General features: G+C 54.4%; 2 long non-coding RNA genes across 6 annotated transcripts; both read left to right on the forward strand.

The window, feature by feature from the left end:
- Positions 1–12028: 12028 nt before the first annotated feature.
- LOC143696247 (uncharacterized) lies at positions 12029–43748 on the forward strand. Of its 4 annotated transcripts, none has more exons than XR_013185672.1 (4): positions 19492–19900; positions 29267–29811; positions 36149–39992; positions 41292–43748. It is a non-coding gene; the product is annotated as an uncharacterized LOC143696247 (long non-coding RNA). The 4 variants fall into 4 exon arrangements; XR_013185674.1 differs by having other exon boundaries at positions 36149–36277; positions 36703–43748; XR_013185673.1 differs by lacking the exon at positions 19492–19900 and adding an exon at positions 12029–12117 and having other exon boundaries at positions 36149–43748.
- LOC143696248 (uncharacterized) lies at positions 31866–35605 on the forward strand. 2 transcript variants are annotated; one of them, XR_013185676.1, is made up of 2 exons: positions 31866–32828; positions 34417–35605. It is a non-coding gene; the product is annotated as an uncharacterized LOC143696248 (long non-coding RNA). The 2 variants fall into 2 exon arrangements; XR_013185675.1 differs by having other exon boundaries at positions 34429–35605.
- Positions 43749–69417: the final 25669 nt, after the last annotated feature.

A 69417-nucleotide genomic window follows, 5' to 3' on the forward strand; every position in this document is an offset into this window, starting at 1 on the left:
GTTTGCAAAAGGAGCGATTTGCCCTCCTGCCTCCCGCCCGAGGCCGCCATGGCCCCTGAGGGGATGGAGCTGGAGCGGGGCGCCCCCTGCTGGCCGGGAGTGCTCCCTGCAGCGGCCCCTGCTGGCCGCGGTTATAACTGCCACAAAAACCAACAGCGCTGAGCGGGAGGGAAAGTTCTGGGTTTGTCTTGTTTGTTCGTTCTGGTTTATAAATTTCCTTGTAAAGAGCTGCTATTCTTTTTCTGACACTCTTGCCTGTAAGTCCAAAGATTTTAAAATTAAAAAAAAGTTTTAAAAGTGGGTCTTCTTTCCATTCCAGCAAGGATCCTGCTGGCATTGGCACATATTTCTCTTGTAAACAAAGACAGCTGACATCTGGGTTCCAGTGTGGATGGGACAGACAGCGGGAAAAGAACACAGGGTCAGGGACTTGACCAGCACAGACTCTGCCTTTTAAGCCAGTTGGGCCACCAAGGGCTCTCTCCCGAGGTGGCACTTCAGGTCACTTAGCCCCACCAGACCTCGGTTTGGCAGAGCATCACACTGTCCCTATTGTGCAATGGCTGACAGACTGACGGACAGACAGGGCCCTGTCTCACCAAAAGCAAGGCCTGACCCACCCTTGCCACACACAGGTGTTACAAAACGTCTCAAGACATCAAACCTTTCTTGTCTCTGACAGCCCACCCTGTGCTATGGCCTGATCCCAACTGCCCTGAAAAAGGGGGAGGCTCTGGAACACCCACAGGACCTTTGTGACATCATAATGTGGGGAACAGGGCAGAGGAGGGGTTTGGGACAGGGGACAAGAAAATCCAGAGCCTCCTGAACGCCGCTTTGGCGATCAGAGCAAGGAAGGTCCAAGGCTGTGACAGGTTCATCTAGTGGAGGAAACCTGCGGGGGAGAGTGTCCAGGGTTTGTTCCTTTTGGGGGCGTTCCCAGGAAATTGTTCTTTTTGTGAAAATTTGGATTCTGAACCTTGTTGCTGTTGCTGTTGGTTTTATTCTCTCTGATTGCTGTTTCAGGAAATTGTTCTTCTCTCAGCCCTTTGGGATGTTTGTGCCTCCATGGCGAGGGAGAGGGGCAGTTTTTAGTAGCAGCACACACACGAGTGGGTGCCCATGAGTGGGGACCCCCAGTGCTCCCCAGTTCCCCCCAGTGTCACGGCACAACCTCATTGATGTCACTGGGCTTTCGTAGTCGCCCATGGGGTCCCAGCAGCTCCATGTAGGTCACCCAGGGTTATTGGGTGTCGGTGATGCCTGGGGGCCCTACAAGACACACTGGTTGTGGGGACCAAGGCGGGGAGGTGACACTGGTAGGGGATGTGTCACCGTTCCCCCATCCACAGTACTCACACTGCGCATGTTTGGTGCTCACAACGTGGGTGTACAGCATCTCCCCCTCCTCTGGGGGGGCTGGGGGATCCAGTGGGGGCCTGTGGGGATAAAGACAATGTGTGGTAGGTGATGGAGATTTGCGACATGGGGGAAAAAGGGGAGCTCCAGGAGGGGACCCAGGGCCAACTCCCGCCCATTGTGCAGCCAGGTGAAGGTGACAGGGGCTGAGCCCACCTGCACTGAGCAGTGCAGGGTAACGGGGTCACCTGCACACACCTGGTGTGACAGGGTACCAAGGGTGATGGTGTCATCGACCACAGGCACTGTGGGGACAGAAACAGGGCTGAGGGCACAGGGAGGGGCTGGCAGCCGGTGTGGGGGGATAGAGACAAGGGGGGATGGGTGTGATGGGGGATTTCAGGGATGGGGTCACACCACAGAGGGTTGAGAGGACACAGGGCAGAGGCAGGGGGACCCAAGAAAGGTTACCGGGGGACATGGAGGTACCCAGGAAGGGGACCTGAGGAGGCTGTGGGGGCTCCCCATGCCCATCCCCTCACTCACTGCACACCGTGACGCGGAGCCGGGCACTGCTCTTCCGCACAGCCCCCCCTCGGAGCACACCTGGCAGCTGTAATTCCCCGAGTGGGAGACCCCCACGGTAGGCACCAGCAGGTGCGGGGACCCCTGTGGGCCCCCCACCACTTGCCCGTCCCAGTAGAACACGTGCAGGAGGGGGGCTCGGGGCAGCAGGGGGCTGGGGGTGCTGAGGCAGCTGAGAGTCAGGGGGGATCCCTGGGTGGGTTCGGGGGTACCCTCCAGCACCAGCACCCGGACAAGCTCAGGGGAGAAGATGGGGGACTGTGGGCACAATGATCCCGAGTCCCTGGGGAAGCGCTGTGGGGCTGTCGGGGTGGTGGCTGTGAGGTGCTAACCATGCACTGTCACTGTCACCGGTGTTGACTCCTCCCATCCCCATGATACCACTGTCTGAGACAATCACGGGGTAGCTGAGCCCACTTCTGGGTCTGTCATGCGTGTAGGTGCCACTCTTGGTGACAGTGAACTTGCTGCTTCCCTCCTGACCCCAGTGCAGCCCATCCTTGTACCAGGTGGTGGCACCGGCGGTCCCCGAGCCCTGGCAGGTCAGTGTCACCCGGTCCCACAGCACCACCGGCCTCCAGGAGGGCTCCACCAGGAGCTGGGTGGTCTGGGCACCTGTGGGTGACAGGGGACACCAGCCTGCCAGGGCCAGTGTGGGGCTGGGGACAGTGGGGTGGGGTCATGTCATCCCCTGAGGACTCACCAGTGAGGCCGAGGGTCTGGGCTGGAAGGGAGAAGGGAGAGGGCTGGGTGAGGGTCATGGGGACACTGTGGACACCCCATGTTTGCACTGGCCACCTCCACCAGCCCTACAGCACCCATGGTCCTGTGCCCACGAACCCATTCCAATGGCACCTCTCCCCATGGCCCATCTGCATGGTACTTGGCCCTTGTTCCTGTCCCTGCAACCCTGTTCCCCTGTCCCTGTCCCCACAGCTACCCAAGCCCCAAGGCTCCTTCTGCCATATCCTTGTCCCCATATGTCTATTCCCCTGTTCCTGTCTCCACATCCCAGTTCTCCAGTTCCTGTCCCCAAAGCCACCCCAAAACTCTGGTCTCACTGGGCTCCATGCCCTGCTCTGGCTCTGCTGGCATTGGGGACCTCACGGCACTCCACAGGCCCCCCTGTGCCCCCTCCCCTCCCCATTTCCTGGGTGTCAGTCCCATGCCTGGGGCACTCACCCCACAGGAGCAGCGAGTGACTGCTGTGGTCACTTGTTCCCTGGCTGGCAGCTCTTCGGATGAAGGGCAAGGAAGTGAGGTCACATCTGTCCCCACGTGTAGGTGGCCCTTGGTGGGGCCAGGGTGGGGATAGGCCTTGGCCAGTGTGCGGACATGATGGGATAGTCTGGGGACATGATGGCGGATGGTGTTTCCCGGAGTGGGGAGCTCAGGGTATGTGGGGAACCAAGGATGGGTGTCCAGGAGAATGGGGGTCCAGGGGAATTGGGGTTTCCATGCCTAGGGGGATTCAGGGATGGGGGTGCTGTGGGAACATGGTCCCCAGGGATTTGGGGTCATGGTGTGTGGGTGCCAGGATTGGGGGTGCAGGGGGAAAAAGGGGACCCTGGGGAATAGGGGTTCTGGGGGAAGAAGCAGCCCATGGGATGGGATCAGGGCAATGGTGGTACTGGGCAATGTCAGTCCTGGGATGGAGGTCCCAGGGAGGAGAGACCAAGGCAAAAGGGGTCCCATGGTTGGGTTCCCAGGGGAATGGGGGTGCCAGGGATGGGCAGTGGCTGGGTGGGCACAGGGGTCACAGTTCCTTCCTGGGGTGCCTCAGATTTTGGGGTGACTCAGAGCCCAGCACAGCCCCCACCCTGCAGCACCCCAGGGCTGTCCTGGTAGGCTCTGTGTCTCTGCCCCACTCACCCCTGGGCTTTTTCCTGTCACCTGCAGTTTCCTGGTTCAGCCATCCTAAGGAACACCTGAGCAGGTAACAGCTCAGGGGATCCCAGGAAGAGGAAAAAGGGGGTGGGGGGGGGTGGGGGTTTGCAGGAAGTGATTGGGGGCCTGTGGGGGATGGGGCTCTATGGCTGTGATCCTCCAATACTTTCACTTTCTCTTTCCTGCAGCAGAAGGCAGAGGTTGTTTTTGCTGAGGCAAGGACCTGGATTCTGTCCTGGGGGGCACATCCAGAGGGGTCCAGCCCTGAGGAAAAAGGGCAGCTCTGCTGTAGTGACACCTGGGTCTTGTCCCAGGATCTTGTTCCAGGGGGGTCATCCTCGTTCTGGGGATGCCACGTCTTTTGAGATTCCTGTCATAGAGGTGGCACATCCTGGGGACCTCTGTCCTGGGGGGGCCCTGAGCATTCCCGCTGTCCCCAGTAGGGCCTGTGACCTCTGGGTTGCCCAAACTTAAGGTGTGCCTGTTACAACGTTGCCCTGATGATGGTAAATCCCAGGAAAAATTTGGTTGAATTCTGTGGTGCCCAAATGCTTGAGACCAAATTATACATCCAAAAAATAAAGGCAAAAACCATTCCTACAACATTTTTCCCAATAAAAATAAACTCCGCAAAAATCAACCTGACAAGGTATAAAATGCTTTGGTTTATAGAATCCTTTTAAGAGTTGCTTTCCCAACAAGTCACTCATAATAAAATCAGAACCAAATTGCAAAGAAATGAGACTTTTTGGCTCCCTTTAGCAGCCCCCTGCTGCATCCCGCAGCAGTGTTTGCTTGTGGATAACACAGAATGTGGAATCTCCCTGAGTGTCCAACAGCTCCATGGGATTGTTCCCTGCCTGCTGGGCAGCAACCCAGCCCCTAAGGAAGCCTTTTCTTGGCCCATATTTAGGAACTCTCCCCATGTTTCTCATTCCCACCCTGAAACTGGATTGACTTCCCATGGATTCCACTCCCAAAAATGGGAGAAATTCTGTCCATCCTTGGGACAGTGCACAGGAATCTGTGGAAATGCCCCTGTGCCTCAGGGTCTGATTCCCTGGTAAATCCACTCCAGCCTGCCCTGAATTCCCCTGGCTGGGCATTCCCTGCTCTTGCTGTGACATCCCTGTTCCCCAGCCCCTCGTGTGCAGCTCCTGCTCAATATTTCCACATTTTCCCTCTCTTCTGGTGTGCACATCCAGAACACAAACATTCTTTCTGGGAGGTACCAAAGGGCTGCAGGTTTTGTTCAAGAAGGATGGTCCAGGTCAGGTTGTTGAACAGATTGTTGTTGTCTTTGCAGTAGCTCTGAGGCTCTCTCAGTCCCTTGATTAGAGGCACAAAATGATCAATTGCTGCATTTCCAGACTGGTTCCCTCACAGCTGCCCCTGCAGGGGCGGTTTCCAGCCACCCCTGCTCTGAAAACCATCAAAGACCCTCACAGAGCCACTGATTGGGCTCCCTTTGGGTTTTGTGCTTCTTGCAGAGCTGAGCAAACCACAGGCAGGGCCTTTTTCCACCCACAGAATTCTCACCTCTGCAGCAGCTCTAAAGCTGCCAGAATCAAAGCCAAGGGGGCAGGGGGGACCCTCAGGTGCTGGCTGCCACCTGGGGCTGGGCAGAGCAGGGCTGGGCAACGGCCATCCCTGTGCAGTGGGGCTGGGCCATGGCTGGGCCCCAGCCTTGCATTGACAGGGGTCCCCAGGATGTGCCACCCCTGGGACAGGCACCCGGCCAGGAATGTGCAAGGACATTTCTTGAATCGCCACCCCCCGGGACAGGACCCCCCCATGCCAGGATGTGTCACCCCCTGGACTGGTGACACGCCCAGGTGAACTCCAGAACAGGAACAGAACTCCAGAACCTTAGAGGACAGGACCCCCCTGGATGTGCTCCCTTAGGAACAGAGATTGCCCCCCTTTCCCTTCTGACTCTCAGCACAAATGGCCTCCCTCTCCTCCAGGACAAAGAAAGTGTTGAGGGAGCACAGCCCAACACCTCCATCCCCCAAAGACTCCCCGCCCTTACCTGAGTCCCCTGCTCCCCATTTTCCCCCTCTCCCCTGGGTCCCCCAACCCCTTCCCATCTCAGGTGCTTCTCAGGATTGCTGAGCCAGGAAGTGGGGCTGATGGAATATGACAAAAAGTAATGAGAATAACGAAAGAAGAGAAATAAAGAGAGGAAAAAGTCAGGGCCAGGGGAGGACACAGAGGCAGAGCTACCCAGGACCCCCATGCAATGCCTGGCCAGGAAATGAGCACCCCAGGGGTGATTTTGCAGGGCCCTGGGTCACACCAAAATCTGAGGCACCCAGGAAAGGAGCTGTGACCCCCAGGCCCCCCCAGCCACTGCCCATCCCTGGCACCCCCATTCCCCTGGGACCCCAACCTTGGGACCCAATTTCCTTCTGTCCTGCCTTCCCTGAAACCCCCTTCCCTGGACTGCAATTCCCCAGGATCTCCAACCCTAAGGAGCCCCATCCCGGTAATTCCAGTCCCTGGGACAGCCCTTCCCTTGGGGACCTTGATTTCCCCAGGGCCCCCATTCTCAAAGGGACCCCCTTTCCCCTGGCACCCCCATGCCATGGCCCCCATCCCATGATCACAAATTCCTGGAGGCCACATTGTTCTGGGACCCTCATCCCCAAATCTGAGTCCACTCAACCTTTGGGACCCCCATTTCCCTGGGACTCCATCCCTGGGCACCCCATTCCCCTGGACACTCATCCCTGGCTCCCTACACAGCCTTAGACTCCAAATTCTGGCAACACCATGTCCCCACCATGTCCCACCATCCCCCCCATGTCCCATCAGGTCCCCACCCTACCCCCATCCTGTCCTCACCCTGCCCCCAACAAAGGGCCACCTACACATGGGGACAAGAGGTGACCTTGCTTCCTTCCCCTTCATCTGAAGAGCCGCCAGCCAGGGGAGCGGCGGCCACAGCAGCGAGTGACAGCCAGTGCACATGGCTGGGGACACCAGGATGGCCGGGAAGGTGGCGCTGCTCCTGTGGGGTGAGTGCCCTGGGCACGGGCCTGACACCCCGGGGATGGGGAGGGGAGGGGGCACAGGGGGGCTGTGGGGTCCCCTGAGGTCCTCAATGCCAGCAGAGCCAGAGCAGGGCATGGAGCCCAGTGAGACCAGAGATGTGGGGTGGCTTTAGGGACAGAAACAGGGGATCTGGGATGTGGGGACAGGAACAGGAGGAAAGAGATGTGAGGACAAGGATGTGGCAGAAGGAGCCTTGGGGCTTGGGTAGCTGTGGGGACAGGGACAGGGATACAGGGATGCAGGGACAGGAACAAGGGCCACGTTGCATTGGGATGGGCTGGGAGGACAGGTGCCATTGGAATTAGATCATGGGCACAGGACCATGGGGATGTGGCCATGGGGACAGGTGCTGTAGGGCTGGTGGAGGTGGCCAGTGCAAACATGGGGTGTCCACAGTGTCCCCATGACCCTCACCCAGCCCTGTCCCTTCTCCCTTCCAGCCCAGACCCTCGGCCTCGCTGGTGAGTCCTCGGGGGATGCCATGGTCCCACCCCACTGTCCCCAGCCCCACACTGGCCCTGGCAGGCTGGTGTCCCCTGTCACCCACAGGTGCCCAGACCACCCAGCTCCTGGTGGAGCCCCCCTGGAGGCCGGCGGTGCTGTGGGACCGGGTGACACTGACCTGCCAGGGCTCGGGGACCGCCGGTGCCACCACCTGGTACAAGGACGGGCAGCGCTGGGGGCAGGAGAGAGGCAACAACTTCACTGTCACTGAGAGTGGCACCTACACATGTGACAGATCTGGCAGTAGGCTCAGCCGCCCTGTGAACGTCTCAAACGGTGAGGATATTTTGTGTCCCCAGCCTGGCACCCACGGGAACCCCAAGGACTCTGGTGGGCTCCACCCCATGGGTCACCCTCTAGTGTAACCAGAGCCCATGCCCTACACACAGGGACATCCCAGAGCATCCTAGTGTTGTGGGACCCTTGTGCTGAAATTGGGGAAGCCTGGTTCACTGGCTGTGACCCAATATTGGGGTCCCAGTGACATCAGGACCCTCTAGACCCCTGTGATGTGACGGCACCCCTCTGCTCCACAGACCAAGTGGTGCTGCAGGTGCCAGCGCGGGCATTGCTGGAGGGAGAAACGCTGACACTGCGCTGCCGGTACAGGCGGGACAAGTTGGTCACTTCGGTGTTCTTCTACCGCGAGGAGACAGAACTTAGAGGGCTCCACAATGGGACAGAGCTGTCCCTGTCCCCTCTGCAGCTGAACCACAGTGGCCGCTACCTCTGCAAGGCCTGGGTGAACAACAGTGTATGGGAGGAATCAATGCCGGTGACAGTGACAGTGCATGGTTAGCACCTCACAGCCACCACCCCGACAGCCCCACAGCGCTTCCCCAGGGACTCAGGGTCACTGTGCCCACAGTCCCCCATCTCCTGCCCTAAGCTCGTCTGGGTGCCGGTGCTGGAGGGTCCCCTCAAACCCACCATGGGGTCCCCCCTGACTCTCAGCTGCTTCAGCACCCTCAGCCCCCTGCTGCCCCAAGCCCCCCTCCTGCACGTGTTCTACTGGGATGGGCAGGTGGTGGGGGGCCCGTAGAGGTGTCTGCAGCTGCTGGTGCCCGCTGTAGGGGTCTCCCACTCGAGGAATTACAGCTGCCAGGTCCACTCCGAGGGGGGTCCGTGCGGAAGAGCAGAGCCCGGCTCCGTGTCACGGTGCGCAGTGAGCGCAGGGATGGGCACAGGGAGCCTCCACAGCCTCCTCGGCTCCCATACCTGGCTACCTTCATGTCCCGTAGACACCTTTCTTGGGTTCCCCCTGCCTCTGCCCTCTGTCCCCTCACCCCTCCGTGGTGTGACCCCATCCCTGACATCCCCCATCACATCCATCCCCCCATCCCTATCCCTCCACACTGGCTGCCAGCACCTCCCTCCAGCCTCAGCCCTGTCTGTGTCTCCCCAGTGCCTGTGGCCAATGCCACCATCACCCTCATTCCCCTGTTACACCAGTTGCACCCAGGTGACTCCATGAGCCTGCACTGCTCGGTGCAGGTGGGCTCAGCCCCTGTCAACTTCACCTGGCTGCACAACGGGCAGGAGGTGGCCCAGGGTCCCCTCCTGAAACTCGGGGCCTTTGATGAAGGACATTCAGGCACCTACCAGTGTGTGGCCACCAACCAGCTGGATGGGCACCAGGCACTTAGCCCAGAGCTGACACTGAAGGCAACACCATGGAGACACAGGGATACAGGTAAGGTTACACAGGGTCACCTGGGAGTGCAGGACCCCTAGGGTGATGGGTGATTCTGATGTGTCCCCCTCTGTTTCTTGCAGTGGCCGCAGGGGTCGGTTGGACCCTTTTCTTCCTGCTTCTGCTCGTGGGTGTCATTGTGGCCTGGCACCGCTGGCACCGTGTGGGTGGGTGACAATGGGGGACGGGGGGTCCCAGGGAGCTATAGAGGCCCCCAGAGTTGGGGAGCAATAGGGTGGAACCCACAGCCCCAGAATTGTGACCTTGGCTGGGGGTCCTGTAGGGTTTGGGGAGGTGCTGGATGGTCCTGCATGAATGTTGGGAGTTCTTTCAGGGGCCCTGGGGACTTCTGGGGGGGTCTCTATCCCTGGTGTGCTTTAGGTTCTGGATGCTGAGTTGGTTGGGGGCACTGGGGAGCTTCATGAGTTCTGGGGGGCTCCAGAGATGCTTGGGGCTCCTGAGGGAAATTGAGGGTCCTGTAGGGGTCAGGAATCCTGAGAGGCATCAGGGCCCTGGGGACCCTACAGTCACCCCTCCCCTCTTTCCTTTGCAGCTACAAGGAAGCACCAGGAAAGGTGAGTGTGGGTGTCCAGCCATTACTCCCCCACCCCACCCCACAACTCTCCATCCCCTCCCACATCCCCTTTATCCCCACAGGCCCCCCCCCGAGCCCCTGGCCCCTCCACAGGAGGGGGAGGTGCTGTACACCCACGTTATGAGCACCAAACAGGCACAGCGTGAGTACTGTGGATGGGGGGGGACTGTGACACGTCACCCACTGGTGTCACTCCCCCACCTTGGTCTCCACAACCAGTGTCTCTTGCAGGGCTCCCCCGCATCACTGTCCCTCAGGCACCTCAGGTGACCTACGCGGAGCTGTGGGGACCCCACGGGAGACCACAGGAGTCCAGTGACATCAATGAGATTGTGCCATAACACGGGGGGGAACTGGGGGGCACTGGGGGTCCCCACCCATGGGTACCCACTCTTGTGTGTGCTGCCACTAAAAACTGCCCCTCTCCCTCCCCGTGGGGGCACAAAGATCCCAAAGGGCTGAGAGAAGAACAATTTCCTGAAACAACAACCAGAGAGAATAAAACCAACAGCAACAGCAACAAGGTTGAGAGTCCAGAGGGTCACAAAGGAATGATTTCCTGGGAAGCTCCCACAACAGAGCCAAATCCCAGATGATTCCCCCAGCATGTTTCCTCCACCAGAAAAACCTGGCAGGGGCCATGGACCTTCCTTGCTCTGATAGCCAAAGCAGCCTTCAGGAGGCTCTGGATTCTCTTGTTCCCTGTCCCAAAGCCTTCCTTTGCCGTGTTCCCCACACAAGGATCTCACAAAATGCCTGTGGCAGTTCCAGAGCCTCCCCCTTTGCCAGGGCAGTTGGGATCACGCCATGGCACAGGGTGTGGTGTCAGAGACAGGAAAAGTTTGATGTCCAAAGACATTTTGGAACAGCTGTGTGTGGCAGGGGTGGGTCAGGCCATGCTTTTGGTGAGACAGGGCCCCGTCTGTCCATAATTGCATCAGCCATGGCACACTGGGGACAGTTTGAGGCTCTGCCAAAGCCAGCTCCTGAGTGGCCACGTGATCAGAAGTGCCACCCGGGGAGAGGATCCTTGGTGGCCGAACTGGCTTAAAAGGCAGAGCATGAGATGGCCAAGTCCCTGATCCTCTCTTCATTTGGGGGGTCTGTCCCATCCCCACTGAAACCCAGGAGCTGTTAAGCGTCTTGGTTTACAAGAGAAATATCTACCAAGGAAAGTAGGAACATTGCTGGAATAAGAAGACCCATCTTTAAAGTATTTTTATTTCAAAAATGATGGGGCCTCCAGGCAAAAGAGTATGAAAATTAATAACTGTTATTTATGAGGATATTTATAAAATAGAAGAGAACAAACAACTCAAAACCAGGATTTTCCCTTCTGCTTTTTAGCCTTTGGTGCAGTTATGATCACGACCAGCAGGGGCCGCTGCAGGGAGCACTCCCGGCCAGCAGGGGGCGCCCCGCTCCAGCTCCATCCCCTCAGGGGCCATGGCGGCCTCGGGCGGGAGGCAGGAGGGCAAATCGCTCCTTTTGCAAACTCACGGCCACCAATCGGTCCCGGCACCACCACCGGCAGCGGACAGAAGCCGCCAAGGCAGCAGGTTGGATCCCAGTGCCCAGTGGCAGCGTAGCAGTGTCCCGGGGCCAGGCACACGCCCTGCGCATCACCCGTGATCACTCTCCATGATCCCGAATGGAAGGAAGGCAGCGCCTGACCCCAGGCAGGTCTCAACAGCAGCAGCTCTGGTGGCTTTATGCCATAATTCCTGCAAACCCTCAGTTTTTCACTCTCCTTTCCTCCTACAGCCCTGGCACAGCAGCTCTGGGAATGTAGAATTCCTCTAGGATGTTGAGGAACTCAGGGGGCTCCAGAGCACGTTTGGAGTTCCTGCTCCTCCTGGGCCACTGTGGTCCCGACACAGAAGCCACAGGGGGAGGAGGAGGAAGAAGAAGAGAGCAGAGCCACAGCCCCATGGGCTCTGCAGCTGCAGCTGGGGCACAGGGACAGCCCAGGCTGGAAGCAGTACCTTGGGAGGGCAAAATGGGGCAAAATTGGAGCTGGTTGGGCCAATGCCCCTGTTCTGCTCTGGGAGCTGCAGACCCTAAAGGAGGTGTTATAATTAGGGCTGGGGTTCCTGAAGTTCAGCCATGCTCCTAAAGCATCCCTGTGCACAAAAACTCGGCCCTGCTGCCACTCCTGAGGATTTTGGGCAACACAAGGCAGCATTAGACACAATTTGGGGGTCAGATGCTGCCAGCTCTGCCCACAAGGAGCTTTTTTGGCTGCTCGGAAGGTTTTTGCTGGTGCTGGGGATGATTCAGTGCCTGTGCCACATGGCTGCTGGTTCCTGCTTGCCGGCTAGGAAGCCCGAGCTGGAGCAGCAGCTGAGGTGGGAGCAGCTGGAGCAGGGGGCCCATGGGAACAGCACCTGGACATGCAGGTGGAGCAGGACCACCGGGAATTCTGCAGGGTTCTCAGGTGAGCCCCACGGAGCTGGACCATGGTGGGGCACCACTTGCCATTCCTGCTCCTCCCAGATTTTGGGACAGAGCAGTGACACCCATCGGGCTCCCAAACCCCTCAGGGCTCGGGCACAGCCTCACAGGAGGTCCTGGCCCAGGCCTTGGGGGTGATTCGGGTGCTCCCGGGCTCGTTCCTGACAAAGGGCAGCGCTCCGGGAGCAGTCAGCACATCCTGAAAGAGCAGCCCGGGGCTGCTGGAGCCCGAGTGCTGCGGGCAAGGACGGCATGAGGGAGCCGGGCCTCGCTCAGCCGGCGCTGCCCCAGGAACGTCTCATCCTGCAGGAGCTCGGCAGCCTCTGCCGGTGCCGGCCCCGGGGCTGTCGGGGGGCGCGGCCGGAGGGGCCGGGGGGCAGCGGGTGGGAGGGGCCGGGATGGAGGGACCGGGACCCCCCTGGGGAGCCCCGAGCGTGGAGGGAGCGAAACGGCGGAGGGGAGACCCCGGGACAGGGGGGAGCAGAGACCCTGCGGTGGGGTCTGCGGAAAGGAGGGACCGCAATGGTGGTCCCGGAGCACCGGGAAGGGGCCCAGCTGCCATCGCGCTGCGAGTGCCGGGACGGTCCCGGGGTGTCCGAACCGACTGTGGCCGCGTGTCCGAAGCCACTGTCGCGATGTGTCGGGACCGAGGGTTGCCAGGGTAAGGCCCCCACAGCTGCGGGAAGTGGAGGGGGACCCTGGAAGGGGCGGGGCAGGGGCGGGGCAGAGCCCTGTCTATTCCCTGTGCCCTGTGCAGGTGAGGAGGGCAGGGATGGAGCAGCTCTGGGGACACCTGGAATCCAGACAGGGTCATTCCCCACAGCCCCACCATGGCAGCAGGGCACAGCCACTGCTCGATATTTCCACACTTTTCCCTCTTGTCTGGCAGCTGAGCCAGAACCCTGTGGCAGCCACTCTCTGGTCACAGAGAGCAGCAAGCACAACTTTCCCAGGCCTTGTCCTGGTGAAGGCTGTGAGAAGATCAGTGAAAAGAATGAGAAACAATTCTTATCTTCACTTGCTGCACCCATTGTTGTGAACATGTGAAATGTGTTATGGAGATTTGTTTCCCAGTGGGTGATTTCTTAATTGGCCACTGGTGATGGTGTTTTAATTCCAAGGACCAATTAGGTTAAAGCTGTATAGGACTGTCTGCAAGGGCAATGAGTTTCTTAATAACTACAGTACAGTAAAGCGATAGATCAGCCTTCTGGAATCATGGAGTCAGTGCTAATTATTAATTGGCAGGGACCCATGCTACAACAGAACTCAAACATTCTTTCTGGGAGGTTCCAAAAGGCTGCTGGTTTTGTTCAAGAAGGAGGTCCAGGTCAGGTTGTTGAGCAGATCAGTGTGGGATTTGCAGTAGTTCTGGATTTCACTCAGTCCCTTGGGAAAAGGGACAAGATAATCAACTGCTGTATTTCTAGGCTGGTTCCCTCTCAGCTGCCCCTGCAGGGGTGGTTTCCAGCCAGCCCTGCTCTGAAAACCATCAAAGGCCCTCACAGAGCCACTGATTGGGCTCCCTTTGGGTTTGTGCTTCCTGCAGAGCTGAGCAAACCAACCACAGACAGGGCCTTTTCCCCCCACAGAATTCTCACCTCTGCAGCAGCTCTAAAGCTGCCAGAATCAAAGCCAAGGGGGCAGGGGGGACCCTCAGGTCCTGGCTGCCACTTGGGGCTGGGCAGAGCAGGGCTGGGCAATGGCCATCCCTGTGCAGTGGGGCTGGGCCATGGCTGGGCCCCACTCTTGGATGGCCACTGGCTTCAAGGAGCAGGAGTTTGGGAGCTCCTTCCTGCCCTGGGCTCCATTCCCCAGCTGCTCTTGCTGGCTCAGATCCTGCAGGGGACGAGCAAGAATGGAGAAGTCTGGAACTCCCCCCCCCTCCCCCCCCAGAGCTGCCATCCTCCAGGACAGGAGCCCCTTGTCCAGGATGTGTCCCCCAGGGACAGGATCCCCCTAGGACAGGAGCCCCCTGGATGTGCCCCCCCAGGACAGAACCCGCCCCCCCGTGTGTGACACTCAGCACAAATGGCCTCTTCCTTCTGCTGCAGGAGAGACAAAGTGAAAGCGTTGTGGGGAACTGTCAGACACCCCCATTCCCCACAGCCTCCCCAGCCCTCCCTGCAGTCCCCTCACCCCTGCTTCCCCCACTCTGGGCTTCTCCCAAGCTGTTCCCTGCTCAGGAGCTCTCCAGGATCATCAAGGGATGAATTGTGAGTTTGGAAATTTGAGGTATCAAAGGGAGGAAATGAAAATGAAGAACGGAAAATGCCCCTGGGGGTTGGAGGGGCACAGACTCAGAGCACCTCTGAATCCCCTCTTGCTGCCCCGCCAGATCACGGGCAACCCAGCAGGCAGGGCTAGCCCCTGGGTCACCCCAAAATCTGAGGCACTCAGGGAAGGAGCTGTGACCCACATGCACATCCCATCACTGTCCATCCCTGGCAAACTCATTCCCCTGGGTAGCTGACCATGGGACCCCCATTCCTTCTGTCTCCACTTCCCTGGGACCCCGATCCCGGGGCCGCCATTGCCCAGGATCTCCATGGCCCACGACCCCATTCCCAATGAACCCTCTCCCATTCATTCCATCCCCTGAAATTCCCCTTTCCCCCGGGACCTTAATTCTCCCAGGTCCCCCCATTCCCCCTGCACCCCATCCCTGGCACACCCATCCCCTGATGAGGGATTTATTACTATTACAATTTATTACAATTAATAAATTTCTCAATATACCCTTTTAAAGTTTTACATCTACTTTACCTTTCTCCTAGTCTCATGTCAAAATAAAAAAGAAATAAATACATTCTGATAAATGCACTAATAATTAACCAACACTAAACCCACTACACTATTTAATACATTAACCGAAATACCTCAAATTAGCAAACCAAAACCATAACACCAAATCCCTGGAGCCCACATTGTTCAGGGACTCCCATCCCTGAGTCCCCCCAGCCCTGGGGACCCCCATTCACATGGCACCTCCATCCCCTGTGACTCCCCCTCCTCATAACCCCCATTCCCCAGGGACCCCATTCCTGGAACCCCCCATTCCCCTGGACACCCTTCCCTGGCTCCCCAAACCCCCTGAGCCCCCCTGATCCTGGGAAGCCCATATCCCACTGACCCAGAGACAGCCTTGTCCCCAGCATGTTCCCACCCTGCCCACAGCCTGCCCCCTGCTTGTGGCCACCCTGCCCCCACCAGGTGCCACCTACACAGGGACGAGACGTGACCTCCTTTCCTTCCCCTTTGGCCAAAGAGGCACCACACGGGGGACAGACACCCCCTGCAGCGAGTTACAGCCAGTGCACATGGCTGGGGACACTGGGATCACCGGGATGGTGGCGCTGCTCCTGTGGGGTGAGTGGCCCTGGCACAGGCCTGACACCCCTGGGATGGGTGCTGGTGAGGCAGAGAACAGTGGGGAGGGGGCACAGGGGGGCTGTGGGGTCCCCTGAGGTTCCCAATGCCAGGAGAGCCAGTGCATGAGGTGACCGGGGCCAGGGGGTGGCCGTGGGGATAGGAAAGGGGGCACAGGGCTGGAGGGATAGGAATGTGGGGAGAGGCATCCTGGGGCTGGGGCAGCTGTGGAGACAGGGACACAGGGATGCAGGGATGCAGGGACAGGGAGAAGAGGACAAGCACAATGTGGATGAGCCATGGGGACAGAGGCCGTGGGGCTGGCAGGGGAGACCTGTGCTAGCACAGTGTCCCTGTCGAGACATCTGTGCCACACCAATTTCCCCAGGGGGACGGTTCAGGGACAGCCCCCACACCCCGTGCCCCCATGCACCACTGTCCCTGCAGTGCCACCCCTACCCAGCCCTGTCCCTTCTCCCTTCCAGCCCAGACCCTCGGCCTCGCTGGTGAGTCCTCGGGGGATGCCATGGCCCCACCCCGCTGTCCCCAGCCCCACACTGGCCCTGGCAGGCTGGTGTCCCCTGTCACCCACAGGTGCCCAGACCACCCAGCTCCTGGTGGAGCCCCCCTGGAGGCCGGCGGTGCTGTGGGACCGGGTGACACTGACCTGCCAGGGCTCGGGACCGTCAGTGCCACCACCCGGTACAAGGATGGGCAGCGCTGGGGGCAGGAGGGACAGGACCGCCTCACTGTCACTGAGAGAGGCACCTATACGTGTTACAGACCCAGCACTGGGCTCAGCCACCCCGTGAGAGTCTCAAATGGTGAGGGGTGTTTAGGTGTCCCCAGGCTGGCACCCACGGGGACCCCGAGGGCTCTGGGTGGACTCCACTCCATGGGTCACCTCCTGTGTGACCAGAGCCCGTCCCCTGCTCTGGGGACATCCCAGAGCATCCCAGTGCTGGCAGACCCTGTTTGTGGAATTGGGGATCCCTGGTGTGCTGTTTGTGAGCCAATATGGGGGTCGTGGTGGCATTGGGACCCGCCAGGTCCCCTTGGTGTAACAGGACCCCCGTGTCCCGCAGCCCCATTGGTGCTGCAGGTGCCGATGCGGGCACTGCTGGAGGGGGACACGGTGACACTGCGCTGCCGGCGCTGGCGGGACAACCCGATCAGCTCAGTGTCCTTCTACCACGAGGAGAAGAAACTGCAGGAGCTCGGCGATAGGACCGAGCTGTCCCTGTCCCCTTTGCACCTGCAACACAGTGGCCGCTACAGCTGCGGGGGCTGGGTGAAATCCACGGTATCACGGGGATGGGAGAAGTCGGCAGCAGTGACAGTGACAGTGCACGGTGAGCACTCCACAGCCCAAACCCCGAAACCCCCACAGCCCCTCCCTAGTGACTCGGGCTCACAAATCCCCCCACCTTCTCCTTCCCAGAGCTCTTCCCTGTGCCGGTGCTGGAGGGTCCCCCCGAGCCCACCCTGGGGTCCCCCCTGACTCTCAGCTGCCTCAGCACCCGCAGCCCCCTGCGGCCCCGAGCCCCCCTCCTGCACGTGTTCTACCGGGACGGGCAGGTGGTGGGGGGCCCGCAGGGGTCCCCGCAGCTGCTGGTGCCCACCGTGAGGGTCTCCCACTCGGGGAATTACAGCTGCCAGGTGCACTCCGAGAGGGGGAGGGCCGTGTGGAAGAGGAGTGCCCAGCTCTGCATCACGGTGTGCCGTGAGTGCGGGGATGGGAACGGGGAGCCCCCACAGCATACTTGGGTCCCCTTCCTGGGCACCTCCATTACTGCCCGGGTCCCCCCATCCCTCCCTGGGTCCATTCACCCATCTCTGAGTCAACCCCACCCCTCTCTGCTGTTTCCCCGCTGTCCCCATCTCCCACCATACCCTCTCTGGGTCTCCATACCTGCACTGGGATCCTCCCATCTCCCTCTCCATGTGTCCCCTTACTAAACCCCCCATCCTTCCTTGGGGTACCTATCCAAGCCCCCTCCCAACTCTGCACCTCCTCTCCCTCACTGGGCTCTCCCTGCCCCTCTCTGACCTCCCCCAAAGTCCCTCAATGTCCCCTGGTGTCACCCCCTCCCACAGGGGTTCCACTCTCAGGGGTGTCCCTGTCAGCACAGCCTTGTGCTGAGCTGCACGGCAGCCACAGGGACAGGTCGCCTGTCCATTTCCTGGTACCCGGGAAGGCTCAGGGGCACCGCTTGGCACTGGCCCCGCCTGGAGCTGCACTACACTGGGGACAAGGGCAGCGGCCACTACCAGTGTGGGGACAGCGTGTCCCTCTGAATGTTACTGTCCTCTGGGAGCGGGACCCTCAGACTGGGGGTGACCCCACCCATGGCACCCCCATCCACCTCACCAAGGTGCCAGCCCTGTCTGTGTCACCACAGTGCCCGTGGCCAAGGCCACCATCACCATCAGTGCCCTGTCACATCAAGTGTGTGCAGGTGATCCCGTGACCCTGCACTGCTCAGTGCAGGTGGGCTCAGCCCCTGTCACACTCACCTGGCTGCACAATGGGCAGGAGGTGGCCCAGGGTCCCCTCCTGCAGCTCAGGGTCATCGATGTGGGACATTAAGGCACCTACCAGTGCGAGGCCACCAACCAACTGGGACAGGATGGGCACCGCGTGTTCCAGGCACTCAGCCCAGAGCTGGCCCTGGAGGTGACAGCACACACACCCTGGGTCACAGGTGGGATAACACATGGTCACCAGGGAGTGCAGGACCCCTGGGGTGATGGGTGACCCTGATGTGTCCCCTTCTGTTTCTTGCAGTGGCCGCAGGGGTTGGTGGGGCCCTTTTGTTCCTGCTCCTGCTCGTGGATGTCATTGTGGCCTGGCACCGCTGGCACCGTGTGGGTGGGTGATAATGGGGGGACGGGGGTCATGGAGACAGGTGGGAAGGCTCCCAGAGAAGAGGGGCCCTAGGGCGGCACCGATAGCCCCTGACTTGGGAGGGGCTGAGCCCCCAGTGTCCATGGCTCAGAGCCCTTGGAGCTGTTGGAGGGTCCTGCAGGGATGTTGGGGGTTCTATCAGGGGTTCCCCTCCCTGCCAGGTTTGGGGTTCTGGGGACTCAGGGTGTTGGTGCAAGTGGGGTGGGTCAGGGATACTGGGGGGGCATCAGGGATACTGGGGGGGCCTAGGGAGGATTGTGTGTCTGGTGGTGGTTCAGCATTCCCAAGGGTGGATGGGGGCCCCTGGGTCTCCAAAGTCACCCCTCCAGTTTTCCTTTGCAGATGCCAGGAAGCACCAGGAAAGGTGAGGGCAGGCTCCAGCCTTTTACCCAAACCCCCAGCACCTCCCATCCCCTTCCACATATCCCCTTATTCCAATAGGGCCCCCCCAGACCCCCTGGCACCCCTGCTGGAGGATCCTCAGGGGACGTACATGGAGCTGCAAAGGCAACCGTGGGAACCCAGTGACATCTGTGACAATCTACACCAAAAGTTGTGATGCTCTGGGAAGCAGGAGGCACTGGGTGACACTGGGGGTGCTCCCTCCATGGCTCCTGTGGTTGCCCATCCTTCCAAGGGAGGTGGTCATGGGTCAGGGGGAGGCTACACACGGCACCCTGTGCTCCCCATTTCCTCTCCCACTACCCCCAAAGGGCTCCCCCATCCCTTTGCTCGTACCTGCAGGGGCTCCCCAGCCCCATCCAAGTGCCCAAGTACCCTCAGGGACTGCCCCATTCTCTCCCCACAGTGCTTGCAGTACACCCAGGGTTTCCCCATTCCCCCTCCCACTACCCCTGTCCCATCCCACTGTAGAAGGGGGAGTCGGGGAGGATTCTTTCTGAAAGGTTTCTCAAATGAAAATGAAGCACAAACATGGCAATATTATATCTGGGAACTGTTTATTGATAAAGGAGGGTAAGGGTTCTTACTGAAGGGGTAGAGAAGGGAGTAGAAAGGGAAAAGGACAGAGAGAGAAACAGAAGACAGGGACAGCATTAACCCAAGAAGCCCAGGCGCTCTGTGGGCATCAGCTCGGCAGATGGAGTGTGTGTGCTGCAAGCCAGGGCGAGCCCACATGGCTTTTGTGAGTGGCTGGGCGTGATTTCCAAGGACGGCACCTGCGTGTCTCTGGCATTGCGAGCGATGGCTGCAGGGGCTGCTGCGGGCTGGCTGCGGGCTGGTGCTGGGCACTGGTGGCTCTGGGCTGGCTGCCGCGGGCTGGGGCTGCCGTGGGCAGGTGCAGCAGGCTCGGGGCTGTGGACAGCGTGGGAAACGCGGCAGAGGCGGCGGGTGGGTGCAGGCAGCATCCGCTCCATCGGGGAAGCGATGAAGGAACGTCCAGGAGGAGCAGGAATGAGCTGCCTCGGGGAAGCAGCGAAGCAGGGAAGAACGGGTGCAGACAGGGAAGAAGGATCACTGGGAGGAAAAGGTGAGGGGGGGGAGTATCGGTGATATTTTTGCCTGACAACTGGGAGGAATGATGCATCTGACTCCATCTTATCAGAAGGCTAATTAATTACTTTATTATACTATATTATTCTAGATTATATTACATCTAAATTGAATCTGCCAAGCACTCAACTGCACTCCACTGCACACAATCTCATGACTGTCAGCTGACAGTCCTGACACACGCACATCTGGATTCAATTGGTCAGTGAATCAAAACACTCACACCAGAGTCCAATTACCAATTCCCTTCAGGTAAACAATCTTCCACAATGCATTTCACTTGTGAAAAACACAGGAGCAGTAACTGAGATAAGAATTGTTTGGATCATTCTTTGTTTCTCTCACTGCTTCTCCCAGTTTCAGAGAATGTGAATCCCGCAGGGGAGGAGGGCCAAGCTGACCCTCTGAGCAAGCCCCGATCCCTCCAAGAAACCCAAATCAAAACACTCCTGTTGTTTGCTGTCACAGTTTGCTGCTTTTATTTGCCAAGGCTCCTCCCACAGCCCGATTTCCCGGGCATTTTTTCCCAGACATTTTTCCCGGGCATCTGTCCCACCAGCCAGTGCGGGTCACTCACAGCCCAATCACTGAATCTTTCTCTCCCCTGATTCTCTGTTGTGTGAAGCCTCGCCAGGGACAGGGTTCCCAGCACATGGACAACCACATAGTAATTATTCAGTCATGTGTAGCATATGTTAAGACGTAAATAAAATTGAGATTTGTTCCTCTTAACCCCAGTGTGCTTAGTGGCTCTGCAATCCCCCTCCCAGTGCTCCCACTAAGGTGGCTTACTGGTGCCCGTCCCAGTTCCAAGGGGGCACAGGACCTGGTTCCCTGCTCCTGAGACAAAAATGCAGCTCTTTGGTTACATGGGCAGAAATGGTGTTTCTTTGTTCAGCTCTGTCAAGGAAACTGAACAAGGTGGGAACCTCCCTTGGAATGGAAAATACTACCCCAATTTCTTTGAACTATTATAATTTTGAAATTATGGGGTTTTTAGGCAAAGATGTGGGAACAGGAATACAGTTCTTTACTGGTATGTATTGTGAGAAACAAGTAAATGGAAGTTGACTTTTGCTGGATAATATATGAATTGATATTACATTATTGATTATATTGTTGATTAAATATTGTGATGTTGTAGGGACAGTGATGTGTATTGTGGAGTGGCTGATGTTGTTGGGGTGGCCATCCAAGAGTGGGGCCCAGCCATGGCCCAGCCCCACTGCACAGGGATGGCCATTGCCCAGCCCTGCTCTGCCCAGCCCCAGGTGGCAGCCAGCACCTGAGGGTCTCCCCGGCCCCCTTGGCTTTGATTCTGGCAGCTTTAGAGCTGCTGCAGAGGTGAGAATTCTATGAGGGAAAAGGCCTGGCTGTGGTTTGCTCAGCCCTGCAAGAAGCACAAACCCCAAAGGGAGGCCAAGCAGGATCTCTGAGAGGGCCTGTGATGGTTTTCAGAGCAGGGCTGGCTGAAAACTGCCCCTGCAGGGGCAGCTGAGAGGGAACCAGTCTGGAAATGCAGCAACTGATCATCTGTTCCTCTTGCTAAGGGACTAAGAGAGCCCTAGAACTACTGAAATCCCACAACAATCTGCTCAACTAGCTGACCTGCACCATCCTTCTTGAACAAAATCTGCAGCCTTCTGGAACCTCCTGGAAAGAATGTTTGGCCTCAGGCTGTGGCCATCAGATAAGAGGAAAAAGTGTGGAAATATTGAGCAGGGGGTCTGGGCACAGCTCTGGTGGAGCTCTGGGGAGTGACCCTGTCTGCATTCCACATGTCCCCAAAGCTGCTCCATCCCTGCCCTCCTCATCTGAGTGAAAAACTGAGGCTTTACGGGAATTGTGTTTTAAAGCCACCAGAGGTGCTGCTGTGGACCCGAGACCTGCCTGGGGTCGGGTGCTGCCTTCCTTCCATTGGGATCATGGAGAGGGTTTGCGGGTGTTGCGCAGGGCCTGTGCCTGGCCCCGGGACACTGCTACGCTGCCAGTGGGCACTGGGATCCAACCTGCTGCCTTGGTGGCTTCTGCCCGCTGCCGGTGGTAGTGCCGGGACCGATTGGTGGCCGTGAGTTTGCAAAAGGAGCGATTTGCCCTCCTCCCTCCCGCCCGAGGCCGCCATGGCCCCTGAGGGGATGGAGCTGGAGCGGGGCGCCCCCTGCTGGCCGGGAGTGCTCCCTGCAGCGGCCCCTGCTGGCCGCGGTTATAACTGCCACAAAAACCAACAGCGCTGAGCGGGAGGGAAAGTTCTGGGTTTGTGTTGTTTCTTCTGTTCTGGTTTATAATTTTCTTAGTAAGGAGCTGTTATTCCTTTTCCTACAATTTGGCCTTGAAGCTCCATAGTCTTTGAAGTTAAAAAAAGTTTTAGACATGGGTCTTCTTTCCTTTCCAATAACGTTCCCACTTTCCTTGGCAGATATTTCTCATTTAAATGAGTTACCACCTCCTGGTTTCCAGAGTGGATGGGACAGACACCCAGAGAGGAGACAGGGTCAGGGACTTGGCCACCTCATGATCTGCTTTTTAAGCCAGTTGGGCCACCAAGGGCCCTCTCCATAGCTGGCACTTCTGATCACATGGCCACTCAGGAGCTGGCTTTTGCAGAGCTTCAAACTGTCCCCATTGTGCCATGGTTGACAGACTGATGGACAGGTGGAACCCTGTCTCACCAAAAGCAAGGCCTGACTCACCCCTGCCACACAAAGCTGTTCCAAAATGTCTCCAGACATCAAACTTTTCCTGTCTCTGACACCCCACCCTGTGCCATGGCCTGATCCTGACTGCCCTGGAAAAGGGGGAGGCTCTGGAGACCCCACAGGGCCTTTGTGACATCATCATGTAAGGAACACAGCAGAGGAGGGGTTTGGGACAGGGGACAAGAGAATCCAGAGCCTCCTGAAGGCTGCTTTGGCCCTCAGAGCAAGGAAGGTCCAGGGCCCTGCCAGGTTCCTCTGCTGTAGGAAACGTGCTGGTGTTTTGCAGAGATATAGTTAAAAACTACAACTTTTGTGAAAGTTGTAAAGCCGGTATGTTTATTACAGCACTGGACGCTGGACGCATGTGGGAATCGCATGTGGGAATCGCTGGATGCATGTGGGAATCGTTCTTCTAAAATGTCATGCATACTTTTGGGAACTTCAGGTCTTTTTCTATCTTTCTTTCATATACATATGCATACAATTTCACAATAGGTTCATACATATTCATTTTTACAAATTTCGCATGACATTTGCTGCTAGTTCTTCTTTATCAGAAAGAATTCTTAGGTCATGTTGACTTGCTCTCACAGTAATCTCTGTCTCTTTCTATCACTTTTTGTCTCTCTTATCTTTGTCTTTCACTGAGCAACTTCACTGAGCTTAGGTTCTGCAGTCATGCTAAATAGCTATAGTTTCTAACTACAGACTCAACTTAAAAATGTACATTTCACTTAAATCAAAATAGATTTCTACCTTAGAAAATTTTTACTTTGTCTCACTGGGGGAAATATCTGGGGTTTGTTCCTTTTTGGTGGCTTTCCAAGGAAATCGTTCCTTTTTTGACCATTTAGACTCTGCACCTTGTTGCTGTTGCTCTTGGTTTTATTCTCTCTCATTGTTGTTTCAGGAAATTGTTCTTCTCTCAGCTCTTTGGCATCTTTGTACCCCCACGGGGAGGGATTGGGGCAGTTTTTAGTGGCAGCACAGACACGAGTGGGTGCCCATGGGTGGGGACCCCCAGTGCCCCCAGTTCCCCCCAGTGTCACAGCACATTCCCGTAGATGTCACCGGGTTCCCGCGGTCGCCCCTGGGGTCCCCGCAGCTCCACGTTGGTCACCTGGGGATCCTGGAGGGTGGTGGCACGGGGGGACGCTGCGAGAGACACGGGCTGTGGGATCTGGGTGGGGTGACACTGGTGGGTGACGTGTCCCTCTGCGTGTGTCCCCCCCGTACTCACCCCCTGCCCTCTTGGTGACCACGACGTGGGTGTACAGCACCTCCCCCTCCTCTGGGGGGGCCAGGGCATCCGGGGGGGGGCCCTGAGGGAATAAAGGGGATGTGGGGGAGGGAATGGGAGGTCTTGGGGGTTGGGATAAAATAGAAGACTGTGGTTTGAGCCCCCCACTCACCTTTCCTGTTGCTTCCTGGCATCTTCAAAGGAAGGAATGGATGGAAGACTGTGGGGTCCCTGGGCCCTGAAGCCTGTCAGGATTCCTGAACTCCCATGGTACCCCCTAGCATTCCTGAAGCCCCCCAGAAATCATGAACCTCTCCAAACCCCCCGACCAAGTCAGCCTCAGCACCCAAAGCCTGCCAAGGACAGAAAATCCCATCACACCCAGGGCCCCTGAAAGAACTCCCAACATCCCTGCAGGACATTCCAGCACCTCACCATACTCTACAGGACCCCCAGACAAGGTCACAATTTTGGGGCTGTGGGTGTGATGGGATTTTCTGTCCTTGGCTTCCTGGGACCCCCTATCCCCTATTGTCACCTACCCACACGGTGCCACCAGTGCCAGGTCACTATGACAGCCATGAGGAGGAGCAGGAACAAAAGGGCCCCACCAACTCCTGCGGCCACTGCAAGAAACAGAAGGGGACACATCAGGGTCATCCATCCCCCAGGGGTCCTGCACTCCCAGGTGACCCCCACCTGTGTGACCCCACCTGTGACCCAGGGTGAGTGAGAGGTGACCTCGAGGGTCAGCTCTGGGCTGGGCGCACAGAATACGTGGTTCCTGTCAAGCTGGTTGGTGGCCACGCACTGGTAGGTGCCTGAATGTCCCACTTCAACAACATCGAGATCCAGGAGGGACCCTGAGACACTTCCTGCCTGTTGTGCAGCCAGGTGAAGGTGACAGGGGCTGACCCCACCTGCACTGAGCAGTGCAGGGTCACGTTGTCACCTGCACGCACCTGGTGTGACAGGGGACTGAGGGTGATGGTGGCAATGGCAACGGGCACTGTGGGGACAGAGACAGGGCTGGCACTGGGCGAGGTGGGTTGGGGGATGCTGTGGGAAAGGTAACCACCAGCCTGAGGGTCCCACTCACCCAGGATGGTGACATTCAGGGGGTCACTCTCAGCCACACTGTCCCCGTCACTGACCCTGCACCGGTACTGGCCGCTGTCATTGTCCCCAGCGTGGCGCAGCTCCAGGCGGGGGCCGGTGCCAGGCAGTGCCCCCGAGCCCTCCCAGTGCCAGGAGAAGGACAGGGGACCTGTCCCCATGGCCACTGCGCAGTTCAGCACCAGGCTGTCCCCGAGTGCCACCTGTCCCCTGGGGGGCTGTGCTGACAGGGACACCCCCGAGGGCGGGACCCCTGCAGGAGACGGGGACACCAGGGAGCAGTGAGGGACCCAGTGGGTTTGGGGAGGGGCAGGTGAACTCCAGTGAGGGAGAGGGGGCGCAGAGATTGGGGGAAGGGGGCTTAGAAAGGAACCTCGAGGGATGCTGGGGAGGTCAGGGAGGGAACACCTGGAGAGGGAGGTGGGCAACACCAGGAAGGGTATGGGGACCCAGGGAGGGGATGCTGTGACCTGCGGAATGTGCAAAGACCTCAGAGAGGGGTGTAGGGACCCAGGGATGGGTGTGGGGACCCAGTGTGGGATGGAGGGGAACACGAGCCAGGAATGGGGGGACCTTGGGAGAGACCCAGGGCAGCAATGGCAGGACATGGAAACGGTACCAGGGAAGGATGGGGGCACCCATGTAGGGGCTGGGGGTCCCGGGGAGGGACCCAAGAAAGGAGGGTGGGAGCCAGGAAGCGATCCGGGAAAGGTTGGGTACCCCAAAGCAGGCGTCAGGGAGGGCTGGGCGATGCCAGGCAGTGTGGGGGACCCAAGGAGGCTGTGGGGGCTCCCCGTGCCCATCCCCACACTCACTGCGCACCGTGACGCGCAGCCGGGTGCTGCTCTTCTGCACGGCCCCCCCCTTGGCGTGCACCTCACAGCCATAATTCCCCAAGTGGGAGACCCCCACGGTGGGCACCAGCAGCTGCGGGGACCCCTGCGGGCCCCCCACCACCTGCCTGTCCTGGTAGAACACATGCAGGAGGGGGGCTCGGGGCCGCAGGGGGCTGGGGCTGCTGAGGCAGCTGAGAGTCAGGGGGGACCCCTTGGTGAGCTTGGGGGGACCCTCCAGTACCAGCACCATGAAGAGCTCTGGGAAGGAGAGGGGAGGTGAGGAATGTGGCTCTGAGTCCGCTAGCAAGTGGCTTTGGGGTTGTCAAGATATTGGAGTTCCAGCCATGGGAGTACTCACCGTGCACTGTCACTGTCACTGGTGCTGACCGTGACTGCCAGGACCTCACCAAGTCTGCACAGCGGTAGTGGCCGCTGTGGTGCAGCTGCAGGGGGGACAGGGACAGCTCAGTCCTCCTGAGGGACCCCCCAAGATCCTTCTCCTCCTGGTATATTCGTACCCTGCTGAGATGGTTTTCCTGCCAGCACCGGCAGTGCAATGTCACTGTGTCCCCCTCCAGCAGTGCCCGTGCTGGCACCTGCAGCACCAGTGGTTCTGTGGGACAGGAAGGTCACATTTTCACCAACCATTCTGAGGTTGGTGCCCATAGCACCAGGGACATCTGGGTGCTCTGGAGTGCACTGGGGTGCACTGGGATATCCCTGTGTGCAGGGCACAGGCTCTCGCCACACAAGGGGTGTGAGGCCACCCATGGAATGGCGCCCACCCTGACCTCTTAGGGGACAGCCTGATGATTTAAGATCTCCCCTCACCTTCTATGACTGTAATGAGGGGGCTGCGCCTGGTTCCAGGACAGTCACATGTGTAGGTGCCTCTCTCTGTGACACTGAGGCAGTCATGTCCCTGCTGCCCCCAGCGCCGCCCATCCTTGTACCAGGTGGTGGCACCGGCGGTCCCCAAGCCCTGGCAGGTCAGTGTCACCCGGTCCCACAGCACCGCCGGCCTCCAGGGGGGCTCCACCAGGAGCTGGGTGGTCTGGGCACCTGCAGGTGACAGGGGACACCAGCCTGCCAGGGCCAGTGTGGGACTGGGGACAGTGGGGTGAGGCCATGGCATCCCCTGAGGACTCACCAGCAAGGCCAAGGGTCTGGGCTGGAAGGGAGAAAGGACAGGGCTGGGTTGGGTGTGGCACCATGGGGATGGCAGCATCAGGGTACAGGGTGTGGTGGCTGTCCCAAAACTGTCCCAATGGGGACAGCAGTTCTTGTGGGAAAGTGTGTGTGGGTCATCCCAAAAAGATTTGGAGAGGCAGAGGGACATGTCTGTGTCACAGCCACCCGTGCACCATATCCATGTGGCACAGACACCTTGGGAACAGGGACACCGTGGCCACCCCAGGCTGATGGAACAGAACATGGGGACACTGTAGACACCCTGGGCACGATGACACCACAGACACAGCCCATGCTGGTCCAGCTCACCCCCACCAGCTCATGATCCCTTCCCCATGGCCAAATCCTCACTGTTCTTATCCCTGCATCCCAGTTCCCTTGTCCCTATCCCCAGAGCTACCTGAGCCCAAAGGTGCCAGTTCCCAAATTCCTGTCCCCTGTTCCTGTTCCCAAAGCTCCCCTACATCCCCAGTCACACCAAGGTCCACTGTGGGTAACATGGACTGGCACTGCTGGCATTGGGGACCTCAGGGGACCCCACAGCCCCCCTGTGCCCCCTCTCCTCCCCATCCCTGGGGTGTCAGGCCCGTGCCCGGGACACTCACCCCACAGGAGCAGCGCCATCTTCCTGGCCATCCCGGTGTCCCCAGCCATGTGCACTGGCTGTCACTCGCTGCTGTGGCCACCGCTCCCCTGGCTGGCGGCTCATTAGATGAAGGGGAAGGAAGCGAGGTCAGGTCTCAACCTCATGCATAGGTGGCCCTTGATGGGGGAAGGGTGGGGACAGGCTGGGGACACGGGTGGGTGGGAGAAAGTGGTTCGTGGGCTTTCCAGGAGTGGGGGGCGTGGTGGGTTTGGGGAGGCAGAAATGGGGTCACTGGGAAATGGAGGTGCTGAGTAGGGGGATTAACCGGCGATGGGGGTGCCATGGGAATGGGTATTGCCATAGCTGGGGGGTCTTATGGATGGGAGTCCTAGAGGAATGTGGGCTCCAGGGATTTGAGTTCATGGGATGGTGGAATGGTGGGTCCTAGTAGGATTTCAGGGAATGGCATGAACAGGAGAGGGTTCCTTTGGAATGGTGTGCTCGGCCATGGAGATCCTGGGGAATGTCTGTTCTGGGATGGGGGTTGCAGAGAGGGTGGGATATAAGGAATGGGGGTTCCATGTTTTGGTTCCCAGGGGAATGGGGGTGCCAGGGATGGGCAGTGGTTGGGTTGGGCCTTGGGTCGCAGCTCCTTCCCTGGATGCCTCAGATTTTGGGGTGATCCAGAGCCAGCACAGTCCCCACAAGGTGCCGGTGGCCTGGGCATCACCCCAGACAGATTCCAAGGGGCTCTAGGTCTGTGCCCCCCAGCCTCCAGTTCCTTTCCCTGCTCTTCATTTCCATTTCCATTTCCATCATTTTACTCCTCAATTTCACAAGCCCCCAGTTCATGCCTTGATGATCCTGGGTAGCACCTGAGCAGGGAACATGTTGGGGGAAGCCCAGAGTGGGAGAAGCAGGGGTGAGGGGTCTGCTGGGAGGGCAGGGGAGGCTGTGGGGCATGGGGGTGTCCAGCTTTCACACCCCCAACACATTTACTTTCTCTCTCCGGCTGAGGAATGTAGTAAATCCCATGGACCTAGGTAAAGCCGCATGGAGGATCGAACAATAGGAACTGCTGAGACAGCAGAATAAGTTCCTGTCTCTCTGACCCCCGCCCCAAAGCTTATCTCTGTAACCCTATAGGCCACTATACATAACCCTTACTATTGGTAAAATTTGGATTCCCCTTTACCCTATAAAAGGGGCATACTTTAGCCCATTCAACAGAAGAAGAGCTGTCGTTGGAACCTTCAAGGCCTCCTGTTGTAGCGGCGGGAGAGATGCGACACACCATATGCGATGAATAGCAAATCTCGAAGTTTATTGAAACTCTACACATATTTATATTAGTGTTAATGAAGCTTATACATATTGCAAAAGCTGAGCTCATTATTGGTTAAAGCACACTTAGATCAAACACACCTACTTCTATCTCTTAACAATTATTTTGTTTCTATGTGTACATTCTTCTAATTTCTCTACCTTGGGATAGCTACATTTTCTGGCAAGCAATTTTCTCTCCCGTCTTCCCGTTTTAGAGAAGGTCACTGTGACCTTCGTCAGTAATTAAGCACCGGTTGCTCAGTTCTCAGCTTGTTTCTCTTACCCTTATCCATCGGTATCACATCAGAATGTCTTCTCTCAGCTAACTAATTATCCAAAAATCTCTCTACAGCCTCCCTTGCAATATACATCGCTGTGGAACCTCAAGACGCTCCCTTCTCCTCTCTCGCCATCTGCTGCAGCCGCAGCCAAGGGCGCCCTACCTAGCAAGCAAGAGCTGATATCCTAAGAGAGCTTGCAAGCACTAAAGAGCTGATAATCACCAAGCTTGCTAGAGGGTAGCCCCACGGCGATCAATCGGCGTCGAGCTAGCCTAGCTTTTGGGCACCCTGTCTCCCTGAGGACAGGGCTCCCGGGCTATCTTGCACTGCTTGATAATAAGGCCAGAATAGAGGCTTTATTATACGTGGCGACCCGACTCGACGACGCGGCCCCCTCCCCCCCCAGCCTCCCCATTGGAGGCGAAACTCATCGATTGAGCAGCGGATCCCCCGCTCCTCCTGCGAAGAGGCCTCTCCTTTTTAGAAGAAACCTCTCCTCTGGAGGCGTCAGTTCAACACTCAAAATTTACATCTGAACGACAAAAAGTTCCGAGGAGAACTGACGGAAGCAGATGCCTTCACGCAGATTTTTGGACCCCAACTCAACTGAAGAAGTGTAAGTATTAAATTAGCTACTATTGCACGCATTTGTTCTGGGTCCTGAACTCTTTTTTTTTTTTTTCTTTTTTTTTCTCGTTTTTTTTCTGCTGGAAGGGCTAAAATTAACATGGGTACAATTTTTAGCACTTTAAAACTAACTAAAATCGAGAGTGAAATATATTTAATTATCTTAGAAATTTTATCTGCTATCAACTTTTCTTTTTCCAATGTCAAGCTCTCTAAAAATAACCTTGAAAAATTTGTAAGACGGTTTCTTTCGCAATACCCTGAAACTGGATCACTGAAAATTTGTTTTGGGACAAAATTGGGAACAAAATCTATAACTCACAAACTAATCGATTTTTCTGTATCTAAGTATTTACCTTTATTCCATATAATAACTAAAACCATTGAAAAATTTAACCGAGAAAAAATCTTAACGCTAGCAACAGACACTTCCTTTTCAAATGCTAATTACACTGATAAGCATTCTCAGGAACGTAGCTCACATCCGCTAGGTCCTAAAATTCCCCTCGCCTCTGCTTCTCCAGAGGCTACGCTGCCCACCCCAGCCCCCGCCCCCACCTCCCCCCCGTCTGTGGGATCTGCGCCGCCCAACACGCCAGCCCCTGCCCTAACTACAACTGCAGCTATTCTCTCTCCCTCTGGCTTGGCTTACCCCTCGCCTCCGGTCCTGGGGACCCCTCTTCCTGCCCCTTCTGCCCTCCCCACAGCCGCGGACCCTCCCGCCCCCCCCACCCCTGCGCTGGCTCTGTCCACCCCCGCCGCGGACTCCTCCACGCCCCCTCCCGCTCCCCCCACCCTCACGGTGACTCTGACTCCTCCCATCGCAATGTCCCCCACCCCCCCTTCCTCCGCCCCTGCTCCCCCCGCCCCCGCTCCGAGCGGCCAAACCTCTCCCGACGGCTCCCCGACCCCCGCTGCCGCCACTGCCGTGCCCGTGTGTAGCCCCGCTCCTTACCCCTGCACCCTGCCTGCCACAGCAGAGGGTCCCCAATAGGCAATCATGTCTCAGTCCTAGCGCACCACCCCCAGTCCTCCCAGCCCCCCTGCCCCCACCACCTCTCCCCCCACCCCCCCACCCACCCTCAATGCCACCCGAACGGAATCCCAGAGACCCCCCACGGTGCTACCCCCCCCCACCCAGTCCTGCGCATGCTGTGCTGCCATCCCAGCTCCAACAGCGCCTCCCCCTGGCCAGGTTATGCCATGTGTCCCCCCACAGATACCGAAACCCTTGAAAAACACCGCTTCTAAACGCCAAAAAAAGCATAGGACACGGATTGCACCCTCCCCCCAGTCCTCCTCAGAGGAACAGAGCACTTGCAGTGACTCTGATACGATGTACACTGATCCATGGGCTCTTATTAAGATAGAGGTGACTAAGTCTGGTGATTGAGAACTGGCACAGAAAATTAATGCTTTCCCTGTAGAGTATAAACAGGGAAGAAATGGTAGGGAATCCGCTATAAAGACATGGAAGCCAAACTCAAATAAGGAGCTCATGCAATTAAGAAATATAGCCAAAGAACATGGCAGAGGCTCACATATTTTTAGAAATTTCCTAGAAGCTGTATTGTCAGCACATGTCTTACTTCCCCAGGATATAAAAAATATTTCACACTGCCTGCTGACCCCAGCAGGATATATGTTATGGGACAGGCATTGGAAAAGACATTTAAAAACATTATCAGACTCATACTCTGCAGATGCTAATAGAACAAATTTTACAGTAGAACAGCTGGCTGGGGAAGGGGATTTACAGAAACCGGAGGGCCAATTGGAAACTTTGAATAAAGAGGTACTGCAAGCTGTCCCACTTGCAGCAAAATCCTCTTTACTTCTCATGCATGATGAGTCAATGCCAACAATGCATTTTTCTACTATTTAAACAAGGGATAGATGAAAGTTTTATCAAATTTGTGGACAGACTTAGAGATGCTCTGGAGAAACAGATAGAGAGCACAGAGGCAAGGAAGGAACTCTTATGTAAGCTTGCCTTGAGTAACTCAGATGAACGATGCAAAGCCATTTTGAGGTGTGGATACAGACCCTACCACAGAGCAAATGCTGGAATGCTGTACGTCACATGTCCACTGAAAATACAGTGGCCCAAGCAGTTGCTAAGGGTATTGCTGAAGGAGTTTCTGGGGCATATGCAGTAATAGCTTCTAAAGACCAAGCTAAATGCTATCACTGTGGGGATATTGGACATTACATAAAGGACTGCCCAGAAAGGTCACCTCCCCGATACCACCATAACACTTATCAAAGACCCCAGAATCAGCAGCAGTTCTAGCAGCGTCCGGGAAACACCTTGCGCAGTCCAGTGGAGCCCCAGGATGGGACAACAAATCAAAGGCCACCCAGACCCAACCACGCACCATCCCAGGAGGTTCCAGACCACAAGAAGAGGACCCAACACATGGGGCGACCCAGATGGGAACCTGCTGTCAATTGGTAACTGCTCTGTGCATTGACTTTAATAATGAGAATGTTCATCGTGTTCCCACAGGCAAATACGGGCCAAAAGGTGGTCCTTCGCACATTTTAATTACAGGTGACTCTCTTCACAGCCCAAAGAAAATTGTTCCAGAAGTGCAAATGGTGCACCCGGGACAAGAGATTCTCATCCAAGTATACTGCATAGACTTACCATTTTTTCTTTCAAACGGAACTCCAATAGCACAAGCCTTCTTACTCCCAAAGGATCACAGGGAACAGATTCCTCTAAACCCTACAGCTATGTGGGCACAAGTCGTGGGACCATCCAAGCCTACCATCGAGTGCGGCCTTACCTGCAAAGGAGAGAAGACCCACCTACCAGGGATGCTGGACACGGGTGCTGATGTGACCATCATAGCCCGCTCAGAATGGCCAGCACACTGGGATCTACAACCTGTTGAAGGCATGATTTCCGGGATTGGTGGAGCTACGGTATCCATGAGAAGCAAGAACAACATCCTCGTTAAAGGGCCTGAAGGCAAGCTGGCAATCATCCGCCCATTCATGGTAAGGCACAACTATCACCCTTTGGGGCAGAGAAGTTCTATCCCAGTGGGGAGCTTCCCTACATATCCCCACTCAGGATTTCTAACTGGGGTCACTGTGTGGGAGATTAGGGACCGGCCGCAAGACCTTGCGTTGTTACAGGCAGACAGAACCCCTCCCCTTTACTGTTACTTAGCCCCACGTGTTGTTGACCATTAACTCCTGTTCTAAATGACCCTGCCTAACCATTAATAAATGCCAGTTACCGTCCACCACATTGGTGTATGCGTGTGCTTGGTCCATGTGGCAGAGGCGCTGCCACCAAGCCATCCTCGACCTGGGACGCATTGCCCCAAGCGGTGGCAGCAAGTGGTGCCGAAACCCAGGAATGATCCGGGAGGCAGGAATCACCTGGGCGAGCAAACGGCAGCCAGAGCAGCAGGACTGTCTCCGGTGGGGAGGACGCTCCCAGAGGACCAGCAAGAGGGGAGGGTCTTGCACTGAGAATCGGCAAAGGAGTAAGGCTCACGCCAGGAGCTGGCGAAGGAGGAGGTCTCGCATTGAAAACCAGCGAAGGAAAGGATGAAGCCCCTTGCCAAGGTCATTTTTAAAATTCACAGACAGTGGGGCATAGATTGTGAGCTGGGAGATTTTTTCCTTGCAGTGTCGAGGCTCCTGCGCATTGGGGTAATTGGGCAGCCAGAGGATATTTTCCACCCAGAAGTATGGGATGATTGTACCGGGGCCCTAGCGGAGGAGGCTATGTCCTCAGGCTCAGAGTGGAATCTAAAATCATGGGGCAGGGTCATGCAGGCTCTGAAAAAGGTTCAGCAAGTTCAGCAGGAATGGGGAAAGCGGAAGGCCACCCAGGACTGCTTGCAGGAGGGGCCCCAGCTGGGTGTGGGGGTGGCCGCGCAGACTGCGGACGATCATGAGTTTGCCGAGTGTGGGGATTCGCAGCCGCGGGAGCGCTCTTCACGGCTCCTGAGCCCAGGCACCCCGACTATGGGGAAAAAGTGGTCATTTTGGGATGGGCTGCTAGAGGAAGCATGAGGTGCAGCCGTTAGCTTGGAGGAGCGGGGCACCGCCATTGACTCGGAGGCGCGGGGCACTGCCGTTGACTCGGAGTCCAAGGGAGCCTGGGCGGGGCCTCCGCCTCATGCGCCGCAGGGTGACGAGCCCCGGGGGGGGGGTCACCATGGTGGGGGGCCCCCCAGCGGGGCTGGCAGGGTGGCGCACCGGGGTTGAGCCGCCAGGCTCCCAACTGGCTGTGGCCAACAGCCGCCGCCTTCAGCAGCTGCGCCTACACAGGTCTGGCAGGCAGCCTGGCCGGCGCAAGGTGGCCGGACCCTTCCATGGGCTGGTGGTGAGTGGAGCCAGGCAGTGTGGTACTGACATCAGGGCAATGCATCGCACCGGAGAGAAGAGCCGTGTGGGGCAGCGGGAGTCCTGCCCCGCCGCCCTCTGCAGCAGCGGCGGCTGGGCGGTGCTGGGGGTGCTGACAGAGAACGGGCAGCAGCAGCAGCGGCCTGGCGTCCAGGGTGCTGCTGTTATCAAGCACCTCTCTGGCTTTGAAAACACCATCACTTCATCTAGAAAATTTGAAAAGCTTGTTTTGCAGGACTGAATCCTCAGACGCCCCCACGGCCCGTATACCCCGTTTCCTGAAGGCTGCGACAAATCGTCAAGCAGCCGGACAGCAGACCATACCAGGGTTGTGAGGAACTCCGTGACTGAACTAAAAAAGAGGCTGGCACAGAGAAGGACTGGGGGAGAGGCTCAGCAGGAAAGGTTTCAGTCATGGCTCGAAGTTTCAGAGGGATTCAATTGTATAATGGTTTGATTGGTCTTTCATCCTAAAGTTTCCTATTCATAAGGGTATATAAGTGAGGTCCATCAATTAGAGTTTGAACTCTGGCCAAGTTCTAGCTCTACTTGAATGGAATAATTGACAATCAGCCCAGATGTTTTCAGCATCAAGCACCATTCAGCATTTTCAGTACCATATATGACAGCTAAGCCAGTTTTCAAAGGGAGTTTTAAGAAACATGAATCCGGACATGAGTTCTCCAGGTGTCTCTTGTTTTAAGGTTCATCAGCTGTCACAGACTCTGGGATGATAGTTCAGTATTGTAGTGACCAGTAATTGTATGATTTCTGATGTGTTTTTATTATGTGTATTATCGGATTGATTTCTGATTGCTGCCATCTTACATTTCCCTATGACGGAAACAGAGTAGATCGATGTTTTATTTTCACACCGGGACCCATTCTTCAGCATCCTGCTCCATCCAGATGGTGCTCCTCCAGTTGCGTTTTACGTCCCAAGCATCAACAGAGAAAAGCCTCTACAAAAACGCCCTTGTGTCCACCTTGTTAGGCCCTCCTGCAGAAGTGTTCCTAGACTTTGATTTTTGGGCCTTACAGTTTAAACAAGTGTTTAAAACATGTTTTAGTGTTGTTCTTTAAAAACCGGTTAGAAAAAGTTAACATTTTGTTTGTTTGCTTAAGACGAGTTTGTTATGGTTATGTTGCATTGTTAAACTTCAGTACATTTTTACCAGTTACACATGTTTACCAGTTGTCAGTTTTAACCTTTACATTTTCTATGTTTTTAATTAATCATAAGGGGGGGGTGAAATGTGGGAGATTAGGGACCGGCCGCAAGATCTCACGTTGTTACTGGCACACAGAACCCCTCCCCTTTACCATTACTTAGCCCTGCGTGTTGTTGACTGTTAACCCCTGTTATAAATGACCCTGCCTAACCGTTAATAAATGCCAGTTACCGTCCACCACATTGGTGTATGCTTGTGCTTGGCCCATGTGGCAGAGGCGCTGCCACCAAACCATCCTCGACCTGGGACGCCACGCCCCAAGCGGTGGCAACACCACTGAGGCACGCGCACTGCCAGATATGATAGTGGAGCCCTGGAAAATATTAAAAGTAGTCTTTGAAAATATTAGGCCTTGTGTTTTCTCAGATCACTGCACCTGCGTAAGTAGTATGATAAATGATATAATTGTTAGATGTGATGATTGTTTAGTAATTAAATGTAATTATTATATAACCATAAGAAGAATCGTGAGAAACTATGTTGGAAATTTAAAGGGGGCTATGTTTAGCTGAAATATGTGTATACAATAGAACAATATAAGTTTGATAATTATCATGAAAGTTATATAACGATAGAGTATAAAACACGTTCACCTCGAATGTATGGTCGGAATCAGATTTGGGTGGAAATCACCCCAATTCCCAGAGCTCTTGAATAAAAAGCACCACATATAATCGCTCATGTGATTATGTGTTTGTGAACGCTAACATTTTGGTGACCCAGATGGGACCCTGTGGGTGCTGCTGAAGCGAGTTTCGCGACTCTACCACGCTCCAGCCAGCACCGAGGGATTCTCGGGGAGCTCGATTGGCCGCGACCACTTCTGCCGCTCGCAACGTCCCCGGAAGAAAGGTAAGGTGCTTTTTACTTTGGTTTGGGTGCCTGCCAATAAGACGCAGCGAAAGCTACGCTTGGTTGGGCTAAAGGAATTCCTGCTGGTACAAGCCTAGGCGCCGTTCCATAAGACAATCGTGAAAGCGTTGCAGGTTTGGCAATTTGTGGTATATTTGGAATGGAGAAACTTAAAGGGATTTTGGGCGGCAACACCTCTATCCCTCAAAGTTCTCCTTTGGGGTGCTTATTAGCACATTGGAAACAGGGTAATTTTGGGGAAGAATTACATAAAGCTAAGCTGATTGATTATTGTAATACATGGTGGCCAGAATATGCCTTGGAGAATGGTGAAAAATGGCCAAAATATGGTACTCTGCAATATAACACTATTTCGCAGTTAATGGGATGAGGTTCCGTATGTTGATTTGTTTTTCTATTTACAGGGAAAGCCAGAATGGCAGGATGAATGTGGATTAATGATGGTTAAAACGTCTGCAAGCAATAAGTGTGGGGTTTGTGAGGAACGTTGTTTAGAACACTTGGCATTGAAAGAAAGTCTGAGTAGGGAAAATTATACAGATATTGATTTACAGGTAGCTCCAATAGGAACAAGAGAACCTAACCCTATGCCACCTGTTTCATCTGTCCCTATCCCACTGCCTGCTCCTAACCCACCTAATCCGAACCTGTCTCGTCTAATACACCCTTCCCTCTTTATCCTCCTCTCCCATCGTCACCTGATCCCTCTTTCTCGGAAGATGAGCAAAACCTAACTGTGGCAGGAAGGAGAGAGAGAGAATCAACGACCCCAGTAGCCCACAGAACCAGGAGTCGGTCTAACCTTGCCCCAGTTATGGATAGAAAAGACATAGGCAGACAAAAACAGACTGTAATCACCCCCTTACGGCAAGGTGTAGGAGTGGAAGGGCCAGTATTTGTAAAAATTACTTTCTCTCCTGCGGATTTAGTTATTTGGAAACAAACAGCTGGAACTTATAGAGAAAATCCTGATAAAATGGCACGAGTAGTAAAAATTGTTATAAAAACTCAAAATCCTGATTGGGATGACATACAGGTACTATTAGATACTTTAATGGATTCTACTGAGAAAGAGATGGTACTTAAGGCAGCCAAAGAGAGGGCAAGAGAAGATATCAGAAATGGGCTAGTAACAGGGAATTTAGATGTGAATTTCCCAACCGAGGATCCAAATTGGGACACTAATTCATTAACTGATATAAGGAGACTATGGAAATATCAAGAGTGGATCCAAATAGGAGTTCAGAATGCTGTGCCCAAAACTATAAATTGGTCTAAACTATATGAAGTTTGGCAGGAAAAGAAGGAATCTCCCATTGCGTTTTTGGAAAGGCTTAAGGAGGTAGCAAGAAAATATACAGATCTCAAAATGGACACAGAACAAGCAAAGGTTCAGCTTGCGCTCATATTTTTGGGCCAATCACAGGACGACATTCGTAGAAAATTGCAAAAATTAGAAGGGGAAGAACTAAGGAATTTGGATAAGCTACTTGAAGTTGCTTGGAAGGTATACAGCAATCGTGAAAGAGAAACTAGTAAAAGGCAACAGCAGAATCTGTTGGCAGTAATACAAGGAAAAGGGAACCCAAATTTCAGGGGTCGTAACAGGAATAATCAAAATAGGAGACCAGTCATGCAAAGGTTAAGCCTAAATCAATGTGCATATTGCAAGTGGGAGGGGCACTGGAAGCAAGATTGTCCAAGCTTGAATAACCAGTTTCACCAGGACAGTCAGTTCCAGCAGGTTACCAAGGAGATGGTTTTTGGGGAGTATACCAGCTGACTAGACATAGAACCGGTAGAACAAGTTAAGGAACCCGTTATAAATATACAATTAGGGCATAAAGAGGTCAAATTTCTAATAGATACAGGAGCTACTTACTCAGTATTGAATGATTTGCAACGATAAATTGGGGACAAGGAAACAACAATAGTCGGCGCTACAGGGAAAGAGGAAAAACAACCATTCTTGCAACCCCTAGATTTGGGAACAAAGTTATAACACACGACTTCCTATACGTACCTGAGTGTCCTGCTTTTAGGGAGAGATTTGCTAGCAAAACTTGATGCAGTAATAACCTTTGAAAATGGAGAGGTTATAATGAAAATACTTGAATCAAAGACGGGACAGATATTAATGATCAAAGAAAAACCTGTTCCCTCTATCCCTAGGGAGGTAGAAGATGCAGTAATTCCCTCTGTATGGGAGACAGATATACCAGGGAAATCTAAATTGGCACAACCAGTGCATATAGAATTAAAGGAAGGGGCAAGGGCTGTACAAGTCAAACAGTATCCCATAAAACCAGAAGCATGGCAAGGAATAGTAAAGATTATTGAAAAATTCTTGAAATACCAAATTTTAGAAGAATGTGAATCAGAATTTAATACACCAATATTTCCAGTAAAGAAGCCAAATGGTGAATATAGATTAGTGCAGGATTTGAGAGCGATAAATAAGATAACAAAGGACATTTATCCAGTGGTAACAAATCCTTACACATTGCTAACATCCGTAAAAGAGAAATATAAGTGGTTTACTGTAATTGATTTAAAAGATGCCTTTTTCTCCATCCCCCTTGACAAAGAAAGTAGGAAAGTGTTTGCTTTTGAGTGGGAAAACCAGGGAATGGAAGGGAATGGAAGAAAAACCCAGCTCACCTGGACACGACTCCCACAAGGCTACAAGAACTCCCCACCCTATTCGGAAACCAACTGGCAAAGGAGCTGGAGATTTGGACCAAAAATGGGCAAGTACCAAGAGACCAATACCTGTTGTTGCAATATGTTGATGATATACTAATAGCTACAGAAGAAAAGGCAACTTGTATAAAGGTAACCATTGAGATTTTAAATTCACTGGGAATGGGAGGTTACAAAGTATCCAGAGGAAAGGCACAAATTGCCCAACAGACTGTGATTTACCTGGGATGTGAAATTTCACAAGGGCAATGAAAACTAGGCACTAACCGTATCCAAGCCATTTGTGCTATTCCAGAGCCCCAGAATTTACATGAGCTGCGAGTCTTCCTCGGGATGGCAGGATGGTGTCGCCTGTGGATCGTGGACTATGGACTGATTGTGAAGCCCCTCTATGAAGCTCAGAAGACGCAGCCATTCACCCGGGGCAAACCACAGAAGGACGCCTTCCTAAAATTAAAGGAAGCACTGACAACTGCTCCAGCATTAGGGTTACCCGATCTGTCTAAAGATTTTCAGCTGTTTGTACATGAAAGGCTGCGCCTAGCACTCGGAGTCCTGACCCAACATCTGGGAAGCTGGAAAAGGCCGGTGGGCTACTTTTCCAAACAACTTGACAACATAAGTGCCAGCTGGCCTCCATGTCTGCGGGCAGTTGCAGCCACTGTGATGCTGATACAAGAAGCCAGGAAGCTTACTATGGGAAGACACAAAGATGTACCACACATGGTAACCACTGTCTTAGAGCAGAAGGGGGGCCATTGGCTATCCCCAAGCAGGATGATGTCACATTAAAAACAACTAACCTTTTGAATCCAGCTTTGTTCCTAGGTACTACAACTGAAGAAGGCCCATTAGAGCATGACTGTGTGGAGGTAATAGAATACACCTATTCAGCAAGAGAAGACCTGAAAGATGTCCCGCTAGAACAGCCAGAGTGGGAGCTATTTACAGATGGGAGCAGCTTTGTGGAAAATGGAACCAGATACGCTGGGTATGCGGTAACAACAGTCAGTACAGTAGTGGAGGCAAAGGCATTACCACCAAATACATCTGCCCAGAAGGCAGAACTGGTTGCTTTAACCAGGGCACTAGAATTAAGTGAAGGGAAAAAGGTAAATATCTGGACTTACTCAAAATATGCTTTTGGAGTGGTGCATGTACACAGAGCACTGTGGAAAGAAAGAGGATTACTATCTTCTCGAGGTACGCACATTAAACATCAGGATGCAGTCCTGAAATTGATAAAAGCAGTACAAAAACCTGAACAAGTGGCAATTATACACTGTAAAGCACACCAATCAGGAAACTCCAAAATCTGTGAGGGAAATCGAAAGGCAGACTGGGCAGCCTGACAGGTTGCTCAAAGGGTGCAAACAACAATGGCATCGATACCTTTAAAGCTTAATGTATCCCAATTCAATTTGCCTCCAGAACCAAAATATTTAGTAGAAGATGAGAGACTGGCACATTTGCTAAATGCACAAAAGAATTCAGAGGAATGGTATGTGACTGCACAAGGACAAATAGTGGTACCCCCCTTGATAATGACAGAAGTTCTACAAATTAAACATAACGAATGTCACTGGGGAGCAGAGGCATTGGTAAAATTGCTAAAGCAAAGTTTAATTTCAGTACAGATGTTAAGAATGGCAAAATCAGTATTGTCAAAATGTGATAGCTGCTTGAAAAACAACCCAGTGGCTAGGCGACAAGCACAGCTAGGAAGAATTCAGATAGGAATAGAGCCAGGAGACTATTGGCAGGTAGATTTTGTAGAACTGCCAAGAACTCGAGGATACCAATACCTGTTGGTGGGGGTTGACACATTCTTTGGGTGGCCAGAAGCCCTTCCCTGTCGCACAAACCAAGCAAAGGAAACAGTTAAGTGGTTACTACAGGAGATTATTCCCAGGTTCGGGGTACCCCTAGGGGTATCATCAGATAGGGGGCCCCATTTCATAGCTACAGTAGTAAGAGAGGTAAGTAGATTGCTGGGGATAACCTGGGACCTCCACACACCGTGGAGACCCCAGTCGAGTGGACAGGTAGAGAGGATGAATTAGACACTAAAAAGGCAAATCAATAAAATATGCCAAGAAGCCAAATTACAGTGGCCCCAGGCTTTGCCAATAGCACTGTTGAGGATTCCGGATAAAGCCTAGGAGTGGGATGTCAGTCAGTCCTTATGAGATATTGTATGGGAAACCACATGAATCTCCAGAGCCTAACCCTAATGTACACATCACAGGAAAGCAGGAAGTGTATAATTATGTTCTGTCTCTTGGGAAAGTTTTAGTTCGGCTCCGGAGCATCCTCGTGTGGAATAGACTGCTGACTCTCGAGAATCCAGTTCATAACATACATCCAGGAGACAAGGTGTACATCAAGAACTGGAATGAAGAACTGCTGAAAGAAAAGTGGAGTGGACCCCATCAGGTACTACTGACCACCTTTACAGCAGTCAAAGTAGCCGGCGTGGACCCCTGGATTCACTATACCCAAGTGAAGAAAATCCATCCTGGATCACAGACTGTGTAAACTGTGGAACCAACAAGGCTGCAGATAAGATGTGTTTAATCACTTTGAGAATGCTATCAGTAATTGTGCTAATGTTATAGTCATTAATGTCTTTGGGATGTGGAATGCAAAATGATCAACTAACTTCTCTTCATTCTAGACTGAAGAGAGAGGTACAAGCAGAAACACAGGTGATAAAGGTTTCTAATGCAGTTCGGGCTGAGAATGTAATGATCGGATTAGTCAAAGATTTTGCCAAAATGCAAAACACCAGTAGAATAACTGCCTGTCTGCCAATACCAAAGGCAGCAGGAGACCCAGTAAATTGGGGAATCATAACATCAAAATTACCTGAAATACAAAAGAACAAAACAATTACATGTAAACAGGTACCCGAATCGAGGCAAGTAATCAAGGAAACTTGGGAGAAAATAGGAACATGGATGAGACCCATGGACCAGAAAGACTGTATTCTAAGTGATGGCACACTAGGAACCTCTATGGGAGAATCAGGAGGCATCACACAATGGCAATGCTATTTACCACACTATAAAACGATTATAGAAAATGTTACAGAAACTACTCTGGTATGGAAGTGTGAGGCCAAGGATCAGAAAAATCAGATAGAGCCTTGGGACAGTGCATGGTCTGTGAGTATTCTTCAAAGATTCCAATATATAGCAAACACCCCTTGGTGTATTTAAGTGAGAAGGCCCCGAGAATGAAACAGATCCAGCAATAACGAACACTGCCACCAGTAGCAGAACGAGGGCAGACAAAGTAAGTTGGTGGGCATGTAATAAAACTTATGACTGCACTTCTGATGATATAGAGATAAAACAGATGCCACCCCTGGCAATAGCCCTACAAATTGGTTGTGCTTGCAGAGGGATCAAACGTAAACAAGGCAGAGTGAATTATAAAGCAGTTATAGGATGTACCAGAATTACAATCCGAGGTCCAGGACAATTTGTATGGGCAGCAAGCAATGGTACCTGGACAACACATCTGCCTGTAGACAGGAAAGTAAAGGAAATTACTTTGGGCCTTCCAACCTTATGTCCACTTTGGAAAAAGTCCCCATTTAATGGAAAACATGAACTTCTGCAGATAAGAGCAAGACGGGAAGTTCTAGACAATGAAAATCCAGATGACACCTGGCAAGAACCCTCTAGTGGAGTGAAATTTGGGTGGGCCCTAGAGTCATTACTTGGTCCTATAGCAAACTATCAGAGTAGGGAGATGCTGTACAAACTTACAGGTCAGGTAGATAGACTGGCAAGAGTCACCCGGGAAGGATTTAAAGAATTAAACATACAATTACAAGCCGCCACAAAAATGACTTTACAAAATCGATTAGCCTTAGATTTGTTACTCCTGAAAGAGCATGGAGTATGTGGATTTTTAAAGGGACAAGTTGATCATTGCTGCGTTCATATCCCAAATGTAACTGCAGATGTAGAATATGACATCAATCAGTTGAAACAAATAGAGCATGAAGCACAAGAAGAGCAAAAGGACTTGACTACAAGCTGGCTAGGAAAAATCTTTAAAGTGTTAGGATGGAATGTAAGTTCATGGATTAAATCTATCATTGAGAGTGTGATAATCCTACTAATTGTATTCTTAGCAATTTGGTTAGTTTACAGCATCTTAAAGGGAGAGATACAGAAGAAAACGTCCTGGAACCAGAAAATAATAAAGGCCCTGACTCGAGATCCATGCCCACCATCTACTGGTTCTCCAGTTCGTGATAGCATCCACATCAACCATGGATTTGAAGAATGTCAAGTATAAATTGAGGAATAAAGGACTGTATCAAGTGAAAATATTTACACCTATATGAAGTGAAAATGCTTTCAAAGGGGGGAATGATAGTGGAGCCCTGGAAAATGTTAAAAATAGTCTTTGACAATATTAGGCCTTGTGTTTTCTCAGATCACTGCACCTGCGTAAACAGTATGATAAATGATATAATTGTTAGATGTGATGATTGTTTAGTAATTAAATGTAATTATTATATAACCATAAGATGATTCATGAGAAACTATGTTGGAAATTTAAAGGGGGCCTATGTTTAGCTGAAATATGTGTATACAATAGAACAATATAAGTTTGATAATTATCATGAAAGTTATATAACGATAGAGTATAAAACACGTTCACCTCGAATGTATGGTCGGAATCAGATTTGGGTGGAAATCACCCCGATTCCCAGAGCTCTTGAATAAAAAGCACCGCATATAATCGCTTATGTGATTATGTGTTTTTGAATGCTAACAGATACACCTCGTCTCACCTGAAAACGCCACAAGCCAAACTGGATTGAAGAGTGGCCCCTCTCTAAAGCCAAGCTGTGCGCCCTAAACATCTTCATGGAAGAACAGCTCGCAAAAGGCCACATAGTAGAGTCTGACAGCCCTTGGAACTGTCCAGTCTTCATTCTACCAAAGCCTGGAACAAATAGGTGGAGGCTCCTCCACAACCTTTGCAGAATCAATGAGGTCATCGAGGACATGGGCCATCTCCAGCCTGGCCTGCCCTCCCCATCAATGCTGCCTACAGACTGGACACTTGCTATCATAGACATTAAGGACTGTTTCTTCAGCATTCCTCTACACCCTGAGGATGCTCCACAGTTTGCTTTCTCCGTTCCCTCTCTTAACAAAGAGGCTCCGCTCAAAAGATATCATTGGTGTTACCTTCCTCAAGGCCTGAAAAACAGTTCCACTATTTGCCAGTGGTACATGGCTCACATCCTGTCTCCCGTTCGGAAATTTTTTCCAGACAGTATCATCCACCACTATATGGATGATATCCTTGTGTGTGCTTCAGATAAAGCTTACTTGGACAAAATGGTTAAAAAGACTATTGAAACCATAGAAAAGGCAGGAATGGAGATTCGTGAGGATAAAATCCAGTACACCAAGCCATGGACTTACCTTGGAGTCCAGATCTGGGAAAGAACCATCGTACCTCAGCAGCTCACCATATTTGACGACCCAAAAACCCTCAGGGACTTACACAGCCTTTGCGGATCCATCAACTGGGTACGTCCACTGCTAGGAATTACAACAGAGGACCTTGCTCCCCTGTTCAATCTTCTTCATGGGCATAAAGACCTGGACTCTCCCTGCACTCTCACAGAAGAAGCCAGAGGTGCCATCACCAATGTCCAGAAAGCCCTGTCTTCACACAAAGCCCATCGCTTTGAGCCCAGCCTGCCTTTCCAGTTCATCATCCTGGGAAAAGCACCTCAATTCCATGGACTGATTTTCCAATGGGACTTCCAGCTTCGAGACCCTCTGTTGATACTGGAATGGGTCTTTACAAATAGCCAGCCTACAAAGACACTTACCACCTACCAGGAGGTCATAGCACATTTAATAAAAAAGGCTAGAACTCGCCTCCACTCTCTTTCAGGATGTGAGTTCACATGCATATACTTGCCAATAACCCTTACAGACTTGGAGCATTTGATCCAGACCAATGAGAGCCTCCAGTTTGCCCTAGATAGCTATACGGGCCAAACTTCAGTTAAGATCCCAAAACACAAACTTTTTAACCCTGATGTAACCTTCCATTTGATTCCAAAATGAATCCAAAGTAGAAAACCTCTCAAAGCTCTAATCATCTTTACAGATGGCTCAGGGTCTTCCCACAAGTCAGTGATTACATGGAAAGACCCCCAAACACAAGATTGGCACTCTGACATACAAATAGTGGAGGGATCTCCACAGTTTGCAGAATTGGCAGCTGTTGTCAGAGCCTTTGAAAAATTTAAAAACAAACCTTTTTATCTGGTCACAGATTCAGCTTATGTTGCTGGGATAGCTTTGAGAGCAGAACATGCTCTTCTCAAAGAGGTCTCTAATCCAAAGTTGTACCAACTGCTCTCTAAATTAATACACCTGATGTCCCCCAGAAGCAACCTTACCACATAATGCATGTGAGGTCACACACTGACCTCCCAGGTTTTGTTGCAGAAGGTAACAGGAAAGAGGATGTATTAGCAATGGCAGCAGAAACTGCCAATGTTCCTAACATCTTTGCTCAGGCAAAGTTGTCACATGCACATGAAATGTATATTTCATCAAAATATACCTGCGCTTATGAGAATGTTTAAGCTCTCAAAGGATCAGGCAAAGGCTATTGTTGCTACATGTCCAAACTGTCAAAACTATCAGATACCATCTATGGGGATGGGAGTCAATCCCCGAGGTCTGAATAGCTGCCAGCTGTGGCAGACAGATGTAACTCACTTTGCACATTTTGGAAGGTCAAAATACATGCATGTATGGGTCGACACATCTTCGGAAGCAGTATTTGCATCATCACATGCAGGAGAAAATACCATGCACACAATAAAACACTTTCTCCTTGCCTTTGCTGCCCTGGGTGTACCAAAGGAGATTAAAACAGATAATGGACCAGCCTACACTTCCCGCAAGTTAAAGGAGTTCTTCAATGAATAGGGAATAGCACACAAGACCGGCATACCTGCAAGCCCCACAGGACAATCCATTGTGGAAATGACACATCAAACCCTCAAAAGAGTCCTCAATCACCAGAACAGAGACACGAGAATCACATCTCCAGTGGAAAGACTTTGCAATGCTCTCTATGTCATCAGCTTCCTGAGCTGTACAGCATCAGAGCCTGACCCCCCAATACTTCGCCACTTTGTAAATACCACCAAAGCAAAGCTTACTGAGAAACCACCGGTGCTCGTGAAGGACCCTGAAACACACCAAATTTCTGGGCCTCACCAATTGATTACCTGGGGTAGAGGATATGCGTGCATACTACTACCATCCAGTCCGAGGTGGTACCCAGGAAAAAACATAAAGCCATACCTAGGCACCGCGAACATGACCCCTGCAAACGGGGACAAGAACTCTCCTGAGGCAAACACAAGACCACCTCAAAACCAAACCAGCTCTGCCTGGAGACGAAGACGTTGCCAAATACCCACAAACACAAGAACAGACTGCCCCATTACAAGACAGCAGACAAAACTGAAAGCTACATAACATTCTGCTGCATCAAGCCACAGATAGCCTTAACACAAAAGTGTTCTCTGAATTATGTGTTGTTACACCTTTTTTTGTATTTCAAAAAACCCTATTATTCTCTCTTCCTAACCTTTTAAAACCCCTTAACCTTCTACCCACTCCTCCTCCCTTAGTGTAGCTTAGAAATTAAAAGAAAAGGGGGGGAGGAGGGGAACACAGAAAAGAACAAGGGAGAAAACCCTCTCATCAGAAAGATAACAAATTCTGCTTATATTCCATATCAGAAGCCCTATTCCTGCCCAAAGATGAAAAATATCTCCATTGCTGCTGTCCTCACTGCTGCCTGGATGTTCTTCCCCGTACCGCGTGCCTTCGGCTGGATTAGCCCACCGCCTAGCCATAATGTTTGGATAACCTTAGCAAAAACATTGAAACAAGGCAACATGTGCTTGTCCATAGGAAGCATTGATAATCCACTTTCCACATGTCTAGGAGGAATTCCCTTTGTAGCAGATGACTGGACCATCTATAACTCAAAGCTCCTCCACACCACAGGTAAGAGACCCAATGTGGCTGATACTTGGGATGAGTGGATGAAAATGCTGCCTGATGCTCGAGAGGAACCCCAAGAATTAGATCTGTTGGGATCCTCCAAGCACGCTAAATTTTACTTTTGATGTCCAAAAAATAATTGGCCAGAAATTGACCAGAACAAAAACACATATCAAAAAGATATATCACCAATTAACAAAGCCTATAACTCTCACTACAATTAATCTGTGGTTCTCTGGCTAATATAAACCCAGATCCAGCTTGCTCAGGACTAAAGCCCACACGGAATTGCATAGACGGAAGATAAAAGACGAGAAGCGTTCTTTGCCACGTGGAGACGAGTATCCAGTTTATTAGCTTGAGACAGGACACTTCTGGTGGCAGCAACCACCCAGGTAGCAAAGAGGCAGAACCACACCTGCCATAGGGTTTTATGCCCCAGGTGATGGGGGCGGGAAAAGAGGATCGTGGCCAATGGGATAACATAGGGGAGGGGCGAGGGGAGGGACCATCTGTGGGACCGACCACTAAGGGAGGGGGTGGTATGGGGACAAACCATGTGATGAGAAAGGGGGAATAAATGGTCCACGTGACCTGATATACCCAGTACAATTTTCCCATCACCAGGGTAAAAACACCAACTAAATAAGCTATTTAGTGCAATACAACACCTCCACCTTTTCTGTTAACTAAAAGCAAAAGGAAATGTGTCGGACTATTTCTGCTGCTGATTATGAATTTGTCCACCACTCATGGTTTGCAGGCCTGTCAATTTGCTTTAGTCCCACAAACTCTGAGCGGTTGACTTCTGCGGTACTGGAGATCAAACTGTTGATAGCCTTTAAAAGTATGCAACACAGAATCCCGAATGCTAACATGACTAGGAAAAGAACAACAAAAAACAACAAAATTGTCCTAATTATAGAGGTCCACCACCCCGAGAGTCCCCAGTCCTTGAACAGTCCGCTGAACCAGTCCACAGATTCCTGCTTGACTCGTTTGATCAGACTTTTCACTTCTTGGAGAGCTGTGTGGACGTTGGGTGCTTTTGATGTTAGGTTCAGGCAGCACAGTCCTTTAAATTCCTGGCACTCGTGTCCATGCAGCAGCAGGAGGAAATCTATGGCTGCACGATTTTGGAGTGTGGCCTGCCTGGTAATCTCCTTGTCTTCTAGGAGGGAGCTGATGGCCGTGGATGTCAAGTTTGTCTGTTTGACTACCCAGCACTCTAGGTGGCCCAATTCACTTAGAGCTTTGGCTGCTCCAACCCATGGAAGGAACAGGGATACAGCAACTCTTTTTGACTTGGCCTAATGGAAGATGTCTGCATCACAATTTGGGTCCAAATTGTCAAAGCTTCTCTTATGAATTTTGCTGACCGAGTCGTTCTTATGAGTCCACCCGCTAATCATGGTTTGGTTGGGTGCCAACAGGGACAACCGCCCGATGGTACATGGCCCTCCTAAAAGCCGAGAAGGGATTCCTGCCCATGCCCAATCCTGACAAATTAAAAGCAAACCTTTGGGGGGCTCTTGGGACGTGAATGGTCTGGATTGTCTGCTGCAACATGGCTTAAAACCTTGCACCACCTTTTGGCACCTTTGCTGGATTCCAACTGCAGGAAAACAAGGTTCAGAGGATGCCACCTTGGAATTACCTGGGCTTGCAAATCACTGTGCAGACCATTGTTCTGCAGAAATTGGAAATTAAGACTGATCCCAAACCCCTAGCAGATCTCCATTCCTTGTGTGGGTCTTTGAACTGGGTCAGGCCTTGGCTGGGTCTCACCAACAGGGACCTAGCTCCCCTTCTCAATCTACTGAAGGGAAAGAGAGAGCTAGCCTCTCCCAGGGAAGTGACCCCAGAGGCAAAAACCACCCTCCAAAAAGTGCAGAAGGCTTTGGCCAAGAGGCAGGCTCATCATTATAAGCCCGAGCTGCCTTTCAAATTCGTTGTTTTGGGGAAGTTACCAGACTGGGTCATTTTTCAGCCACGTTACCTTGTGGGCGAGGCGCTTGACAGTGGCCGCTTCTAAACATCCTGGGGTGTTTTAGGGATGACCAATTTGACCTCCCACTGGGACATGGTGTCTCTACCCACAAGGGAGCTTTGTAATTAGTAACAAATGGGCGGACACTGGCAAATTTTCCATCTGGTCCCTCAATTTGCACAATGCTCTTTGATATCTTTGCCAATGTGAATCCTCCTACACCTTGGATTTGACCAGCCACGAGCTGCAAATCCCAATGTGACGGCCACAACCTTTCAGGTATGATTGTCACATCTGCCCCTGTGTCAAGCAACCCTTCCACATGGAAATGTTCTGTTCCACGCATTAGGTTGCATCCCATAATGGGTTTGTCCTCGCCAACCACTTCTGCCCAGTATACACCTGGTGCCTTATCATCTACTGAAATTTCTGCTGGAACAGGAATGGCCTGGGCGATGATTTGCCCCTTGGCCAAAAAGAAGGGTGGCTGTGGACAGGGCACCAGGAGAATGAGGTTAGCTATGTCCCCTTTGATGGTCATGGGAGCCACCTCAATCTCCATGAGTGTGTGTGCAGTATCTGCAATAACAAAGTACTCACAGTCCAATCTTGTGCAATCTTTTGTCAAGCTCTGCAAGTCCTCTGGCAGGTCCACTCCAAGGACCATCCACTGGGTAGACCTGAAAGCAAAAGCTTTGGTGGTCACAAGCTTGAAACGCTTGTTAGACCACCAGATTTTATCCTGTAAATGGTTATTTTGTGTTCCCGCACCACGCTACCCTTCCTCCCCCTGTTCTCTTTTGAGGGAGGTTTCCCCTTCAGGGAAGCCCGCTGCATTTATGTCGTGGTGCCAGGGTGGGCACTAGCATCAGGGTTTTTTGGTGTGAAGGGTGTCTTTTGTTGCTGGGTTTGGGGGCAGTCCTGGGCAAAGTGTCCTGGTTTTTTGCATATGAAGCAAATGACATGTTGAAGTTGTTCTGGTGACATCTGTTGCCTCCTCACTCCTGGAGATACAGCTGCCACCATCTCTGGGTTTGTCAGCCTTGACCACACCTCCCGTGCAGCAAAAATTTCCGCCTTCCTAGCACAGGCTTCCATCATCTCTGCCAGTGTAGGTGGGGGGTTGAGAGGCAGTCCCAGGAGCACCCTGCTGCAGACTTCATTGGCATTCCTCTGTGCCATCTCTTTCACTATCTCCATCTGTGTCTTGGGATCCAGTACTTGTCTCTCAACCTGTGCACGGAGCCGGTCAACAAACTGCAAGAAACTTTCTGAAGGAGACTGTTTAATGTCAAGGAAACTACCACTAGCTTCAGCAGTTGGTAGCTGGTTAAAAGCCTTATCTGCAGCATATGAAATCTTATCTAGAATGAATTTGGACAACACCCAAGCTTGGTCCTCAGGCTTAGCCCACTCCCCCTCACCACACAGATGTTCATAAGTAATGTTACTATTCTCTAAATCTTTGGCACCCTGAGGGGTGTGCTTAAGTTCTTCTACGAGATCTCTGAGAGATCTCTTCCAGGAGCTTTCCCATAGATCGAACTCTGACCGGGTAAGCAGGCACTGGAAAAGGTCTACAATGTCAGCAGGAACAAATTCAAGGGATGTTAATGTAGCTCTCATCACGCTTCTAAAAATTTCACTATTTCTCCCAAATTCTAATTGACTTTTACATAACTCACGCTTTGAGTGATATGAGAAGGGCTGGTAGGATCTAGGACCAGCCCTACCACCTGTGTATTGAACAGGGGCTACCAAGGGGATGACTTCTTCCTCCCTGTTTTGGACTCCAGGATTTCTACCTTCAGCCTCACCCCTGTGGGACCCGGCAGGGGGACCACCCCCTCCCTCAGCCCCACTGCCTTGGGAACAGGGAAGGGGACCACCCCCTCACCCAGCCGCACTGCCATGGGAAGCAGGCAGGGAAACACCCTTCACCCTACCCCCATGGAGAGTGGGAGGGGATACACCCCCTGCCTCTGCCCCCCCCCCCCCCCCCAACCCCAGTGCCATGGTAACTGGGAGGAGGGACATCCCCTCCCCCTGCGCGACCCCCGTGGGAACCGGGCAGGGGCCCACGCCCCCAGCCCTCGGCCCCACCCCCCAGCCCTTGACCCCAGCCCCCAGCCCTTGACCCCAGCCCTCGGCCCCACCCTCTTGGGACCCGGGCAAGGGGCGTGGGGAACAGGCAAGGGGGCGGGGCAACCATGGGAACCAGGGGCGGGGTTACAGGATGATGTAATGGGGGGCAGGGACATGAAGGGAGGGGGAGGAGCGTCCAAGGGAAGGAAGGGGTTGTGGGACCGGAAGGGGTTGGGGGAGGCGATAGGTGGGCGAAAGGGATTGTGGGGAGAAGAAGAGTAGGGAGAGGGCTGAAACACGTGGATTCCGCCATTTTGGGCTCCGGCCATGCAGTTACCAGGATCATGAATGCCAACCATGTGGTCGCAGCCATTTTGGGAATGGGGGGGGCGGGGGGTTAGAACTGGACTTCGGGGTAACAGGAACTAGGTTAGAGGGGTGCAGGGAAGGTGCTCTGTCAGCCTGCGCACAACTGCCAGGGTACTGGGAGAGAGGTGGGGGTCCAGGGGAGGAGTTGTAGTGCCAGGTACCCTGAAATTACCAGGAAGCTTTGCTTATCTCTCTCAGTTCAGGGGCAGAGGGTTTTGGGAGAGGGGTAGGAGAAGCCGCAGGAGGGGAGATTTGCCCTGGCTGTCCTTTCAAATCCTCTTTAGCACTTCTTTTCGAATCACCGGGAACACAGGGAAAAATTGAGACACCGTCCCATCTCCCTGTTCCACTTTAGCTGTTAACAAGGCTCCAATTTTATCCCAGGCAGAGACAGAATTAACATTCTGCTGGGTAAACTGAGGGAAATGAAAAGATATCCAGCGAACAAACCATTTCAAAACTGCTTTGGAAACCATAACGTTTCCACTTCTTAGGGTTTCTAAAATTAGGGTACAGACGCTCCTCTGTGCCGCAGAAAACTTAGCACTTCGCACCCATATCTGCTTCCTGCAACACGTAAATCTACCTTCTTTACAGTGAGCACAAACAAAACCGAAAGCACTGAGTCTACAGCCAATCCGGGAAAATCCGGGCAGCCTCTTCCCCGCCCCTTCTCCCCGGGGGCGAAACAAGCTGCTTGCGTAAGACGGCGCGGCTTTTAAAACGCCGAACAACAGCTGCCGGCACCCCCCCACCACGTGGATGCCGCGTGGGCGCCTGGAGTGGGTCCGCGCCGCCTGACTGGTCCTGCCGCTGCCCAGGCACGTCCGCTCCTGGTAAAAAGACAAAGCGCACTCTGCCTCCGCCCGCGCTGCTGCAGCGCCGGAACCCGCGCTCAGCACCTGTTTAGCGCGAAACCCGCCCGCGCCGCGAAATCGCGCCGCCCGCCATGGTGCCGCCCTTCCCTGGGGCCTGCGCGCCGCGGGAACATGCCGCTGGAACCACGCAAGCCCCGAAACAGCGCACAGGGACCGCCGGAGCGCCAGAGCCGCCCCGCCCGCGCTGCCGCGAGGAAAACGCAAACCGTCTTCAGGACCGGAGTTTTTCCTGCACCGGGAGCTAACCCTCACCCTCTGAGGGCCCCCCCCGGGGTCCCCCTAAGACGCACGGGGAATCCTCACCCCACTTGGGAACTTGGCTGGCTGGGACAAGGCCAAACCTTTACGTGCAGTGGGGTTTTATCCCCCAGGGAAAGGGGGATAAAACCCCACTGCACGTAAAGGTTTGGGGAAAGAGGATCGTGGCCAATGGGATGCCATTGGGGAGGGGCGAGGGGAGGGTTATCCATGGGGCAGACCACCAGGCGTGTAGAAAGGAGTGCATGGGGAGAAACCATGTGATGAGGAAGGGGGAATAATCTACATGACATACCACACTTAGTACAAAATTCCCGTTACCCAGTGCAGAACAACTACTAAATAAACTATTTAGTGCAATGCAACAATTTGTCAGCCTTTTACCCTAATCCCTGTGTAGAATATATAATTTAGTGTAATAAATATATTATTGTTTAGACTCTCTCAAAGTATCAAGATAGAGACAATGTGCTGTGTATTACAACCTTAACTGTTGCATAAGTAGCTTATGCCTTTATTTGTGTAACTAAGTGACAATGGTGAGAGTAACGAATTTTGTGAAATAGCTAATGTTGATTTAATGTACTGGTGGAGTATCTCATCTGTATGAGAAGAAAACATTGAAAAGTAGCAAGTAAATAAACATCAAAAGAAAGAATGCAAAGAAGAGTTTACCACTGACCCTTCAGTTATCAAGAACTGTCAGACCACAGAATGGGGGGGACCTTGTGAGAACATAAAATATATAAATTTAATCTGCAGAAGTGCATGTACTTTATGACAATGAATCAAGGGTCAAACCAAGCTAAAGATATTTCAGAACATGTGAACTGGAAAGAATGTTTGAATATGTATAAGCCTCCTGAGTATGTATTTAACCAATACAATGAAAAGGTATATAAGACGAATTGTTGTAGTTAACTGAGTGCCTCTAGAAGTTGCCAAGCACCCAGCACGCTGTTTACTGTCCCTTTTATTCATTATTAAACATTTAAAAATTTTTAAGAGTGAGCCTTGTTTCTCACACAGTTTAATCAAAAAAGCATCATTTTGGATACAATAAGAGGGAAAAATGTCATGTGTTTCACTGGCACTGGGAGAGGGAATGAGGAGTCCCACGCGGTGATGTGAAGAAGAAAGTACCGTTTAGGGGTAGTGATGCCCTCAGTGCCCCCAGTGCCCCCCAGTGTCACAGCACATTCTCAAAATCATGGGGGTCCCGCTGTCCCTCGTAGGGTCCCAACAGCTCTGCGTTGGTCACTTGTGGATCCTAAGGTGGGGCAGGGCTAGGGGCCACCCGTGGGGGCCCTGAGAGTGACACCAGTTGTGGGGACCTGGGTGGAGGGTGACACCCGTGGGTGACATGTCCCAGTGTAACCCACTGTACTCATGCCCTGCCCACTCGGTGTCCACAACATGGGGGTCCAGCACTTCCCCCTCCACGGGGACGTCCTGTGGGGATAAGGGGGGTCTGGGTGGTGTCTGGGGAGGGGGAAAGTGGAGTCCCAGCCTGAGCCCCCCACTCACCTGTCCTGGAGCTTTCTGGTGACTGCAAGGAAAAGGGGAAAGGGTGACTGTGGGGATACCGGGACCCCTGAACCTTCCTGGGACCTTGGCAGCTCCAACCACCCATGGGACCCCCAAATCACCACTGCAGAACCGATTCCCAATGGACCTCTGATTCACCCTGGACACTCTGATCACCCCTGATCCCCCCAGAACTTCTGCATCATCACAGTGTCCCCAGTCCCCCTGGTGCCTCCAACCCTCTTTGTCCCCAGAACCCCAAGCCTGGCAGGGAGGGGCACCTCCAAACCACCAAGGACCCAAAAAGATCCTCCAACATCCCTGCACAGCCCTCCAGGAGCTCCCCAAACCCTCCAGGAGCTCCCAGTGCCACCCTGATGTTCCTCAAAGCCCACCCAGCTATGACCCTGGAGCCCAACTCAGACCCTCCAAATTCCCTTGACATGCCCAAGACCTCCAGCCAAAGGTCACTGCAGGCTCAGTGTCCCCCAGCTCAGGGGCTCTGGGTGCTGCCGATCTCTGCCCCCACTCTGGGGCTTCCCCTCACTCCAGGACCCCCATCCTCCCCCCTCATTGTCACCGACCCCAGCGGTGCCACCAGTGACAGCCCCCAATGACAGCCAGGAGCAGGAGCAGGAAAAGGAGGGTCCTGCCGACATTCACAGCCACTGCTGGGGACAGAGGGGAAACACTGAGGTGACCCTGGACCATGGGGGTCCTGAACACCCTCGTGACCCCGTGTGACCTCACCTGTGACCCAGGCTGAGCGAGGTGTCACCTCCAGGGCCAGCTCAAGGCTGAGTGCCTGGAACATGCGGTGCCCATCCTGTCCCAGCTGGTTGGTGGCCACGCACTGGTAGGTGCCTGAATGTCCCACATCATGTCCCCTGGGCTACCTCCTGCCCATTGTGCAGCCAGGTGAAGGTGACAGGGCTGAGCCCACCTGCACTGAGCAGTGCAGGGTCACTGGGTCACCTGCACGCACCTGGTGTGACAGGGGACCAGGGGTGATGGTGGCATTGGCCACGGGCACTGTGGGGACACAGACAGGGCTGGCACATGGTGAGATGGGATGGGGGTTCTGTGGGTGGGGTCACCCTCAGCCCGAGGATCCTACTCACCCAGGACGGTGACATTCAGGGGGTCACTCTCGGCCACGCTGTCCCCGTCACTGACCTGGCACCGGTACTGGCCGCTGTCATTGTCCCCAACATGGCACAGCTCCAGGTGGGGGCCGGTGCCCAGCAGTGCTCCCCAAGCCCTCCCGGTGCCAGGAGAAGGACAGGGGACCTGTCTCCACAACCACTGTGCTGCCCAGCACCAGGCGGTCCCCGAGGGCCACCTGTCCGCAGGGGGGCTGTGCTGACAGGGACACCCCTGCGACTGGGTACCCCTGTGGGAGGGGGAGAAATGGGAGGGGACAGTGAGGGACCCGAGGGGACTGGGGAGTGGCAGGAGGACCCTAGTGAGGGAGAGGGGGCGCAGAGATTGGAGGGAGCTTGGAAAGGAACCCCACAGAGGACGGGGAATTCAAGGAGGGGACTCCTGGAGAGGGAGGGGGGCGACCCAAGGACGGGGCCCCGGGAGTCACAGAGGAAATGGTGGGACCTGGGGAACTTGCAGGGCTCTCAGAGAGAGGTGGAGGGACCCAGGGAGGGATGAGAGGACCTCTTGAGGGATGGGGCGACACGAGCCAGGAATGGAGGACCTGGGGAGGAATCTGGGTCAGCGATGGAAGGACACGGAAAAGGTGTCAGGGAAGGATGGGGGTGCCCATGTATGGCTGGGGGATCCAGGGAGGGACCTGAGAAAGGAGGAGGGGAGCCAGGGAGGGATCCAGGAAAGGTTGGGGCCACAGGGCAGGTGTCAGGAAGGACTGGGGGTCCCCATGCAGGGCTGGGGGAGGTGGGGAGGCTGTGGGGGCTCCCCGTGCCCATCCCCGCACTCACTGCGCACCGTGACGCAGAGCTGGGTGCTGCTCTTCCGCACACCCCCCCCCCCCCTCAGAGCGCACCTGGCAGCTGTAATTCCCCTCGTGGGAGACCCCCATGGTGGGCACCAGCAGCTGTGGGGACTCCTGCGGGCCCCCCACCACCTGCCCGTCCTGGTAGAACATGTGCAGGAGGGGGGCTCGGGGCTGCAGGGGGCTGAGGCAGCTGAGATTCAGGGAGGAACCCTCGGTGGGCTTGGAGGGACCCTCCAGCACCGGCACCGAGAAGAGCTCTGGGAAGGAGAGGGGAGGTGAGGACTGTCACTCTGAGTCCACTGGTAAGTGGCTTTGGGGTTGTCAGGAGATTGGAGTTCCAGCCATGGGGTTGCTCACCGTGCACTGTCACTGTCACTGGTGCCAACTGTGCCCATGGTGACATTTCAGAGTCCACCTGGCCCCTGCAGCTGTAGTGACCGCTGTGGTTCAGCTGCAGAGGTGACATGGACAGCTCGGCCCCATAGAGGGACCTCTCCACCTCCTTGTCCCCATGGTAGAATTGTACTCCAGTGACCGACATTTCCCACCAGCCTCAGCAGCGCAGTGTCACTGTGTCCCCCTCCAGCAGCTCCCACGCCAACACCTGCAGCACCAACCGGGCCGCAGGACACAGGGGTCCTGTCACACCGGGGAGTCCCCTTTTCATGGGGATCTCCCCATTGGGTCACACCCAGCGCACCAGGGATCCCCGATTCCAACACAGGATCCCGCCAGTCTGGAATGTCCCCAGAGCACAGGATGGGCTCTGGTCACACCTAGGAAGTGACCTATGGAGCGGAGGCCACCCAGAACCCTTGGGGTCCCCCTGGGTGCCAGTATGGGGACACCCAAACAGCCCTCACCCTCTAAGACGGTCACGGAGGGTCTATCACACCTGTGTGGGTGCCACTCTTGGTGACAGTGAAATGGGCGCCACCCTGTCCCCAGTGCTGCCCGTCCTTGTACGAGGTGGTGTCACTGGCGGTCCCCGAGCCCTGGCAGGTCAGTGTCACCCGGTCCCACAGCACCACCAGCCTCCAGGGGGGCTCCACCAGGAGCTGGGTGGTCTGGGTGCCTGTGGGTGACAGGGGACACCAGTCTGCCAGGGCCACAGCAGGATGGGGACAGCGGGGTGGGGACATGGCATCCCCTGAGGACTCACCAGTGAGGCCGAGGGTCTGGGCTGGAAGGGAGAAGGGACAGGGCTGGGTGGAGGTGTCACTGCAGGTACAGAGGCACCAGGGTACAGGGTGTGGGGCCTGTCCCAAAACTGTCCCCGTGGGGACAGCAGTTCTTGTGGGAAAGTGTATCTGGGTGGTTCCAAAAGATTTGGAGAGGCAGGGGGACATGTCTGTGTCACAGCCACCCATGCACCACATCCCTGTGGCACACACACCTTGGGAACAGGGACACTGAGGCTACCCTGGGCTGAGACAGAACATGGGGACACTGGGGACATCCCGGGCACAAGGACACCACAGACACAGCCCATGCTGGCCCAGGTCACCCCCACCAGCTCCTGAACCCATCCCCATGATCCCATCCCCATGGCCACATCCTCACGGTTCTTGTCCCCTTCTGTCCCTGCATCCAAGTTCCCTTGTCCCCATCCCCAGAGCTACCTGAGCCCAAAGGTGCCAGTCCCCACATTCCTGTCCCCACATCCCCATCCCCAAACTCCTGCTCCTATTCTTTCCCCAAAGCCACCCTACATCCCCAGTCACACCAATATCCACTGTGGATAATGTGGACTGGTACTGCTGGCATTGGGGACTCAGGGGACCCTGCAGCCCCCCTGTGCCCCCTCCCCTCCCCATCCCCGGGGTGTCAGGCCCATGCCCGGGGCACTCACCCCACAGGAGCAGCGCCACCTTCCCGGCCATCCCGGTGTCCCCAGCCATGTGCACTGGCTGTCACTCAGTGCCGGGGTGGCTGTCCCCTGGGTGGTGGCTCTTTGGCCAAAGGGGAAGGAAGCAAGGTCACGTCTCACTCTCATTTGTAGCTGGCACCTGGTGGGGGCAGGGTGGCCTCACGCTGGGGACAGGCTGTGGGCAGGGTGGGGACAGGATAGGGAAAAGGGTGGGTGGGACATGGTGGTACATGGGGTTCCCAGGAGTGGGGGGGGCTCAGGGGGTTTGGGGACACAGGGAGGGGTGTCCAGGGGAATGGTGTCCCTGGGGAATTGGGGTCCTGAAGAAGGGATGTCACTGGGGATGGGTGTGCCATGGGAATGTGGGGGCCCAGGGCTGAGGGGACTGAGGGATGGGAGTCCTAGGGGAATGTGGGCTCCAGGGATTTGGGGTCATGGAATGGGGATGCTGGGGGAATGGAGGTTCCCTTGGGAATGGGGGTCCTGGAAGAATCAAGGTCCTGGGGGAAGGAGGCTTGCAGGAGATGGAATGAACAAGAGAGGGTTCCTTGGGAATGGGGTCCTGGGCCATGGAGATCCTGGGGAATGTAAGTATTGGGATAGGAGTTCCACAGAGGGGGAGACATAAGGAATGAGGATCCCATGATTTGATTTCCAGGAGAATGGAGGTCTCAGGGATGGGCAGTGACTGGGTGGGCCAGTGGGTCTCCGCTCCTTCCCTGGATGCCTCAGATTTTGGGGTGACCCAGGGCCCAGCACAGACCCCAGAATGTGCCGGCAGCCTGGGGTCAACCCAGAAAGATTCTGAGGGGCTGTTGGTGTATGAAGCTGCTGCAGAGCTGACAATTCTGTGGGGGGAATAGGCCTGGCTGTGGTTTGCTCAGACCTGTAAGAAGCACAAACCCTGATGAGAGCCGAAGTAGTGGCTCTGAGAGGGCCTTTGGTGGTTTTCAGGGCAGGGCTGGCTGGAAACCGCCCCTGCAGGGGCAGCTGGGGGGAACCAGTTCAGAAATGTAGCAATTGATCATTTGTTCCTATTGGTAAGGGACTGAGAGAGCCCCAGAACTACTGCCAAGACAACAACACTCTGCTCAACAACCTGCCTGGGATGCTCCTTCTTGAATAAAACCTGCAGCCTTCTGGAGCCTCAGGAAAAGAATGTTTGGGTTCAGATTGTGACCTCAAGACAGATAAGAGAGAAAAGTGTGGAAATACCGAGCAGTGGCTCTGCCCACAGCTGTGGTGGGGCTGTGGGGAGTGACCCTGTCTGGATTCCAGGTGTCCCCAAAGCTGCTCCATCCCTGCCCTCCTCACCTGTGTGAAAGGCTGAGGGTTTGCAGGAATTGTGGTGTAAAGCCACCAGAGGTGCTGCTGTGGACCCAAGACCTGCCTGGGGTCAGGCGTTGCCTTCCTTCCATTCGGGATCATGGAGAGCGATCACGGGTGTTGTGCAGGGCGTGTGCCTGGCCCCGGGACACTGCTACGCTGCCGCTGGGCACTGGGATCCAACCTGCTGCCTTGGCGGCTTCTGCCCGCTGCCGGTGGTGGTGCCGGGACCGATTGGTGGCCGTGAGTTTGCAAAAGGAGCGATTTGCCCTCCTCCCTCCCACCCGAGGCCGCCATGGCCCCTGAGGGGATGGAGCTGGAGCGGGGCGCCCCCTGCTGGCCGGGAGTGCTCCCTGCAGCGCCCCCTGCTGGCCGCGGTTATAACTGCCACAAAAACCAACAGCGCTGAGCGGGAGGGAAAGTTCTGGGTTTGTGTTGTTTCTTCTGTTCTGGCTCATAAATTTCCTAGTAAGGAGATGTTATTCCTTTTCCTACCGTTCTGCCTGAAATCCCCATGATCTTTGAAATTAAAACAAGTCTTAAAACAAGACATGGGTGTTCTTTCTACTCCAGGAACATTCCCATATTCCTTGGTAGATATTTCTCATTTGAATGAGTTGCCAACTCCTGGATTCCAGTGTGCATGGGACAGACACCCCAATGGAAGACAGGGTCAGGGACTTGGTCACCTCATGCACTGCCTTTTAAGCCAGTTGGGCCACCAAGGCCCTTCTCCCCAGGTGCAACTTCTGGTCACCTGGCCCCTCAGGAGCTGGCTTTGGCAGAGTGTTACACTGTCCCCAATGTACCATGGCTGACACAATGACAGACAGATGGTGCCCTGTTTTACCAAAAGCAAGGCCTGACCCACCCCTGCCACACACAGGTGTTCCAAAATGTCTCCAGACATCAAACTTTTCCTGTCTCTGACCCCCACTGTAGCAGGCTCTGAGCTGGCTAGGGCCCCATGGAGGGCCGAGGCTCAACCATAAGCAGTGCTAAGTCATGATGAAATAGCAAAAGAAGATCCTGTCTTCCGCCTTTCGGACCCCAGCTTATCTCTGTACCCCCATAGGTCACTTTCCCCTAACCCCTACTATTGGACAAGTTTGGATCCCCTTATACCCTATGAAAGGGGCTGGTTTTGCCCATTCTGGTTATAAGAGCCGTCTCTGGAACCCTTCACAGACCCCGCAATAAAACCATCGCTTTGGAACCCCAGGATGTTTTCTTCCCCTCTCTCGCAAGCGTCTTGCTTCCTGACTAGCCTGCAAGACACCTTAGCAAGCAAAGAGCTGGAATCACAAAAGAGCTGATAATCACTAAAAAGCTGATATCCAATAAGCTTGCTAAAGTAGCCAATGGCTGAGAGTGGCCTGGGTACTCAGGCACTCTGTCCCCGGGAAGGATTGAGCTATCTGGCCTGTGCTGCCTGCTCGGGGGCAAATTAGCCCAGCAGGGAGTCGGGATTACCCCACCCTGTGCCATGGCCTGATCCTGACTGCCCTGGAAAAGGGGGAGGCTCTGGAACCCTTACAGGGCCTTTGTGACATCCTCGTGTAAGGAACACAGCAAAGGAGGGGTTTGGGACAGGGGACAAAAGAATCCAGAGCCTCCTGAAGGCTGCTTTGGCCATCAGAGCAAGGAAGGTCCAGGGCCCTGCCAGGTTCCTCTGGTGGAGGAAATGTGCTGGGGACAGCGTCTGGGGTTTGTTCCTTATTGGGAACTTTCCCTGGTAATCGTTCCTTGTGTGACTATTTGGACTCTGAACCTTGTTGCTGTTGCTGTTGGTTTTATTCTCTCTGGTTGCTGTTTCAGGAAATTGTTCTTCTGTCAGCCCTTTGGGATCTTTGTGCCTCCACCCGGGAGGGTGAAGGGCAGCAGCCCCTGGTTTTTAGTGACAGCCCTGAACTGGAGAATCCCATTCCTGAAGCCTGACAAAGTGGAACAAACACCATCTCTGCCAGTTTAACCCAAAAAGCTGCATTTTGGACCAAATAAGAAGGAAATTCTTCCTCTGCCCCCTGGCAGTGGGTGGAGCCTGGGGGGCCATGGGTGTACTGGATGCACTGGGAAGGGGAAAGGGGAGCACTGGGTGCCCTGTGCAGCCCCCCCTGACTCGTGGTCATCACCCCAGGCAGTGTCCCCCAGTGTCACAGCACCTTCCCATGGATGTCACTGGTGTCCTGCAGTCACCCATGTGGTCCTGGCAGCTCTGCCTGGGTCACCTGGGGGTCCTTGGCGGGGGGACAGTAAGGGACACCTGGCTGGGGGTGACACCCATGGGTGACATATCTGTGTCCCCACCCATCCCCCATACTCACCCCCTGCCCCCTCGGTGTCCAGCCCCTCCCCCTCCTCCAGGGGATAAGGGGGTTCTAGGGGGCCCCTGTGGGGATAAGGGGGGGTCTGAGGGGTGTCTGGGGAGGGGGTCAAGGAGAGCCATGGCTGGAGCTCCCCACTCACCTGTCCTGGGATTTCCTGGCAGCTGCAAGAAGAAGAGGATGGGGTGATCATGGGGTGCCCTGGGCCCCAACCCCACCTGGGACCTTTAAATGCCCACTGGACCCCTCAGCTCCCACCAGACACTGATTTCTACTGGCCTCCCAGGCCCCTGCACCCCAAACCACCCCTGAGGAGCCCCAGAACACCTGAGCCACCCAGGTACTCCAACCCCCTCCCCAGGACCCCTGAACTGCCTTGGGACCCTGATTCTTCACACAGCCCCTGAGCACCTCTCAAGCCACCAAGAACACCAAGAATGAAATGCAGGGAAGCCTCCAACTGCTCCAGGATCCCTGCAGAGCTCTCAACATCCCTGCACAACTCTCCAACATCTCCCTAAAAACACCCAGGAAATCCCAGTGTCACCCCAATATTCCTCAGGGCCCCTCCTAGGACAGCCCAGGACCCTCAAAATGTCCCCAACCCTGTGAGCACCCAAAGCAAAGGTCAAGGGGGGCTCAGCTTCCTCCAGGTCAGGGGCTTTGGGTGATTCCCCAAGTGCCCCCCCAGTGTGTGGGGCTTCCCCCCAGGTCCTGTAGGACCTCGTGCCCTCCCATTGTCACCCACCCCGGCGGTGCCAGCAGTGACAGCCCCCGATGACAGCCAGGAGCAGGAGCAGGAACAGGAGGGTCCTGCTGACATTCACAGACACTGCTGGGGACAGAAGGGACACATTAGGGTCACCCTGAACCCCGGGGGTCCTGAACATCCCGGTGACCCCGTGTGACTTCACCTGTGACCCAGGGTAAGCCAGGTGACATCTGCAGGGCCAGCTCAGGGCTGAGTGCCCAGAACACGCGGTGCCCGTCCTGTCCCAGCTGGTTGGTGGCCATGCACTGGTAGGTGCCTGAATGTCCCACATCATGTCCCCAAACTCCAGGAGGGGACCCTGGGCCACCTCCTTCCCGTTGTGCAGCCAGGTGAAGGTGACAGCAGCTGAGCCCACCTGCACTGAGTAGCAGTGGGCTGGGGTCACGTGCACACACCTGGTGTGACAGAGGACTGGGTGTGATGGTGGCATTGGCCACGGGCACTGCAGGGACAGAGACAGGGCTGAGGCCACAGGGAGGGGCTGGCAGCAAGTGTGGGGGGAAAAGGGATGGGGGGATGGGTGTGATGGGGGATGTCAGGGATGGGGTCACACCACGGAGGGGCGAGGGGACAAGAAGAGTGATGGAAAGACCTTGGAAAGATTTCTTGGGGACATGGAGGTACCCTGCAAGGGACCCAAGGAGGCTGTGGGGGCTCCCCGTGCCCATCCCCACAGTCACTGCACACCGTGATGCGGAGCCGGGTGCTGCTTTTCTGCACGGCCCCCACCTCGGAGCGCACCTGGCAGCTGTAATTCCCCGAGTGGGAGATCCCCACGGCGGGCACCAGCAGCTGCGGGGACCCCTGTGGGCCCCCCACCACCTGCCTGTCCCAGTAGAACACGTGCAGGAGGGGGGCTCGTGGCTGCAGGGGGCTGGGGGTGCTGAGGCAGCTGAGAGTCAGGGGGGACCCCTCGGTGGGCTTGGAGGGACCCTCCAGCTCTGGCACCATGAAGAGCTCTGGGAAGGAGAGGGGAGGTGAGGACTGTCACTCTGAGATCATTGAGAAGTGGCTTTGGAGGAGTCAGAAGATTGGAGTTCCAGCCATGGGGGTGCTCACCCTGCACTGTCACTGTCACTGCTGCTGACTGTGACATTCTTGAGCCCACCAAGTCTTTGCAACGGTAGCGATCGCTGTGGTGCAGCTGCAGCGAGGAGATGGAGAGCTTGGTTCCCCTGGGGGACCCCTCCAGATTCTTCACATCCTGATAAAATTGCACCTTGGTGGCCGGGCTGTCCTGCTGGCCCCAGCAGCACAGCGTCACCGTGTCCCCCTCCAGCAGCGCCTGTGCTAGCACCTGCAGCACCAGCTCATCTGTGGGACAGGAGGATCCCATCACACAAAGGGGCTCGAGACAAGTCCAAGGTGGGTCCCCATGGCACCAGGGACATCTGGGTGGAGTCTCCATTGCACAAGAGGATCCCAGAGACACCAGGAGCAACCCTGTGGCACAGGTGTTGCCACAGTGGTCCCATCACACTGGGATGCACTGGGGTGTTCTGGGATGTCCCTGTGTGCAGGGGACAGGCTCTCGCCACACGAGCGGTGTGAGGCCACCCACAGAGTGGAGCCCAGCCAGACCTACAAGGGACCACCCTGATCATTTAAGATCCGCCCTCACCATTTAAGACTGTCATGCGGGGGCTGAGTCCGCTGGGTCTGTCACATGTGTAGGTGCCACTCTCGGTGACGTTGAGGTGGTCACGTCCCACCTGCCCCCAGTGCTGCCTGTCCTTGTACCAGGTGGTGGCACCAGTGGTCCCCGAGCCCTGGCAGGTCAGTTGTCACCCAGTTCCACAGCACCGCCGGCCTCCAGGGGGTGTCCACCAGGAGTTGGGTGGTCTGGACACCTGCGGGTGACAGGGGACACCAGCCTGCCAGGGCCAGCGTGGTGCTGGGGACAGCGGGGTGGGGCCATGGCATCCCCCGAGGACTCACCAGCGAGGCCGAGGGTCTGGGCTGGAAGGGAGAAGGGACAGGGCTGGATGGGGTTGTCACTGCCGGGGCAGCACAACCTCGGGGACGAGGTGAGATGGCTGTCCCCAAACTGTCCCCACGGGAACACTGGTGTGGCATGGACATCTTGAGCACAGAGACATCTTGGTCACCATGGGCTGATGCAAGAAATGGGCACACTGTGGACATCCCACGTTTGCACAGGTCACTTGCACCAGCTCTACAGCACATGTCCCCATGGCCACAACCATGGCCCTGTGCCCATGATCCCATTTCAATGGCACCTGTCCCCATGGCCCATCCACATGGTATGTGGCCCTTGTCCCTGTTTCTGCATCCCTGATCCCCTGTCCCTGTCCCCACAGCTGCCCAAGCCCCAAGGTTCCTGTTCCTTTTGTCAAATCCTTGTCCCCCACATCTCCATCCCTTGTCCCTGTTCCCACACCCCAGATCCCCTGTTCCTGTCCCCATAACCACCCCACAACTCTGGTCACACCAATTCATGCCCTACTGGCACTGGGGACCTCAGGGGACCCCGCAACCCCCCTGTGCCCCCTCCCCACTGGTCTCTGCCTCACTGGAGTCAATCCCCAGGGTGTCAGGCCTGTGCCCAGGGCACTCACCCCACAGGAGCAGCGCCACCTTCCTGGCCATCCCAATGTCCCCAGCCATGTGCGCTGGCTGTCACTCGCTGACGGGGGTGGCTCTCCCCTAGGTGGTGGCTCTTTGGCCAAAGGGGAAGGAAGCAAGGTCAGGTCTCTCCCTCATGTGTAGGTGGCACCTGGTGGGGGCAGGGTGGCCACAAGCTGGGGACAAGCTGTGGGCTGGGTGGGGACAGGCTGGGTGGGACAAGGTGGGACATAGGGTTCCCAGGAGTGAGGGGCACGGGGTGTTTGGAGAGCCAGGGATCGGTTTCCAGGGGAATGAGGAATGGGGAACCCCAGGGATGGGTTCCAGGGGAATGGGGAGCCCCAGCATGGGGTCCCTCAAAATGGGGGTCCTGAGGAGGGGGAGTCACCAGGGATGGAGCTGCCATGGGAATGGGGATGCCCAGGGCTGGAGGAACTCAGGGATGGGAGTCCCAGAACAATGTGAGCTCCAGGGATTTGGGGTCAGGGGATGGTTTTCGTAGGGATGAGGGTACCAGGGGAATGGGGCATCCCATGGGCATGAGGGGTCCTGGAAGAATCAAGGTTCTGGGGGAAGGGGGATTTCAGGGGATGGAATGAATGGGAGAGGGTTCCTTGGAAATGAGGGTCCTGGGCCATGGAGATCCTGGGGAATGTCAGTGCTGGGATGGGGGTCCCTGGGACATGGGGACTGAAGGAATGGGGGTCCCATGGTTGGGTTCCCAGGGGAATGGAGGTGCCAGGGATGAGCAGTGGCTTGGTGCGTGCGTGGGTTGGAGCCCCTTCCCTGAGTGCCTCAGATTTTGGGGTGACCCACAGCCCAGCACAGCCCCCAAAGTATGCCAATGGCCTGGGGGTCACCCCAGGGAGATTCCAAGGTGTTCTGGGTCTGTGTGCCCCCAGCTCCCAGGGGCTTTTCCCATTCTTCATTTCTATTTCCTGTCACAGACATCTTTTCACTAAAAATCCTTTCTTTAGGATTTTTCCTTCTAAGAAGCTAAGAGGCCTCGGAGATGGAATGTAAACAGTGGTTGTCTGCTGCTGTGGAATGCAATAGGTCCACCAGTGATTGGCCCATCTTGGATGTGTATAATTAATGGCCAATCAAGGACCGAGCTATCTCGGACAGAATCTGAGAGAGCTGCCTTTGTTATCATTATTTTTTTTTCTATTCTTAGCTTAGCAAGCTTCTGAGAAAACCTGTCCTTCTTTTTCTTTTTAGTATAGTTACAATGTAATATATATATCATAAAATAATAAATCAAGCCTTCTGAACATGGAGTCAACATTCTTGTCTCTTCCCTCATCCAAGAACCCCTGTGAACACGGTCACAATTTCCTTCCTTTGATCCCTCAATTTCACAACCCCCCAGTTTGTTCCTTGAAGATTCTGGGAATCAACTGAGCAGGGAATGGCTTGGGGGAAGCCCAGGGTAGGGCAAGCAAGGGTGAGGGGTCTGTAGGGAGGGCTGGGGAGGCTGCGGGGCATGGGGGTGTCCGGCTTTGCCCCCCAACACTTTCACTTTCTCCCTCCTGTAGCAGAAGGAAGAGGCCGTTTGTGCTGAGTGTCACACGAAGGAGGGGTGTTCTGTCCTGTGGGGATCCTGTCCCAGGCCAAGGGGTCCTGTCCTGGGGCATGGCAACTCCAGGCAGGTCCAGACTTCTCCATTTTTGCTCATCCCCTGCAGGATCTGAGCCGGCAAGAGGAGCTTGGGAATGGAGCCCAGGGCAGGAAGGAGCTCCCAAACTCCTGCTCCTTGAAGCCAGTGGCCATCCAAGGGTGGGGCCCAGCCATGGCCCAGCCCCACTGCACAGGGATGGCCATTGCCCAGCCCTGCTCTGCCCAGCCCCAGGTGGCTGCCAGCACCTGAGGGTCCCCCCTGCCCCCTTGGCTTTGATTCTGGCAGCTTTAGAGCTGCTGCAGAGGTGAGAATTCTGTGGGGGAAAAAGGCCCTGCCTGTGGTTTGCTCAGCCCTGCAAGAAGCACAAGCCCAAAGGGAGCCCAAGCAGTGGCTCTGAGAGGGCCTTTGATGGTTTTCAGAGCAGGGCTGGCTGGAAACCACCCCTGCAGGGGCAGCTGTGAGGGAACCAGCCTAGAAATACAGCAGTTGATTATCTTGTCCCTTTTCCCAAGGGACTGAGTGAAATCCAGAACTACTGCAAATCCCACACTGATCTGCTCAACAACCTGACCTGGACCTCCTTCTTGAACAAAACCAGCAGCCTTTTGGAACCTCCCAGAAAGAATGTTTGAGTTCTGTTGTTGCATGGGTCCCTCCCAATTAATAATTAGCACTGACTCCATGATTCCAGAAGGCTGATCAATCGCTTTACTGTACTGTAGTTATTAAGAAACTCATTGCCCTTGGACACAGTCCTATACAGCTTTAACCTAATTGGTCCTTGGAATTAAAACACCATCACCAGTGGCCAATTAAGAAATCACCCACTGGGAAACAAATCTCCATAACACATTTCACATGTTCACAACAATGGGTGCAGCAAGGGAAGATAAGAATTGCTTCTTATTCTTTTCACTGATCTTCTCACAGCCTTCACCAGGACAAGGCCTGGGAAAGTTGTGCTTGCTGCTCTCTGTGACCAGAGAGTGGCTGCCACAGGGTTCTGGCTCAGCTGCCAGACAAGAGGGAAAAGTGTGGAAATATCGAGCAGTGGCTGTGCCCTGCTGCCATGGTGGGGCTGTGGGGAATGACCCTGTCTGGATTCCAGGTGTCCCCAGAGCTGCTTCATCCCTGCCCTCCTCACCTGCACAGGGCACAGGGAATAGACAGGGTCTGCTCTGTACCTTCCAGGGTACCCCTCCACTTCCCGCAGCTGGGGGGGCCTTACCCTGGCAACGCTCGGTCCCGACACATCGCGACAGTGGCTTCGGACACGCTGCCACAGTCGGTTCGGACACCCCGTGACCGTCCCGGCACTCGCAGCGCGATGGCAGCTGGGCCCCTTCCCAGTGCTCCGGGACCACCATTGCGGTCCCTCCTTTCCGCAGACCCCACCGCAGGGTCTCTGCTCCCCCCTGTCCCGGGGTCTCCCCTCCGCCGTTTCGCTCCCTCCACGCTCGGGGCTCCCCAGGGGGGTTCCGGTCCCTCCATCCCGGCCCCTCTCACCCGCTGCTCCCCGGCCCCTCCGGCCGCGCCCCTCGACAGCCCCGGGGCCGGCACCGGCAGAGGCTGCCGAGCTCCTGCAGGATGAGACGTTCCTGGGGCAGCGCCGGCTGAGCGAGGCCCGGCTCCCTCACGCCGTCCTTGCCTGCAGCACTCGGGCTCCCACCTCGGGCCTGTGGAGACTCTGCCGTAGTTTTGAGTCTGTCTAATTTAAGAAAACTATTTGATCCGTTTGTTAGTGTTAATGAAGGGATAGCATATGGAGTAATAACTCAAGACTGGGGGGGGAAGCAGGAAGCTGGTGGCTTTTCTGTCAAAATTATTTGATCCAGTTGCAAAATTATTTGATCCGGTTGCTGCCACAGCTTGAATACAGGTGGACAGCCTGTATTCAAGCTGTGGTAGCCACAGCTACCTTATTAGAAGACACTCTAAATCTTACATTCAATGGGAGGATTTGAGTACACACACCCCATGACTTGAGGACAGTGTTAAGCCAAAAATCTTCACAGTGGCTAACAGACAGCTGTTCCTATGGTATGAAATAACCCTAATGAATATGGAGAATCTAGAGATTGTCACCTCAAAATGTTTAAATCCTGCTCAATTCTTAAGTGGGGAACCAATGGAAAATTTAGAGGATAATTGTATAGAGCTAACTGACATACAAACAAAAGTAAGAGAAGACCTATAAGAAGACCCTTTACCACATGGAAGGGTCCTGTATATAGATGGATCCTTACAAATTGTAATGGGAAAAAGGGCATCAGGATATGCCATTATTGAAGCAGGGGAAATCAAATAAAAAGGGAAATTACCCTCAAATTGGTCTGCACAAAGTTGAGAGATGTATACCCTAAAGAGAGGTTTAGGTTTATTAGCAGACAATATAGGGACAATCTACACAGATTCTCAATACGCCTTTGGGATAGCTGATACCTTTGGAAAAATCTGGCAAGAGAGGGGATACCTTAACTCAAAAGGGAAAATCTGGCGTATGAAAGTCTGATCAGGGAAGTACTCAAATCCCTCAGAGGACCAAAAGAAATTGCCAGAGTTCATATTAAAGGCCACTAAAAAGAGGATACCCCTGAAATCCAATGAAAGAAATTAGCAGACCTGGTGGCTAAAGAAGCAGCCTTAGAAACGGGGGATCCAGTCATAGTCCTAACGGTAAAAGAAGACCAGGGGATAATAAGGGAAGAGGGGGTACCAATTTTCTATGACAATGAGCTAAAAGAAATAGAGAAAATGGGA

This window comes from Agelaius phoeniceus, chromosome 31 (genome assembly GCF_051311805.1).
Source record: "Agelaius phoeniceus isolate bAgePho1 chromosome 31, bAgePho1.hap1, whole genome shotgun sequence".
Taxonomy (NCBI): Eukaryota; Metazoa; Chordata; class Aves; order Passeriformes; family Icteridae; genus Agelaius; species Agelaius phoeniceus.